The sequence below is a fragment of the Myotis yumanensis genome, unplaced genomic scaffold, assembly GCF_028538775.1.
Source record: "Myotis yumanensis isolate MYYU_CA2020_CCGP unplaced genomic scaffold, mMyoYum1.0.hap1 SCAF_2, whole genome shotgun sequence".
Classification (NCBI taxonomy): Eukaryota; Metazoa; Chordata; class Mammalia; order Chiroptera; family Vespertilionidae; genus Myotis; species Myotis yumanensis.
This window is the reverse complement of record NW_027223753.1, coordinates 72564249-72636337: the sequence shown is the minus strand read 5'-3', so window position 1 is coordinate 72636337 and position 72089 is coordinate 72564249.

The window sequence follows — 72089 nt, the reverse complement described above, 5'->3', positions numbered from 1 at the left end:
GCGGTTTCTAGAAAGTTCTTGAAAAACCTTGAAAGTGTGGTTTTGAACTCTATATCCAGTCGTTTGCTTTCCTCCATTTCTGTCATTTGTGACCTGTCTCTTTGTCTTCACATTTTTTATGCTTCCCTGTGTTGATAGAGTGGCTTTGTGTGCTAGGTGTCCTATAGGGGCCAGTGGCTCAGCCTCCCCAATTACCTGAGGTGGACACTCTTGGTGCACCCCTTTGTGGGCTTTGTGCACAGTCTTGTTGTAGTTAAGCCTTGATGGTTGTAGGTATCACTGGGAGGAATTGACCTCCAGGCCAATTGGCTGTGAGAATCAGCTGTGTCTATGGTGGGAGAACTTCTGTGCTGGAGACACCCTTATGAGGCAAGACTTGCTTCAATGGGGCTTTGGTGCTCACTGAGTCTGCCCCCTGAGTGTGTCCCTTATGGATCTGAGGAGTAGTAATTGGATGGTACCACTCTGACCACTGGGTACACTGGCTCTTGGATCTAAGGAGGTGCTAATTTAGCCTCTCCCTGAGGCTACCCAGCAGGAGCTACGAAGAGATCTGCAGATTCCCCTTCCTTGTTTGGGGTTTGGAGGTGCCCAAATGAGGCCCAGCTGTGAAGCAATGCAAGCTGCTCTGGGGCCTTGGGCCTTCTCTTGGAAGTTCTGGGTCTGTCTGGCCCAGCTGCAGTTTGTTAGGTAATTTTCAGATTGCAAAGGGCCAGGGCATTCACATGCAAAAGCCTCTGCTGCAGCTTGGGTGGGGCGGGGTCTCAGGGAATCAACAGGGTGGAGCAAGCAGCTATGGCTGATCCTCAGCCCTGCCCTAAGGGGCCCCGCGTCTCAGTGCCCCAGTAATCGCTGCAAGCACCTTTGAGAGAAAGCTGCCCTCGAGTTCAGAGTTCTGCCTACTGCCAGACAGTCCAGTTTCTCCCTGTATGAGTCTGGGTCCCCAGAGACTCACCCGGAACTGGAGTTCAGAGCAGTCGGGGGCTTGTGACTCCCTCCAGATTCAGAAAGACAGCGCGTCCTCAATTGCCAGCCCTTGCCACTTGCGCCTCCATACCTCTGCACTTCCGCACCTCCTCTGAGTCTCAGTGTGCTTTTCTCTTTCCTTCTAGTTGTAGAATTTCCACTCAGCCAGCCTTCCTGTGGTTCTGGATGATGTCCGTTTTTTCTTTTAGTTGTATTTTTGAATTTGTTGTGGGAGGCAGCAATTTCCGGTGTTTACCCTATGCCGCCATCTTGGTTTCTCCAAGTGATTGCATTTTTTTTTATTAAATCTTTATTGTTCAGATTATTACATTTGTTCCTCTTCCCCCCCCCCCATAACTCCCCTCCTTTCAGCTCCCACCCCACCCTCCGCCCTCACTCCCCACCCACTGTCCTCATCCATAGGTGCACGATTTTTGTCCAGTCTCTTCCCGCATCTCCCACACCCCTTCCCCCCCCAAGAATAGTCAGTCCATTCCCTTTCTATGTCCCTGATTCTATTATAATCAACAGTTCATTCTGTTCCTCAGATTATTTATTCACTTGATTCTTAGATTCATTTGTTGATAGATGCATATTTGTTGTTCATAATTTGTATCTTTACCTTTTTCTTCTTCTTCCTCTTCTTAAAGGATACCTTTCAGCATTTCATATAATACTGGTTTGGTGGTGATGAACTCCTTTAGCTTTTCCTTATCTGTGAAACTCTTTATCTGACCTTCAATTCTGAATGATAGCTTTGCTGGATAAAGTAATCTTGGTTGTAGGTTCTTGGCATTCATCACTTTGAATATTTCTTGCCACTCCCCAAGTGATTGCATTTTAAAGTGGGGTAAAATTGGCTGGAAGATAGCATAAGGGAATTTTTGGGGGTGATGAAAATGTTCTATATTTTGTTTGGGTGATGGTTTATGGGTATTTACTAATGTTAAATGTCATCAGATTGAACACTTAAAATCTGTGCCTTTTAGGGAATGAAAGTTATAAATCCAACTAAATGATTGAATGAATAAATAAACAAACAAGCTAATTATTTTTAAGGGAGATTTTCTAAGGTAAATTCAGGTTGAAAGAGAAGTTGCACCCATTTAAACATTTGTTCCAGTGTTAATACCATTGTGAAAGAGCCAGCGTATCTAAAAATATGAAAGGGAAATCATTTATTTTAAGAGGACCTAAGATATCTAAAAACATGGCAGGGAAATTATTTATCTTAACCTTTCTCCAAACAACCTTTAGAATATTTAAAATGCCTGTGAGATGTACAATTTCAAAACATAAACCAGTTTGTAATCCAGAAAGATGAATATATTGCTACACTTCCTGGAAGGACTTCTAAATGTTGCTGCTCGGGGTTTTGTTTCCATACCTGTACAGAGTGGCACATCTTCCTAGAATTGGAGCCTGTTTGGGCAACATTTTGTGCTGGGCATGTTGTCCCAGCCTGCCCATGCTGGGCACCCACTAAGGCTGCGACTACACACGTTAGCAAGTTCCACCCACTTCAGGCATTTATCGTTAACAGTATATGGAGTTCATTTTATTCAAGTGATAAAAGGATTAATTAGAAAAACTAAACTCCACCATGGAAATAATGTGAGTTTAAATATCTGTGCCATATTTCAAGTACTCACAGCTATAGTCATGGTTTAGTTTTAGAGCTGCAGCAGCTAGTCTAGATGCTGGCGAAGTTTCCGCCAGGAGGTGGGAGGTGCTGTCTTGCTCTGGTCCTGTGGCAGCTCTGTCTTCCATCAGCCTGCCACTGTGGGTTCTTTCTCCACCTTTCTGGCTTCAGAGTGCCACACTGGTCCAGTCGTGGGGTCGTCTCATGACTAGTATACAAATTCTAGAGTTTCTTTTGCTTTTCTGTTCCTCAAACTTCAGTTTCAAGGGCACAAATTTTATCAATGATTCTTTGATTGGTGTAGAATGTTGTGCTTCTAATTGCTACTCCTTAAATCTTTGCAAAACAGGGACTTCCATAAGAAAACCTTTACTGATGCCTTGTGTCTGAGCTTCTCTACAAATCCCTACTAACCCCCTGCTACAGCCAGAGGCGGGGAGAAATAAAAATCATGTGGATTGAGACCCTCTCTTAACACACAAATTCCTCTTGATCTATAGCTATAGCAGCTGCAGTCAAAGCAACCAACTTGCCTACCACCTCGTGGGTGTTTTACAACTTTTCCATTTCACACTCACCCATATTTGGGCTGCAGATTGATCTGAATACGTGCCTTTGACCAGGAAGCAGAAAGAACAATGGGCTGGGAGTCTTGAGTCTGAATTTCACCTCAAGTTTTGTCATAAATAACTGGTTGACCTTAATATCTGATTCTCAGCTTTCTTATATGTGAAATGAAAGGGTCAATACTAGTTACTTCCGAGAACGGGACTTGGAACCGTTAGCTGCTGGGAGAGACGTCCAGATTTAAAGGTCTGACACTGGGGCAGACAAGGACATGCCAATGGAGATCAAAAGAATCACCGAAGGAGACAAGCTCTGAAATATTGACACATACAAATGACTGAGAGAGAACTGTTTTTTGTTTTATACCTTTTCTACCATTAAATAAAAATGTACATGTATTACTTTTATACCTTTTTTAAATACCAAAAATTTTGAAACAGAAAAGGTTTGGACAGGTTGATTCCTAATATCACTTAATCCTTAGAAATATTATTGAAAATGTTACCATATGTGTTAGAGCAGGGGAAGGAATTCACTCCAAAGGGGCTGTGGTGGTGAACACTTGACTCCATGCATTTAGTAAAACCCACTAGATTGCAGACCGCAAAGAGCAAACTTTACCGCAGGCAACTTTAAAAAAAAAAAATCAGGACATCAGGGAATCCCAAGTTGAAATGCAGACTGACTATGACAAATGCCTCTAACTGTATGAAAAATGTCTAACAAAACTGCATGGGAGGGGGGAAGAGCCGACCTAGGTAATCGGGGAAAGCAGTGCTGTACTGCAACCTGTAATGCCAAAGACAGAAAGAACCGACAAAAGCCCTGCACTCTATCTGGTAATTGTTTCCCACAAGAATACAGGTCAGCAAGTCTGATACTGCTTTCTGGGTACACTGGGGTTGAACAAATAAGTGCATAAATTGTAGATAACAGAAGTGATGTTTCTCATTGCCAGAGGAAGTAAGATAACAAGCAAGCAAAGGAGGGACCGCTAGAATGAACGGTGTGGAGTTGGAGGAGTCAAAGATATCAGCATGAACTCAGATAGACAGAGAGCTAGGCAGGCAGAGAGATGATACAGAATAAAAAGAGCTCTTATTGGCCAAACTTGGGACAATTTGAGCAACAAAATTAATGACAATAACATTTGATTATAACCCAAAGAATAAAATAAGCATCTAGTAGTGCATACTGATACAAATAAATGATTGAGTAAATAAATGGTAGAGAAGGGAAAACTCTTCCTTACAGAAAAATTTCAAAACTTCAAATAATAAATGTAGACAGAATGAGGGCAATAGAAAAACCACCACTTGAACTCCATAGTAATAATTATTGTGGACAAGATTCAAGGACGAGTGATAAGATTAGTGAGTGAAACTTTAAAGAGAAACAGAATAGAAGCATAACCTCAAATGATCTCTCCCAAAATATTTGTTAAATGCTTTTGTGGTTTTTAAAAAATGTCCACAAATTCTTTGATACTTCTCCCTCCAAGAGATATAATTTATTTTCCCAGCCCTTGAGTGTTATTAACTGGACTTAGTAACTGCTTCTAGTGAATAAAGTATAAAAGGAGTAAAAATACTAATTTTACAGTTGAGAAAGCTGGCAGACATCACCTTAACCAAGGAGTCAAGGTCACCACCTCTAGTAATAAGCTGACTAGTACATGCTGACCTCGTGTTTCCCTGACATGATGCAATGAGAAGGGCACTTCATCTCTATGGTTTTCTAAAAAAAAATCCATACCCTGAGTCTAAACACGAGAAAACATCAGACAAGTTCTAGTCCCAAACATTCTATGAAATATCCGACAGTGCTCTTCAAAAGTGTCAAGTTAATGAAAAACAAGGGAGCCCTAGCCTGTTTGGCTCAGTGGATAGAGCATCGGCCTGCAAACTGAAAGATCCCAGGTTCAATTCCAGTCGAGGGCACATGCCCAGGTTGTGGGCTCAATCCCCAGTGGGGGACTTGCAGGAGGCAGCCGATCCATGATTCTCTCTCATCATGAATATTTCTGTTTCTCTCTCCCTCTTCCTTCCTCTCTGAAATCAATAAAAATATATTTAAAAAAGAAAAAGAAAAAGAAAAACAAGGGAAAACTGAATGTGGTATCTTACTAAATCCTTAAGTGGGAAAATGGGTGAAATTCAAATAAAGTCTGTAGTTTAGTTAATAATGCTGTAGCAATGTCATTTTTTTAGGTTTGATAAATGTAATAGATAATGTAATAACATTAGGGGAAGCTGAGTGTAAGATATGTAAGAGTTCTGTAATATCTTTGTAACTTATCTGTAAACCTAGATTGTTTCAAAATAAAAAGTTTAGGAAAATGTTATAATAAAATGCATTCAGTGTCACACACACACACAAAGATGCATGGCTAAGCAATAGCCTTATTGTTGAGTCCAGAAATTAATTGAGAAACTAGCATAAATAAATAAATCCTAAAAAAGATTTAAATAAAAAGAAATATGGACAACTCTTGTCTTTTTTCTTGAAATACTGACAAACTCAGACCTATCAACAAAGCCTGGGCACATAGCTTCCACATCGTGTAGGCTAGAACTCATTATTTTGTCATTAGCTTGCTTTTTATATCTCTAAAGGAGCCTCCAGAGGTCATCTCATCAAGGTTGGGGAGCATTTCGTTCCCACCCCGGCCCATAGACCATAAAAAAACAAAATCATTAGCATCAGTACAAAGCAACTTAATGCCACTTTGGTTTGTTAGTTTTGGAGTGGGTTGTTTTCTTTTTCAGAGAGAGAAATGTGTGACATTATATTCATGTGTTTTTAAAATTAAGAAGAGTTTACTTAAAATTGTTTCATAAATATGAAAAAAATCTATCCACATTAGAAAGGTTATGGAATGAAAAAAGAGAGAGAGGAAGGGTGCTGAAAAGGAGCGGCCTGATACTCCCAGGCTTCCGGTGATCTAGAGAATGAGGTTGAATGGGGTGTTGAAGTGAAGCCACCCTGAGTGAGAAGCTTCTGAGAGGAACTGCAGTCTGTGTCTTAATAGAGGATGAGTACTCAAATTCAGTAGTGAGATTTTGCTGTCAGGTCCCAGGGTGAAAATGGAAAAACAATATAATAACTAAAGCTTCCATGTATAGTAGCATATTTCATTCTATTCTCATACTAGCCCTGAGAGGTGGGTACTATCGTTATTCTCCTTTTAAAACTGGGAAAGCTGATGCTACGGTACATTAAGGAACTAGCCCCAAGTCCTACAGCTGGTAACTGGGGAAGCCAGAATTGGAACCTGGGTCTGTATGATCTCAGAGTTTGAGCTTATAACCACAACACAGAAAGAGTCTAAAGTTGAGCAGACTCAAGGACCCAAGAAGAATAAGAAAGGACAGGCAGGAATAATGTGAGAGAGTTTCCATTTGCCTCAAGTACTGAATTCACTTTTAATGGCCACTGGGATTGGTTTCCTGATTTAAAAAACCAACATTGGAGCAAACAAGGAAATAACATGGAGACAAAGACAAAATGTTCTTTCTCTCTCCCCTGCCCACAGGCATGTGGTGTGTTGGTATGTGTGTGTGTGTGTGTGTGTGTGTGAGAGAGAGAGAGAGAGAGAGAGAGAGATCTTAGACTCACAGAGCAAGTGGAATTAGAGCCACCAAACATAACCATGTACACCTACAGCAGCAGTTTTGTTTCATCTAGAGTCCAGTGGTTCTCAACCTTCTGGCCCTTTAAATACAGTTCCTCATGTTGTGACCCAACCACAAAATTATTTTCATTGCTACTTCATAACTGTAATGTTGCTACTGTTATGAATCATAATGTAAATATCTGATTTGCAGGATGGTCTTAGGTGACCCCTGTGAAAGGGTCGTTCGACCGCCAAAGGGGTTGCGACCCACAGGTTGAGAACCGCTGATAGACTCTTCCAATGGCCAACTCTGCCTGGCTCCTGTGCAGGCTGGAACTCAGCAGAGCAGGGCTGGTAGGATAGTGACTGGCAGCTTTTTCACCACAATAGAAGTGGTTTGTTGCTCTCGTGTCTACCAGCTAGTGATCCTGAGATAAATTTGTCTCCTGAGAAGTCTTCCGTGATTCTCTGTTAGGTAGGCTCCTGTTGTGTGTTATGACAGCACCCACAGTTCTCCACAGCATGCTTTACTCTAATGATTAACTCAGCATTTGAATGAATTTATCTGAACTCTGCCTTTCTCACTTCTACCTAAGATCCATAAAGACAATGATTTATTTTTCTTTTTTTAACATTGTATCTCCAGTTTTCAGGACAATACTTACCACATAAAAATACTCAATATTTGTTTATTAAACAGGGTGCCACATGAGCACTGGCACCCTGTTTAATCAGTGCTGGCAGAGGCGAGTCTTCTCAAACTTCTGTAATGTTACAAGATAGGATTAGCACCCAGCCCTGAACACCAGCCTAACAGGTTGGAGTTCTAACCACCCCCTCACCCTACTTTTTAGTAGGTCCCTTCTCTGGGTCGATCCTACTTTCCTCTAAAAATGGGCTAGCTGATCAGGACTGATGTCTCTGAAACTGGATCACGATCTTGAAGACAAGCCAGCTCAGAGTCTTCAGGTTTGTCCTCTGCCCCTGCTGTCCTGATGTATAATTCTTTCTTGGCCTCATCTCCACCTGATAACCATTTTCCTCCAGGGAGCAACCATTGCCTCACAGTCAGAGCACAGCAATTATGAGTCACATGGATGCTAAGGAGCCAGAGCAATATACTATTGTGCTAGATACTCTCCATTTTAAACAATAGCAGCAATGTTTTAGGTTAGTTTATTATTTCTCTTTCTTCTTTTTGTTAGATCTACAGTCTTATATGAAGAGCACTAGTGGTAGTTTATGTCTTAGGCTTCAGGTAAAACTATGATGGAAATGATATCACTCAAGGATGCTAATGGAAATTTTTGTGTGTGTTCCATATTTTAGGGAAATTAGTTTTTCATTGGGGAAAAAAAAGAATTGTAGTGGATGCAAATGGGGAAAAAGTGGTGGTGGTGTTGGGGGGGGGGGGGTTTGACTGGAGGACAGTCAGATCCACTTGCCATCTTTTCACACTTTGCTCTGTGCCCTGAGATCCTGACTTTATCAACAGCATTAAGTAGGTTGCCAGCTGGGCTTGGCCAGTGGGAAGCACTGGCAGGAGACTGGAAAATGGAGGACAGAGAAAGGATGATGGATTTATTCCCCTGATTGCCTCCTTGCTGGGAGACAGGCTGTGTGTTTTTATTCCAAAGGTCACAGTTCCTTCTGGAAAGCCTCTCTCAGTGGGCTACAATTCTCACTACAGCTCTCAGGGGTTTCAGCAATCCCTCTCCTGGCCCTCCCAGTTTAGAGATGCTGACTTCCTGCTGTTGCTAGCCTCCTGGTACCCCACCATCTCTTGTAGTTTCCCTATATCATATCACACCTCTGTAAAAAGTAATTTCATTAAGCTTTCTCTAATGCCCCTTTTGAAGGTCCTACCTCTTTCTTGCCAGGCCCTGGACTGAATTAAAGGAGGAGGAGGATGGCATCAGGAAACAAAACAAATGGATAACCTTTTCGCTAGGGAGAATTTTGGGACACAGGTTACTCAAGGCATGGGATGGAAAGATTAAAAGCAAGGCACTGGAAGATCAAGTGGCCGTGGCACTCAGTGGCGATGGCAATGATGGTGGTACAAAGATTGTGTGGTTTGGGATGGCCATGTCTCCTAATCCTGGAGAGCACATACAGAAAAAACGGCAAATATTAAACATTGAATGCCCAACTCGGGTCATGGGTGGATAATCAGAAAACATCTATCACATTTTTAAAAGAATCCCTTCCCATAGGCACAGGGCGGATGTGACTGAGAGTTAAACACCGAGCCTCGTTACAAAGGTTGCAGAGTTGCCGTGTCAGTTACATGCACAACACCACTGAGTCTTTCGTGCTAAGTGAAGACATGGATAAGAAGGGAGTGGGAAGCTAAGATGTGTGGTAAGGACATTTCAGCAGAAGAGGTGGTGCTGAGTACTTGGAATCCCAAGTACCCTGTTAAACAGCAGGAGCATTGCCACCCCCTGTTCTGAGGACACCACATTCTCCTGCGTAAATAACCTACTGATGACTTCACTGTCCTGTTTAACTTTTCTAGGTGGTGGCAAAAGCCATTGAGGTCTTGGAGGATGAATGTGGATTTTTGCTTAAGTGGGTGATTATGTCATTTGCAGCCTGGCATATGGTACGCAGATACTGACTTAGAAAATGCTTTTATTCAGTTACTATTAGCAAAGGTAATCAAAAGCAGTTTACCTTTAACAGGGCAGAAAGCACACAGTATCACTATTTTCTTTCTTTCTTCTTTATCTTTTAAATTCTGACTATGTATTTGTTTATTTTAAAATGTTTTTCAATTACAGTTGACATTTAATATTATTTTGTAGTAGTTTCAGGTTGTACAGCATAGTGGTTAGGCAATCATATACTTTCCAAAGTGATCCCCAGTATACCATCATTTTCATATTTCAGGCTACATCACTCTCCTGTTTCCTGTCGAACTAGAATACACCAGGAAATATTTTATCTTAGTATCTCACAAATTATCATACTGGTCCATCACATTGATAACATTATGCTAATTGGCGAGCAGGAATAAGCAAGTACCCTAGATGCCTTAGAAGCACATATGTATGCCAAAGGGTGGAAGACAAATTTTGAGAAAATTCAGAGGTCTAGCACACCAGTGAGTTTCTATGCATCCAGTATTCCCAGGCATGTTAAGATACACCTCTCTAAAATTACAAACAAGTTATTGTACCTAACAACTGCCATCACAAAGGAAAGACCTTTGGATTTTGGAGGCAACCTATACCGTATCTGAGCATGCTTCTCTAACCCTTTTAACAAGTTAACACATAAGGCATGCAGTTTTAAGTGGTGTCAAGAGCAAGAAAAGACTCTATATTAGATTTAGGCCTCAGGACAAGTTGTCCTGCTTCCTGGGCCTTATGACTTTATAGGCCCAATGGTCTTGGAAACATCTCTTCTTTGTTGATTAAGGTAATGCCAAACTGGATATACCCCTCTTCATGCTAATTAATTTTCCCAAAAGAAAGTATGTGTGTGTGTATTCAACCACTATCTGTATTTTAGAATCATTATTATATTTGATGGTTAAGAATTTTTTTATCTTGACATAAATAATATATATGCAATGGTAACAATATTATATATATATATATATATATATATATATATATATATATGTGTGTGTGTGTGTGTGTAATGTTTTTCTTCACCCTCTTTCTCATTGTCTTCCTTCTCCCTCTCCCTATCTTTTCTTCTTTCTCTTCCACTTTACTCATTAGCTTTCTGAATAAGTGTATATTTAACATCTCTTCTGTGCCAGAGATTGTGCTAAGCATTCTATTTCTTGATTTCTTTAGATAGGAATTACTATAACAGCCTATAATAGATTTTTTCCAGACAGATTTCTCAAAAAAGGACAAAAATCTCTAGAAAAAAACAAATTTGTTTTGTTTTCAGATTTAAGGAGAGAGAGCAGTTATTTTTATCACTTTGATTTAAAAATGGTCCTCTTCTGTGACAGCCGCATCCTTCTGTGGCTAGGGTTCAAGGTCTGGAGAAGGGGCTGCACACGAATGGATATACTAGACAAGAAATATAAATTTAGAAGGCATGGGGGAACCAGGCAGAGAGACCTACTCTCTAGTGGAGTGGCTCCCTGAATCTCTGGACCCATAGATTTTTATTTACTAGAATACATATTTGCCCTTTAGCAAAGCAAACAGACATCAATGGTAAGGTTTGGTAAATAATAAAGGATTATCAGGTTAGGGGATTGCCTTCAGCCATTCAGCCAGCAGCAAGGTAATACAACGCTGATTTTCAGCCCTTGCTGAATATCAAAGTCCATCAGCCTTCTGATGGACTTCTCTAATTTATATGTTAACTACTTGTTGGTCTTTGCCTCCAGCACTCTTCTATCTGAGATTATCATCTTCCACTGAACTCTTGTTTTTGGAAAGTATATATATGGAATTCAAACAGAGTGAAGGTACAATCACATGACTTCTGGTGACTAATGGAATGGCAGATGTCAAAGTCATATCATCCTTTAACCAGCAATCATTTCAATGTGAGATGGGTAGAATGCCAAATTAAAATTAAAGCCAAATGTCAGATGGGATAGCTTAAGATTATGCTGTAGTAATAACTCCCAGATCGCACTGGTTTAAAACAAATATATACTCATGTTATATTTTTGTTGACCTGCTGTGAACAGAGGCTAAAGCTGATGGAAAGTCCACCATCTGGTACTTTGCAGGTCACTATGGCAGGAGGAAGGCAATGGAGCAAATTGTGCACTGGCTTGAAAGTGCTTCCACCTGGAACTAACAGGGCATATCTATGCAAATCCCATTGCTTAAAGCCATGGTTGACTTTAAGGGGATGGAGAAGTATAATTCTGCCATATGCTTTGAGGAGAAGTAGAAATATTGCTAATATAGATTTATTCTACCAACCCATCCAAATCCATAATTCCCTCCAGAAATCTCAAACAATCACCTAAATATGTTATAATGAAAAATATATTTCTGCCAAGATTTTAAAAATTTTCAATCATTAATATCCCATATAATAAAGAGCTAATATGCTAATCAAACCAGACAGTGGAATGACCTTCCGAGACGATCTTCTGGAATGACCAGTGGGCGGGGGACGAGGCCGCAATGCAGCCGGGGCTGCTGCAAGGGCCAAGCCCCTTGCACGAATTTCCTACATTGGGCCTCTAGTAATCTATGTATATATAAAACCTTAATATGCAAATAGACCGAACAGTGGAACAACCGAACAACCGGTCGCTATGACATGTGCTGACTACCAGGAGGCACACGCGGAACATGTGGGCATTGACCAGGCAGGATGGTGAAGCAGGTGAGCGGGGGTACCAGACCAAGGCGGGGCACCGGTCACTGTCATAGGGATGAGCCTCTGGTGGTTACTGAAAATTCTTTACTCCCATGTACCACGGTTCTGCCAGGCGCTTGCACCTGCTGCCAGCACCTGGCGCTGGCCCCAATCGCTTGGCGCCATCAGTGAGTGCGAGTGACGGCTGCCAGTCCTGATTGGCCCTCAGGGCTTCTCCACCTCCCCCTGCTCCTGAGGAGCGATCAGGGCCGGCAGCCACCTCTCGCACCCGCTACTGGCAATGGTCTCGCTTGCACCCACTGCCGGTGCTGGCTCCACTCGCAGCTGCCACCAGAGCCACTGCTTACACCCACTGCTGGCACCCGGCGCCAGTCCTGATCACTTGGTGCCTTCAGCAGGTGTGAGCAGTGGCTGCCAGCCCCGATTGCCCCTGAGGGCTTCTCCATGCTGGCCACCAAGATCAACAGTAATTGATATAAATGTGAGGAGTCTGGCAGAAGGCTGACCAGGACTCCTTTTGATATTCACAGGGTGAATATCTACATTTTATTACCTGCTGCTGACTCAATGGCCTAAAGCAAACTCCCCGAAGACCTGACAATCTTACTGTTTGCTAAATATTACCATTGATATGTCTGTTTGCATTCCTAAAGGCAATTGTGTATTCTAGCTAATAAAAGCAGCTGGGAATGGAGCAAGGGAGAGAGCTTGAGCGCTATGGTTAGGCTGTCCTCTGGTTCCCCTGGTAATTAAAAAATTAATATTCCATCTTGTGTATCATTTGTGCGTCAGCCCTCCCTTAAAGTCTTTGAACCCACGAAAGCCACACTAGCCGTGGACTCTCGCATCTCCACCTTCCCCAGCTCCTGAGGGGCGATTGGGGCAGAGCTGCTGCTCACACCCACTGACAACATCGGCCCCGCTCGCACCCGCTGTTGGTGCCGGACCCAATCCTTCTGTGCCATCAGCGGGTGCGAGTGGGGCCGGAGCCGTCAGTGCCTGGGAGCAGCAGCAGCAGGAGCAGGGCTGCCAGCAGACAGGGGACCGGGGGCCGTGGAGAGAGGGGCCAAGTGGGGGCATGGAAGGTGGGCACAGGGGTGGGTCAATAAAAAATCAATAAAATATATTTTTTTAAAATGATTTTATAAAGGTTGAACTAACATGCATAAGTATGAGAATACCATGGTCTATCTACTCCAAAGTCAAGACACACTTTTCAACACATAAGCAAATTAATTTCATTGTAGAGTACCTGTTAAGACCCACCCCTGTGCCCACTGCAGCCTCACAGCCCACAGATCCTTTAAAGGTGCATGAATTCATGCACTGGGCCCCTAGTCCTATCTAATAATAGACAAACATGGTAACTGACCATACCTTCGCTATGCCTCCCATTGGCTAATCAGCACAATATGCAAATTAACTGCCAACAAAGATGGCGGTTAATTTGCATATACCGGCTGGGAGCGAAGACTGAAGACAACATGGAAGCGAAGCGCTACAGAAGGGAGCTAAGTAGAGGTGGCGGAGACAGGAACAGAGCCAAGGCTGTGGAGGTGGGAGGCGGGAGTTGGGAGGGGAAACCCAGCCGCAGCGGCTGGGAGCGGGAGTGAAGCCCACCTCAGTGGGTTTTGCTCCCTTCTCTGCTTTGCTCCAGCCGCAGGAAGCCCTATTCTTGCAGGAATCTTCCTGCAACAGGCCTCTAGTAATATAATAATATTCTAAAATACAGATATTGATTGAATTTATATGTGGTGAAACTAAAGCTATTTATTTCCCTCTAATTTTTGAGTTTTCTGAATTGTAATTTTTCTAGAGTGACCAAGTAGCATCTTTTATAATGGAAAACACCAATAAACTGTTTAAGGTATATTTATGAGTAACATAGAGATGTTTATTTTTATTAAGTCAAGGACAAAAGGAATAGATAAAATGTTAGAGTGGCTGTATATTACTTTTTAAATGTAAAATGAATAAGTTGTGGTGGTCAGTAATAAAATGCTATTCCATTGAGAATAGTGCAGGAAGTGTGGAGTAAATGTTGTTTCCAAGTTCTGTCTTTATTTCCAGCAATGCATCCATGCACTACCCCCAAGGAGAGGACAAGTGTGCCAAGGTACAGCAGAACAAACAAGATTAGGGACAAGGAGACCTAGATTGTAATTCTGACACTAATGCTCACCTGGTTGTGATTTTGTTCAATTGATTTAACCTCCTTTGACCTGGTTTACTCATCTGAGAAGTGAAGATATTGATCAAGATGATCTCTTCATTCCTTCTGAGACCTAAAATACTTTAGACCATGTGAGGGCCTAAATTTCTATGCTATGGATTGTGAACTATCTTACAAAATGTTCCCTTCAGTCGATTCCTAGTGTCTGGCAAATGAACCTAGCACATAATAGGTGTTAATTCATGTTTGTTAATCAGAATTCACCTTATTGAATAGTCATAATAATCCTTCAGGGTAAATAGTATTCTTCTCTTTGTCCATTTAAAATGATTTTATATGCCCTAACCGGTTTGGCTCAGTGGATAGAGCGTCGGCCTGTGGACTGAGGGGTCCCAGATTCGATTCCGGTCAAGGGCATGTACCTTGGTTGCAGGCACATCCCCAGTGGGAGGTGTGCAGGAGGCAGCTGATTGATGTTTCTCTTTCATCGATGTTTCTAACTCTCTATCCTTTTCCCTTCCTCTCTGTAAAAAAATCAATAAAATATATTAAAAAATGATTTTATAAAGGTTGAACTAACATGCATGATAAGTATGAGAATACCATGGTGTCGTAAGTGTTTCCCTCCACATCCTGTGTGGTTCAGGGTTCAGGTCTGGAAGAGTAGCCGCACACAAATGAAAAAGAAAAGACACGAGATAATTTGGAAATATTGGGGGACCAGGCGGGCAAGTCCAACTCAAGGAGAAGGACTTCCACTGTGCTCAGTCGGCACTGACCTTTTATAGTCTGAGGTAAACAATGCAGTGGTTACCATAGTTACAGTTCTTGTGAGTTTCACCTGTTTTGATCATGTTTACACTCCCTGCACTTCCCTCAGCCCATTAGCTTCCCAGGTAAGATCTGGGGAGTGTTATAAGGTCAAGCCTAATTATGCTAAGAGGACTGAGCCCTCTAAGCTGGGACTTGTTTGTGACTTTGCCAACAGGTCAGTCCGAGGCTCAACCCTATATCAGTTTCCCACACCATGGTCTATCTACTCCAAAGTCAAGACACACTTTTCAACACATAAGCAAATTAATTTCATTGTAGAGTACCTGTTAAAATTCTTAGAAAGAGGATTAACTTTCATCTAAATGCCAAACTAGAACATTGTTGCAGTATTCTGAATTACTTATAGAACTGTTTTGTAAGACACAGTAAAGGGCATTGTGTTGTTTATTGACAAATTAGTACTTTGGCCTTTCTCTTTGAGGGGTTTGCAGATTAGTTAGGAAGCCAGTTGTATGTACGTGCACAGTGAGAAATGCCTCCAAAACATTCAAGAAGCAAATGCTGATCATTATCTCCAAACTCTTCTTCACCTTTGCAGATGTCAGTGATTAAATACTGTGATTGATCTCCTGTTAAACTGCTTTCACTAAAAGAGAAAGATATTGTATAGGTTGTACTAAAAACCAGGTTAAGTATTTCTGGTAAAACCAATCAGACTTGTGCCCTAGAAGCTCTTTCTTTCCCGATAGGCAAGATTGCCCCTTTAGAATGCGTTAACATTTAGGTCTTTTACTTTGGTTCTTAGATCCATCTTTGTCCTAAATATTGCCTTTGTTCCCTTCTTTGTTCCAAATTCCATAACCTAAAGCTTATTTCATCCTGTCTATAATCCACGCAAAGAATTTAACTACCTGAGTAAGCCTGGCCCCAGCGCTAGGAATTTTACTGGTATTCCCTCTCACCAGAAAAATGCCTAAGATGGTATCACAATATTGGATTCTTTTCTCTAGAAGGCATAAATATCCCTAAAACAATAAGTACAAATAACTTTTCTTAAATTGTTTGGAATATAACTGAATTATAGATAAGATTTGAGGGCAAGTTCAGTAAATTCCTCAGTCCTGAATGCTTTCAATTAAAAATATGAATGGTATTTTTCTTCCCTAAACTAGATTTTAAATAGAAGACTTCAAACAAATCATTATAGACACAGCATTCTAAATTCACTACATTTTATTCATAGCTCCTCACATGTTTATACACATAAACATTCACAATCACAGTGCCTCCTTTGCAGGGTTGGGGTGGAAGTTATCATAGGTTGGAGGCTGTTTCAGGGCGACTGTTTCTAGAAGTGTGATGGTGGAGACAAGGCAACCATGACTGTAATTTCAATAAAATCACTAAAGGTCCATTTCCAAGAGTCTCTTTCTTTCCTTTAACCAAATTCTAAACATTGCATCCAACTCGTCCACTTACTCAGGGGTTTCTCCTTGGCTCCTGTGTTCTGTCCTGACTCCAGGCTACATCAGGTCTGAATAAAATATGACCAGCATCAACTCTGCTATAAAATATATTTTAGTCCTATCACTCTGGTATCCCCTTTTTTTGTAGGGCATTTAATAAGCTTGATTATATATTTTTTTAATCAAGCTTATATAAAACATGTATTTACTTTGTTCTTTTGTTGGGATTGTTTATTCAGCTATTAACTTCCCACATGACACAAACCTTCCTAGAAGGAGTATAGGATGTCCATACCAATGTCAGTCCATTAGAGCAGAACCAGCTTCTCACAGTAAATTTTTTAGCTACAGTAAATGAGATGAGCTGCTTTCCCCTTCCTTTCCAAAGATGGACAGTGTTATTTGTGTGTGTGTGTGTGTGTGTGTGTGTGTGTGTGTGTGTGTGTTTATTATCCTCACCTGAGGATATTTTTCCATTGATTTTTAGAGAGAGTGGAAGGGAGAGGGAGAGACAGAGAGAAACACCAATGTGAGAGAGACACACTGATTGGTTGCCTCCCATGTGCCCCCAACCAGGGCTGGAGCCTGCAATTGAGGTATGTGCCCTTGACTGGAATCGAATCTGGGAGCCTTCAGTCCACAGGCTGATGCTCTATCCACTGAGCCAAACTGGTAGGGCCAAAGATGGACAGTTTTAAGACTCATTTCATAAGGATCTTCTGAAGGTCTTGGCAAGATTGAGCATCAGCTACCCATTGTGATCTCCGAATCAATAACACATCACGGAATTTGGGCGTGATTTTTCTTTGTTTCATTCCTCCAGATCCTCACTCCCACTCTGTATGATCAGTGCTCAAATAAACTACTGCATGCAAGACTGCTTTTGGGGAGACTCAGGCTTGGAGGATCCCTCAGTGGCCTTGTCTGTTATCCACTTTTTGAGGGGGAACTATCCTTCTGTCTTCTGTGGCCACGTGATCCAAATGGGAGCTGCTGTGTTCTTAGGGAACTTAGTTCCTTTGGCCACAGTAGTTGGTCAAGGGTTAGACTTGGGACACCAAGTAGGCCAAATAGAGTGCTTCTGCAAGTTTTCTCTGTTTGGAGTTAGTGACAAAAATAGTCTCAAGGTACTACTGGGCACTACATTGAATATGGTGAGGCCTGCCAAAGCTCACATTTGCCAAAGCTGCCATATCTGGCTATACTTCTTCTGGAAGAATTCCCTTGATCTTTCCTCCCTTTTCCAAATATCTTGAGTGTATCTTGTTAGCAGAATTTAAATTGTACCTAAAAATGTAGTCCCTGAGTTCCCAGCCCCTTTAGTTCAAAGAAAAGCATAGAACGAGTTGGAAATAAATGCTGATTGCTAATAAGTAATATCAAAAACGAAGGATGATGCCTACTTCATAAGATTGGGGTTGATTAAGTGAAATTACATACAATGACTGGCTCAGGGTAAGTATTAAGTATCAACAGCAAAGTGATACTGCCATGGTGAAAGACTATAACTTTCATGAATTATTTCCCTTAAGCACTTCTAACTTATTATGGTATCACATAGCATTTTGATTGCCTTTGCTGAATCGATCTTTTTCTGACCTATAATATAGTTATTTATGTACTTGTATTTTCTGTTCCACTGGATAAAGTGCAGCTTTGCATTCCTTAAAACTGCTTTGTACGTAGTAAGTGATGAATATGTGCTGAATTAAATTGACAATCTTCCCATTACAAATCACATATAATAGAAGAGAATAAAACCTATCTTGTCTTAGTAATATAACATTTGCTTTGAAAAAAGTAAGAATGTGTTTATGAGACTTTTAAACTTTTATTACAAAATTAAAATATAATTTAGGATCACCTGAATTGATATAACCCCTTTCTTCTAAGAAGCTCATTGGTCCCTATGACTTTCAAGGCCACCATCTAAGTAATAGATGATCATTGCTGGTCCCACAAAGACTTCTGTCTATCCCCTGGCCCAGAGACAGGTGTTTTGCTTAGAAGGAAGAAGTGGCTCAGAGTGAGAGAGAGAGAGAGAGAGAGAGAGAGAGAGATTGTTTATAAAAAGTAACCTATTCTAAAAATTTCAAAATGAATAACCTCTGTAAACATTTTGGTAAATATTCTTTCAGTCTTTTATTTCGGAACCTTTTTTCATAGTTATGATTATACACTATACATTCTGTTGATATTGTGTGTGTGTGCATGCAGGTGTATGTGTGTTTCCCCACTGTTTATGCAAATTTCAAGACAAGTCCTAGTGACATAGATAGACATTTTCTGTCATTTTTTAAGTTGTGAGTAATGATTGATGGAAGATTCATAACTTAGAGGTAGGGGCTCTGAAATGTAAAGTTCTTTGGAAGATTAGTTACAAATATTTTCCATGGTCAGGAAAATAGAATTTGTCCATGTATGAGACAATGACTTATACATACAAAGTACCTTTGAAGCATCAAGTGCATGACAAAGGAATGTTGACAGGTGGCTGGGGTGGGTGAGTTGTGGCTACCCATCAGGTGATAAGTGCTTTGTGTAGGAGCATGTTTACAGTTCTCTGACCTCTTTCCTCTTAGCTGCTCCACTTCAAGTGTGGTCTTTTGCTGTTTGCTCTCTTTCCTTCTTCTCAGCTCTCTCTCTCTCTCTTGGAGTCCCCTCAGGTGTTGTAAAATCAAAGGTCTTATTCCAGTCCATGATTATATTTTATTTGCTCAAGGCTCCTTCTAAACTTCCTGGAATGCCCATTCCAAGAGGATCGCCTTTGTTCTCCAACACTCACCTTGAAGTACGACCACTTGCCCTTTTCCTGGGCTAAGAGCACGCCCCAATGCTCCACTCTGGAATAAGCCCCCTGCGATGTTTCAGGAAGAACAAGATCCAATCTGCCCAGATCTGGTTCCTGCTGCACAAAAACTCAGCTCCCGGGAGTTCACCTCTGTGGCTACCACTCTGCTTCCTGTTCCTGGCTGCCTTCCAAGTCATCCACAGTGACCACCATTTTCTTTTCACTAAGTTCAGCCTGGTCCTCTAAGCAACTTACCTGGTCCTCACGTGGTCACTGCCTTTTATGGCCAATAGGTCCTCTGCTCCTATCTCTTCATCTACTGTGGACTTTGGAGACTCGCCCAGGCTTTCTGCTCTAATTTTGTTCCATACTGCCTTCCCTAAGGGGCTCTGAGCAGCCACTCGCACCTAAGAATGGTTGTCTGCATTGAGTGGGAAATACTTCTGAGTTGAGAAAGCCTCTTCTCTCCTTCTGCTGGGTTCTTAGAACCTTCCTGGTACACCTGAGACTGCTGGACCTGGGGAGCAGAATAAATCCCACAATACTCCTGAGCAGTCTTAAGATACTGTCCTTCATTGCAGAAACATCCACAGTCGTGCAGGGATTGGCAGCTGTTTTAAGTGAAAAGTCAGTTTCAGAAACTGACTCAGAATGATGGAGTTAAGATAGCAATAACATTTAGGATAAAAAATGTTCGTGTACCATTTATTGAGTACCCAGAATGGGTCATGTTCTTAATATATGTTATTTCATTTTATTACCACAGAAAATATGGGAAAATAGATATTATTGTCCTAATCACAGGTAAGCAGAAGCTGAGAAGACTGAGTGACTTTCCCAAAGGTTCATGGCTGGTTAATAGCAAAACTGACACTCACATCAGGCCTGACTGACTCCAAACTCCTGGCTCTTAGTCACCATGCTAACAGCCTCCTACAGAGAAAACACTGGGATCCACTTCACTGACAGGAAAGCACGGGCCACATTAGAGGGCATTTGGAATTTGTACTAATCAGTCAATGATTTACAGGGTCCAACTATATGCAAGGTACATTGGCAAGTACAGAGAAGGACGTGCCAAAGGACGATGCAGTCCTTGCCCTGAAGGTGGAGAGATGGCATCAAACTGAGTGCTGAATAAAAATGCAAGAGTTAAGGGACAGTAGGGGACAACGCCAGAGATGCCACAAGTAACACTTGAGGGAATTTACTATGTACCAGATCCTGTTCTGTAAAAATTTTTTATTGTGGTATAATATACCTTTTAGCCCTTTCATGATATACTGTACATAACAAAAATTACCATTTTAACCATTTAAGTGTACATTTTAATGGCATTAAATACATTTACATTATCATGTAACTATCACCACTATCCATCTTCAGAACTTTTTCATCATCCCAAACTAAACCTCTATATCCAATAAACAATAACTCCCCATTCTCTTCTTCCCCCAGCCCCTGGGAACCACTGTTCTACTTTCTGTCTGTGCATTTTACTCTTCTAGGTAGCTCCTATAAGTGGAATCATGCAATAGTTGTCCTTTTGTGACTGGCTTCTTTCACTTAGCATAATGTCTCAAAGCTCATCCATGTTGTAGCATGTGTCAGAATTGCGTTCCTTTTTAAGGCCGAATAATATTCCATTATATGTAACTAATAGAGGCCCGGTGCACAAAAATTTGTGCACTGGCGGGCGGGGCGGGGAGTATCCCTCAGCCCCACTTGTGCCCTCTCACAGTCTGGGACCCCTCAGGAGATAACTACCTGCTGGCTTAGGCCCGCTCCCGGGTGGCAGAGGGCAGGCCCAATCCCTAGGTGCAGCCCCTGATCGGGCTCAGAGCAGGGCCTATTGGGGAGTTGGGGCGCCGCCCCCTGTCATGCACAGAGCAGGGTGGATCAGGAGGTTGCAATGCCACCCTCAGTCACGGGCACCCCCTGGTCGGGCTCAGGGTAGGGCCGATTAGGGGGTTGGGGCGCTGCCCCCTGTCATGCACAAAGCAGGGCCCATCAGGGGGGTTGGGGCTCCATACCCTGTCACACACAGAGCAGGGCCGATCAGGGGGTTGGGGAGCTCCCCCCTGTCACACACAGAGCAGGGCCAATCGGGGGTTGGGGAGCTCCCCCCTGTCACGCACAGAGCAGGGCCGATCAGGAGGTTGCGATGCCACCCTCAGTCACGCTCAGGGTAGGGCTGATTGGGGGGTTGGGGTGCTGCCCCCTGTCACACTCAAGGCAGGGTCGATGGGGAGGTTGCGGCGCCACCCCCTGTCACACACAGAGCAGGGCGGATCAGGGGGTTGAGGCACTCCCCCCTGTCACACTCAGGGCAGGACCAATGGGGAGGTTGCGGCTCCACCCCGTCACACACAGAGCAGGGCGGATCAGGGGGTTGAGGCACTCCCCCCCGTCACACACAGAGCAGGGCCCATGGGGGGGGTTGGGGCGCCGCACCCTGTCACACACAGAGCAGGGCCGATCAGGGGGTTGGGGAGCTGCCCCCTATCAGGCACAGAGCAGGGCCGATCAGGGGGTTGGGGCGCCTTCCCCTGTCACGGACAGAGCAGGGCGGATCAGGAGGTTGTGGCCCCGCCCCCTGTCACACACAGAGCCGCAGGGTGATCAGGGGGTTTGGGTGCTGCCCCCTGTCATGCTGCTCCAGGGGCCAGGAGGCCTCGCGGCCCCGCTGATCCCGGTGCTGGGAGGCCTCGTGGCTCTGCTGGTCCCGGGTTCGGGAGGCCTTGTGGCTCCGCTGATCCCAGGCCAGGAGGCCTCGCTGCTCCGCTGATCCCGGTGCTGGGAGGCATATTACCCTTTTACTATATAGGATAGAGGCCTGGTGCACGGGTGGGGGCAGGCTGGTTTGCCCTGAAGTGTGTCCTGGATCTGGGTGGGGGTCCCCCTTGGGTGCCTGGCCAGCCTGGATGAGGGGATGATGGCTGTTTGCAGCTGGTCACACACCCTTCAGGGTGGGGGTCCCCACTGGGGTGCCTGGCCAGTCTGGGTGAGGGGCTGAGGGCCGTTTTCAGGCTGGCAGGTGACTGAAGCTCCCAACCTGTCCTTTTTTTCTTTTTTTTTTTATTCTGGGCCAGCTTTAGCTCTGAGGCTTGGCTCCAGCTCTGAGGCCTCGGCTGCTGGAAGCAGGTATCTGGTTTGTTTGGGTTCTATAATTGTAACACTGTTGTGGTCCTGCTCACTCCAGCTCTGAGATCCCGGCTGGCTGAAAGCAGGGATCTGCATTTGTTCTGTAATTGAAACAATGTTGCGGTCCTGCTGGCTGAAGCCCGGCAGGCTGAAAGCAGGTTACTGGGGTTTTGTTTAGCTTCTATATTTGTAACAATGTTTCAAACTGCAAGCTCAGAGGCTGGCAAGGCAGGCGGGGAACGTTGGCTTCCTCCATCACTGAAGCAAGCTAGCCTCCTGTTCGCTTCAAGCTGCCTGGCTTCTGGCCGCCATCTTGGTTGGCAGTTAATTTGCATATCGCCCTGATTAGCCAATGGGAAGGGTAGCGGAGGTATGGCTAATTACCATGTTTCTCTATTATTAGATAGGATGACATTTTATCTGTCCATTCATCTGCTGATGGACATTTGGATTGTTCCAAGTAGTTTATTAAGAACTAGGGGCCCAGCATGAGAAATCGCATGAGACCCATACCTGGTGCGCCGCGGGACCCAGCATCAAGTCCTACTAGCGCCACAGGCCCCATCAATGCACCTCCTGGTAAAGGGTCTTTGGTCGTTATGGCATTATGACCACTGGGTTTTTATTATATAGATTAGCTTATGAGGTTATCATCATCCCCATTTTCAGATGAAGAAATAGAAGCTGAAATAGATTAAAGAATTTGAAAGTAAGTGGTGAATTTGAATGCAGAGGCCTGAGTTAAAGAGCCTGAAGCCTTAACCATTAGGCTCTCTGTCCCTGTGTTTTCTAGTGAGAAGCACAGGTAACTAAATTCTGTACATCTAGGGGTGAGGAAATCTCCACAGATGGGTGTGGGAGAGGAGCTCTTCATGGCAGTTGTGGCTCTGGCCCTGAGCCTTAGGGGAAGTGAAAGATTTAATAAACAGTGTGCTGCCAGAGCTGCGGAGTAAGAGGGCGGGGACAGGATTTGCTTTGGAAGAAGGTTATGCAAGTACCTGCAAGACCAGCCATTTTCCACAAGGGAGATGATGTGCCAAACAAAATACCTGCTGAAAATGTAAGGCAGCAGCTGCCCACAGCCTGCTTATCAGGACACAGCCTGGTCAGGGCATGTCCTTAAACTCAGCCATTGAGTACAGTGATTAAAAGGGTTTTGAAAACTAAATATACATTTCCCCAAAAACCTGTAGTACATTAAACTTTTAAAATCAAATAACATTTTAGGTGCCATGGAAGGACTGGCTACTGAAAGAAACATATTTCTTTTTAATGTAGCATGGATTACAGGTTGTTCCTTCACTTTATATTTCACCGAATCATGTATCATCACCATCTGGAGACAATCCCCAATGTGGGGCATGGAGGAGGCAGCTGATCAATGATTATCTCTCATCATTGATGTTTCTATCTCTTCCTCTCCTTCTTCCTCTCCCTTCCTCTCTGAAATTAACAAGAATATATGAAAAACAAACAAAAACTCAGTTCAGGTGAACGGTTGAGCTGTAACATGCTTTGCTGATTTCCTCTGCCCTGTTGCTATTTTACTACAACATTCATTTGTTTATTACCCAAGTGTTTATAAAAGATATTTTGCTGTATCATGGTAATAATACCATGATATTATTACCGGTTTGGCAGGTTGGTTTATAAGTTTAAATACAAATAAATAAACTTCTATTTTACCGCTTAAAAAACAACTATGATATGAGACTTTTTCTCTCTCAATCTCTTTCCCTTCCCCCACCCTTCCTCCTCCTACTCCCTATCCCCTCCAATCTGATTTGAAAATAGTGAAATACGGTTTTTAACACAGCAAAAGTGGACGCTGAAAGGAAGCACGCAGAGCAGCCAGGATGCAGTAATTGTCAGGGCAACAAAGGCTTGTGTGCAGTTAGTTAACGTAGGAATGTGACACCCGAGAGCATGGAATGAGGGATGAAAGTAAAAAGAGGGGAGAAAACCAATACAAGAAAGAAATTACCCCTAAAAGCGACCAATTACTTTTGAGGATCTTTTGAGAATCATGAAATATGCCTCAAAATTGTTCATTCAAGGAAAAAGAGGGAAGCATTTACCCCTAGCTTTGTGTCCTCTTTTGGACAAAGCTTGCCACTTGGAGAGTTAACTTCTGTTTGGGTAGCCCGCCCCCAGGGGCATCCCATGTGTCAGCATCAGAGAAGCCCTGGCAAAGCTGGAGAGGCTTTGGTCACGACAGCACAGCTGGAATAGGAGGCCCAGACGTCCCTGGCCGTTTATAAGAGGCGTCTGAGCCAATGTCTGCTCTTCTTATCGCATGCAGTCCCCTGACCACAGTAAGCCTGGAGAGATGGGTTATTCTAAGGGAGGCTAGGGAGAGAGATCTCACTGAGGTAGACCCCCACCGCCTTCAGCTCCTATTATCCAGAACTTTCTTCTCCAAGAAAGTTCCCACACTGGGGATTGAGCCCGCAACCCAGGCACATGCCCTGACCTGGAATGGACCTCCTAGGCTGAACTGGGATTTTTAACAAGCCTCCCAATCCCAGAAAATGTGAATAAACCTTAAAAGTACTTTTACTTTCTATTCTTGAGGTTAAAGTTCTGGATCCTAGAGTTATCCAAAATAGTATAACAATTTAAACTCATCTCCTAAAGAATGTTCTAGCAAACTAGAGGCCTGGTGCACAAAAATGCATGCACTCAGGGGTGGGGGTGGGGGAGGGGTCCCTCAGCCGAGCCTGCACCCTCTCCCAGTACAGGACCCCTCAGGGGATGTCCACCTGCCTACTTAAGCCCCCTCCCTGGGGGATCGGTTGTAAGCTGGTTGTCAGACATCCCTCTGGCAGCCTGGGAGCCCCTCAGGGGATGTCCAACTGACAGCTTAGGCCTGCTCCCTGCCACAGTCAGACATCCTTAGTGCTGCCAAGGAAGCAGGAGAGGCTCCCGCCACAGCCACTGCGCTCGCAGCCATCAGCCCAGCTTGTGCCTGAGCAGAGCTCTCACTGTGGGAGCACACTGACCACCAGGGGGCAGCTCCTGCATTGAGCATCTGCCCCCTGGTGGTCAATGCACATCATAGTGACTGGTTGTTCCTGGTGGTTCTGCCATTAGGGTCAATTTGCATATTACCCTTTTATTATATAGGATGAGAAAGCAAAAGAAAAAAATCACAAGGATGGCACACTGTACATGCGCATTTATATTAAAGACGTTTATTATCATGAAAATGAAGGAAATCACCCTTTTGAAAAATGTTTGCACCTTGGGATTATACCTTTTTCTATGTAAGTGACAATATCCTTATGTAGCCAAGCCAGCGTAGCTTAGTAGTTGAGTGTCAACCTATGAACCAGGAGTTCACGGTGTGGGGCCTGAAGGAGGCAGCCGATTGATGATTCTCTCTCATCATAGATGTTTCTATCTCTCTCTCCCTCTCCCTTCCTCTCTGAAATCAATAAAAATATTTTAAAAATATATATCCTTATGTAGAAGAAGGTAGGGGTAATCTGGAAAAGTTACATAGTTAATATATTTTTATATATAATGTTACTTTTATTAGTTCCTGTTTGTTTTTTAAATTGTAAGAGTTAAATAAATCAGTTCACATTTAAAAACTCATTTTTAAGAGTTTTTATTAAGGACCTTGGCATTGACCTCATTTCAAGGTAATCATAACAATAAATGACATTGGAGAACTTGGAGACTTCTATCGTAAGAGAATCATTTCAAAGATTTCAGTCAGAAAAGGATAATATTGAGAGGTGTTGGGTGAGGGACAATTTATCCAGTGAAGTAGGCACTTGCCCTTTGTGCCTTAAATGCTTGTTCTTCCCAGGTACCTGATAAAGTCATATCAGCTGTCACCCCATGGACCAAAGTTCATGTCCTATTTTAATTAAGTCTCTCTTCACAGTTTGCATACTGAAACAAACATGTGCACAAACATCATAGCTACAAAATATGTGAAGCAAACACTGATAAACTGCAAGGAGAAACAGACACATCTGCAGTTGCAGTTAGAAACTTCAACATGCCTCTCTCAACAATGGACAGAACAATGAGACAGAAAATCAGGAAGGATACAGAAGAACTCAACAAGACCATCATCCAACAAGATCTAATAAACATTTATAGAACACGCTGCTCAACAACAGAACATATATTCTTTTCAAGTACCCATGAAATATATAACAATATAACTATATCCTTTTTTAAAAATTGAAATTACACACAAAAAAACAGAGTCAAAATAGAAATCAATAACAGAAAGTTAGCAAGAACATCTTCAAACACTTGAAAACTAAGCAACACAGTTCTAAGTAATTCATAGGTCAGGAGAGAGAAACAAAACATAGATTGATTGAACTGAGTGAAAATGAAAATATAAGATATCAAAATTTGTGGTACAGACCTCAAACAGTGCTGAGAGGGAAATGTATAGCACCAAATTAGAATAAAGGAAAAGTCTCAAATCAATAATTTGGACTTCTACATAAAGAACCTTAAAAAAGGCCCTAGCCGGTTTGGCTCAGAGGAGAGTGTCAGCCTGCAGACTGAGGGGTCCCAGGTTTGATTCCAGTCAAGGGCACATGCCCGGGTTGTGGGGAATGCAGGAGGGGGCATGTAGGAGGCAGCCAATCAATGATTCTCTCTCATCATTGATGTTTCTATCTCTTTCTCTCCCTCTCCCTTCCTTTCTGAAATCAATAAAATATATATATTTTAAAAGCACCCAAAAAATAATACATTACAATAAATGAAAAGTCTCAAATCAGAGACTTCTGCATCAAGAGCTTTAAAAAAGAAGAGCAAAATAAGCCCAAAGCAAGCAGAAGAAAAGACATAATGAAGATTAAAGCAGAAATCAATAACATTGAAAATAGAAAAGCAAAAAAGAAAAATCATGAAACAAAGAACTGGTTCTTTTAAAAGATTAATAAAATTCGCAGACATCTAGAAATACTGACAAAGAAAAAAAATAAAAGGCACAAATTACCAATATCAAGAATGAAACAGGAGATGTCATTACAGACTCCATAGACATCAGAGGGATAATAAGGGACTAAGTTGACAACTTAAATGAAATGGACCAATTCCTTAAAATACACATACACACATACACACACACACACACACATAACAAATTAGTCAACATGAAATAATAGATCATTTGAATAATTGTAGAAGTATCAGGGAAATTGGATTTGTAATCTTAAAACACCCTAAAATGAAATTGCCAGGTGCATACAGTTTCACTGGAGAATTCTATCAAACAGTTAAAGAAGAATTAACACCAATTCTATACAATCACTTCCAGAAAATAGAAGAGGCAGGAATATTTCCCAATTCATTTTAGAAAGTTAGTACTGTCCTCCTGATACCAAAACCAAATAAAGACAGTACAAAAAAAGGGGGGGGGATGCCCAAAACCAATATCTCTCATGAATATAGACGTGAAAACTTTCACAAAATATTAGCAAATCAAATTTAGCAAAGAAGTATACAGCATGCCTAAGTGGGGTTTATTCCAGGAATGCTAGCTTGATTCAACATTCAAAATTCAATTAATGCAATTCATCACATCAATAGGCTTAAGAAGAAAGATCATAGGATCCTGTCAATAAATGTAGAAAAAGCATTTGACAAAACCCAAAACCCTGTATGTTATTCCACTGTATAAATTGTGTTTAATAATCAATTCTTGATGGGCATTTAGGTTCATAGAGTTGTTTTGGATGTGGAGTAGTATATGCTGAACTTACACAAACTAAACATATACCAGTAACCAGCATTCAGGTCAAGAAACAGCCATAGTAGGTTTGGCTCAGTGGATAGAGCATCAGTCTGTGAACTGATTCCAGTCAAGGGCACATGCCAGGGTTTCGGGCTCAATCCCCAGTGGGGGAAATGCAGGAGGTAGCCAATCAATGATTCTCTCTCATCATTGATATTTCCATCTCTCTCTCCCTTTCCCTTTCTCTATGAAACTAATAAAAATATATTTAAAAAAATAAACAGAAGCCTTCCTCCTGTTCCCTTCTAGTGACTGTGCACCAAGAGTGACTGGTATTTTTATACATAGTACCTGACTATTCATTGTTGTTATTGCAGTCAGAGGAGATCTCAAGTTATCTTTTTGTGTCAGGAAATCATTTGTGATCAATGAAATTAGACCCTAGTTATCAAGAAGAGAAATAATTAGCACTTTGAAATCATTTGTACAAGGGCGGAGCTAGGGTCTTGCTGAGAAGTCAATCAATTTAAGTCACTCAGAATAACTAAATAAATATTTGTTATCTAAAATGATGACTGATCTTAAATGACCATCTCCTTGACATTGAACTATTGAACTATTCTGTTAAGAAACCAGGGGACTCTCAGATAACAAAGCATTCTAACAATACACAAGCCTTTCATAATTGTATCCTCTCCACTTTTTTTTTTTTTCTGTTACCCTTTGCCATTTCTCTCTTTCTCTCTTTGTCTAGAGAAAAGAATACTTGAATTTTTAAAATTTAAAATCCCACACTCCTGGAGCATCCTCGTCTTTGGCTGTCCATATAAAAACGAGGCCTCTCGAGGCTCTGACTTTTATGCCCAGTGTGTTACAAAAGATGCTTTGCAGTTTGTTGAGCTCTATATTCAGATCAATTTGAACCATCTGCTTCACTTAGGATCTTTTTAAAAACAACCTTCACATGCTTGTAATTATCATGTTTATAATAAAAGATTTTAGGGGGGAAATACATGTTTCGATCTGATAAGATCCTTTGACATTTTAGACTATCTCATGCGAAGTCTTTCTCCATTTCGTTCACAATAACACACCTTCTGGTTCAAAAAAATCTGGAAATGAGTTATGCAACACTTCTACTGTAGACACTTTTTAATTGAATATATTGGAGTGACATTGGTTAATAAAATTATATAGGTTTCAGGTATACAATTCTATAATACAATATACAACTTGTATATTGTATTGTGTTCACCACTCCTTCCATTACCATTTATTTCCCCTTTACCCTCTTCTACCTCCTCTCACCTCCCCTGTTCTTGTAGTCACCACACTGTTGTTTGTGTCTATGAGTTTTGGTTTTTTTTCGTTGCTTAATCCCTTTCACCTGAGATTACTTCAGTCAGATAGCACTGAAGGACTGCTGCTCCAGGATGAAGCAACTGTACGCTCCTGGCTAATCAAACAGACCCACCCCTTGATAACCTCTGTCCCCAGACTTAGCATGCCTTTCCCCTCGTTTCTTTGATGATTTTAAAAAATAATCGTGGAAAAAGCATCTGCTAGATTATTGACAGTAGTGGAGGGGAGTGGTGGGGTTGTCAGGGAAGATGAACTACAGAAATGTCCCGATGCAAAGCCCACAGTTCCCCTCCTGGTTACAGGCTGGGAAAGTGTGATTAGCAGCTGAGAGCTCTCAATGAGGAGAGGGAAGAAACTTCCCAGGACGAAGGGCAGGAGAAGCAAGAGTAAATCGAGTGCCCTAGCTGGTTTTGTAGAGCATCCGCCTACAGACTGAAGGGCCCTGGGTTCGATTCCAGTTAAGGGCACATGTCCAGGTTGTGGGCTCAATCCCCAGTGGGGGGCGTGCAGGAGGCAGCTGATCAATGATTTTCTCTCATCATTGATGTTTCTATTTCTCTCTCCCTTCCTCTCTTAAATCAATAAAAAATGTTAAAAAAAGAGTAAATCGATTGATCCTATCTATTAATTATGTCTGTCCTCTCTTATTCCCAGTCATATAATATACGGCTAATTGTATTATTTGTCATGTGATTAAAATGAACAGAAGCATATTTAACGCTTTGCTAGAGGCAGGAGTTTCTTATGACTGTATAAACTTTGGTTTAAAACTATATATATAGATATATCCCAGAGATAGGATTGAGGTGCTGCTTGTCTATTTTCTCAATGGCAACAGAGCAACTATAAAAGTTTATAAGAGCAAAAAGATTGTAAAGCAAAGGGTCTCTTCTTCTTTTTTCTTTTTCTTATATATATTTTATTTTATTTATTTATTTTAAATTTTGTTTTATTGCTTAAAGTATTACAAAGAGTATTACATATGAGAGGGTCTCTTCTTAAAGGTGTTATTTGGTCTACAATAGATGCCCTTTGAACAGGCTTAAAATAAACAGAATATGAAATAAGAGCTCACATGGTCACTTTTGGCTGCCTTCCTAGGTGTTCAAATAGGAAATGAAGTTAGATATTAATGTTTGGCCTCCTCTCTTGGTCAAACAGTAGGCCTTGCTGGTGAGCATGGGAGGGTGAAGCTGGCCAGCAGCCATATATTTGGGGCCCAAAGCCTAAGTGTCAGTTGAAGTAGCCTTGAGAAACAAAGCATACATAATATCAGTTGAAAGGCTTTAAGCTGCAAGTAACAGCATAGTGAGAAGTGATAGAGTAGTGATTATGTCTGGATTCTGAGCCAAATCTGGGTTCAAATCCTAGCTTTGTCAGTTAACTAGCTATATGACCTGATATTTAAGCTCCCTGTATCTTAGTTTCCTTTTTCTTCCAAATGAAGGAAATTATAAACCTACAGATTTGTTATAAGCCTTAACTTCATTAATTCATTTGAGGTACTTGAGAGCATTATGCTAAGTGAAATAAGCCAGTCAATGAAGGAAAAATACCACATGATCTCACTCATTCATGGATAATAAAGACCATTATAAACTTATGAACAATAATAGATACAGAGGCAGAGCTGCCTCAAACTGATTGTCAAACTGCAGCGGGAAGGCCAGGGAGGGTTGGGGGGCAGGAGGGAGGGGGGTAAGAGATCAACCGAAGGACTTGTATGCATGCATATAAGCATAACCAATGGACATAAGACACTGGGGGGTAGGGGAGGCCAGGGGATTGTCAAGGGCGGGGGGAAAAAAAGGACACATATGTAATACCCTTTGTAATACTTTAAGCAATAAAAAAAAGAAAAAAAAAGAGTGCTCAGAACTCAGCTTGATATACGGCAACAAGTAATAGAATCCCCTACGCAAACAAACTTAAACATTGAAGAAATGTGCTATGTTTTGTAAGAGGAAGCCCAGATGGAGAGTGGGGGTCACACTTGACTGACTGAGCAGCACAACATTGTCATCACCTCTGTTCTGCAATCCTGAATAGTGGCTTCACTTTCAGGCTGGTAGAGAACAGCCACAGAAGCTCTAACCATCACATCAGAAATAGGATGTGTTTCTTTCTCTGGCCTTCTTTTAAAAGAAAAGGTTACAATTCCAGAGAAGTTCCTCCTCAGATTTCTAACGTATTGGCCAGAATTGATCTATTGGCAAAAGGAATGAATGGGTTATCTTAGGCCAATCAATTTCACCTCTGAAGCTGGGGGTGAGGTCGGCTTCCCCTCACTGGTTGGAAGTGAATGCCCAAATGGTGTCTGGGTTCCATCAGGAACTTGAAAGGACAGAACAGGACTGATAGCTGTGTTCCTAAACTCCTGTTCCAGCAAAAGCCATAGAATGTATCAGTTACTCAGCCTGCCCTTATCTCAGCCAATAGGAACTTGGGCAAGGAAACTAGTCCAAGGCCAAAAGCGTGCTGAACACCCTCCTCTCTTTGTGTAACCAGACCCTAGCTGCACCCTACCCCTGCGTCACTAGCCCCGGCCCTCACTCAACCAACCAGAATCAGCCAAATCAGTGGTCCGAGTGAGCCCCCCCACCCCCCACCCCAAGCCCTATAAAATCTTTGTTCTTCCAAGACTCCGGGCTCTCTTGCATCCAGTAATGGAGGCAGAGAGACCAAGCTAGCTTGAATAAAAGACTCTATGCTTTTGCATCGGACTCGGCACTCCCTGATGGTTCTGTGGGGGGTCTTGAAATCTGGGCATAACAAACTCATCCTGAAGGCAGGGGGGGAATAGTGGAGAATGCGTACTGGATAGCCAACAAACAGTGACTCCTACAATAGGGTGGACAAACAGCTAAAACTCGCTGCAGGGGCGAGATAGGATGGCACAAGAGAGTGCAAGAGGCAGAATCTGGAGAGATCCATTTGAGGTAATTTTACCTTCTGAGAGATGACTGATTAAAGGCCATGGCTAAGGCCCTAACCGGTTTGGCTCAGTGGATAAAGAGCAAATGGGGAGAAAACAGTGAAGTACACCAACTACACTTTGTCCCTCTTAGTTCTTCTTTCATGGATGAAGAGGAACCAGATGATCCTAAGATCACTTGGAAAGCTTTAGCCCATTAGGAGCGTTATAAATAAGATGTATTGATGTCAAGAATTGTAAAGGGGTCTAACATTTTGCCCTATTTGCAAGCCAAGACGTTAGTCCACCACAGATTTGTGGATGTTAGTGGAAGGATTGAGACTCCTGGATCAAAGGCAAAGGACTTTATTCCTCATAGCAATAGCAGCAGCCAAAGCATGAGCATTTGTCCTGGTTCCCCAAGCCCTAGATCCCAAAGCATGACACAAAAAGGGCCAGGTGACACCTACACATATTAATGGGTTCCATCACAGAAGAGAAATCCTGAGCTTAAAGAACCCAAATACTTTATAAAGAAAAGCAAGTCTGCCCGCTCCTTGCTGCAAAATAAACCCTATCTTTATTTTACTAGACAATAAGCATGTCTGTCTACACTGACTTGGATTCTGAAAAATTTTCCATGAGTATTCTATTCCATTGGCCACTCTGATTAATCTGAACAATAGAGAGACCAAATCAGTTCTGTTTGTCTCATACAGCATTTACTTAAACTATGATCAATAGAACTCTAATCAGCAGGATAAGGTCAGCCTGCAGCAGGGACCTCACCCATGCTCCCAGGGTGCTAGACCCAGGCAGTTGAACAAATCCCATATATCTTCAGGTTCTACCTTAGAATGTTGGGGAAGTTGGCTTAAGATTCTATATTGATCTTTCTAATTGGCCTAAGACATTAAATCCAGATACAGCAGGATATATCAATGATTGCACTGGCTCTGTCTTGGGCCTCAAAAGAGAAAGTTGAGGGCAATTCTCTCAAACATAACAACCCTGACCAGTGAGATATGGCAGCTCAAGTCAGGGACTAATTTTGAACCACCTGCTCTGATTGGGTGGCTCCTGAGATCGGGATAACTGCCCAGAAGGTGTGCATAAATAACCATTAGTTATCTCTCTGTGAATCTCCCCCAAGGAGCCAAGGAGAGCTTCTTTTGGGGAAGATTTTTGCAATTCTGAGGGCTACACAATCTCCTTGTAGTGCTTCTCTGAACACTTGAAGATTTCTTATGATCACTGCTAAGTTGAGAGTCACTGTATTTTCAGAAGGAAGGAAGGTTAATGCCTGGGTTCCACAAAAGCAGTACGGTCCCAAGAGTGTGCACCATGCCGATGGAGAAGAAAGTGTTCTCTGTAATTGTTGGGAGACCCTAGGTAGGACCTATATCATTTAGGGGAGATGTTGACAGTATCTCCAACATGACCTCCTGGCCAGATAAGCCTTAAAATTCCCAGCTCAGCTTAAATACTTAAGTTTTGTCTTGGTTTTTAGGACTGTCTGAGGGCTGTCAGTCCAACCTGTCTGGTTTGTCCACACCACCAGCTGGGTGGCATTTGTTCATTGAGGGAAGTGACTTGGTGATGCTTATGAGATCGGGGGTGGGAAGATTGTGGGATGTGTAGGAGTTGGAGCCATTACCTGCTGTTTCTGATTAACTTCTCAGTAAAGTTAGGGGAACTGGTGGTCAAATTATAGTCAAAACCAACTGGCAGAGGATCCGCAGCCAGTTAAATCCAGGGCACTTGCAATGGTTTGGGAAAATCTCACCAGGGTTTTTTTCCTTTGTGAGGAAGGGTCCAGGGGTGATTCTGAAAAACAAAGATCATTCAAACCTCTCTGAAGAGCTCTCATCTGAGGTGCTGTTCTTGTCTGTCTTCCGTTGCTTGAAAATTGGTGCATCCAATTCCAGTATCTATATTTTACCTTTTTTTGCAATCATCCCCTAAGCACACTCAGACCTTTTATTAAGAAAAAAGGTGCAAGAGTGACTTGGATATTATTATAAAAGTTATAGAGACTCATTATGACCCCCCACATTGGCTTGTATGAGCTAACTGTAAGGGATTTTGTGATCATATGCTCAACCAAGTGGCAATTATCCTTATGATCTAGGACCATGTCAATCCAATGAGAGAATCAGGCAGCAGAACCAGAATCAAGTTGAAATCTTTTTTTTTTAATTCTTTATTAGTCAAGGTATTACAAATGTGTCCTCATCCCCCTCATTAAATCCCCCCCCCCCCCAATCATGATCTCATCCCCCAAGTTGAAATCTTCCAGGCTCCGTTTTGGCTGGGCTGTCGTTTGGAAGGTCTACCAACCAGACTGGCCTTGGGGTTGTTCTTAGGGGAGAGATAAACACGACCTACCCTTTTTTCCTGGTCATTACCCAGAAAGCAAACAAGGAAAATAATTTTTATTCTGGGCCCAGTGCTTTCAGGGACTAAATGGCCTTATTAAAAGTTCATGGACCAGGAGAAGCTGAGGGAGGTAGAGTCAGAAATATTTTGTGTCAATTTTTAAGGAGGCCATTCCAATGCCAGGTACCTGTAAACAGGAGGGAGCATGGAAGGTCCATCTAATTAATATTTATACTATCAGCAGCTGAGGTGAGGGTACAGGGGGGAGGAAGGGTTCAGGGGGCACAGAGGAAAAGAAGCCCTCCAAGACAGTCTCCCTTAGATGAAGAGCACTTGTCTTTTGAGAAGAAACACGGTGGTGTGGCTCTGAAGTCCGAGCTAATTGCAAAGTCTTGCCTTTCTTTGCTGTGTTCTCTGTGTGGATATGTCCCCCTGGCATCTTAGAAGAAGAGATTGGCATCTAAAACATAATTAAAATAATCTTGTACTCCAGCAGGGCCTAGCTAAATCCAAGTCTCAACATGTCAACCCTTCCAATATATGAGACAACATCTGTCTCAAAGACATCCATCATGGACCTTCTAAATCTTCACTTCTTGAGGCTAAACACTCCCTATTTCTTATTATTTTCCCTCAAGTGAGGTAGGTTTTATATTCTTCATCATTTAGCTCGCTCTCTAAAGTAGTTGTGTGATGCTCCATAAATATGTGATGAATGAATTCATTCATTAAGTAATAAATATGCTAATTTACTGATGTCCTTCTTAAAACATCACCAGAACACGGTAGCATTTCAAGAGCTGTGTAGTAGTTAGAATGCTGTAGATTGCACAAAAAAAGAAATACTGACCTTGAGCTGACTTAATAATGGGATTCATTAATTCACAAAACAAAGAGTCCAGAAGTTGTAAAGATCCAGCGGGGTTAGAAGGAGAGGTTCTCATTGTGGTAGGTGCAAGGCTCTCTGCTTATCCATGGTGCTCTCTGCTCAGCTTCAGACCTGGTCCTCAGGCTGGGCTTTCTCTTGATAGCAAAGTACCTGCAGCCATTCCACTCTCACCAGGACCAGTCATGCCCACCCAAGAACAGAGAGCATCCCTTTTCCTAACCACCAAGCAAAAGGGCTTCAGCTGGAGCACACCAACTCGGGCCCCCTTTCCAGCCCTGGGTTGTTTGACTTAGGCTTGGGGAGGCACCCACCTCTGCACCAATGACTGCTGCCACTTGACTCCAGCACTACCTACCAGTGGGAAAATCTTACCCAAATCCCACAGCTGGAAAATATATTTCCTGTAGGGAGAGAGGGAAGGGAACTTGACTCTGCCATGCATTCAGCTGGTGTTTACTCAGTACTGTGTGCTGGACACTTTTCTTCACCCAGGGAATACAACAGAGGACAAAACGTGGGAGGTCCCTACTGTCATGGGGGTGAGGAGAGAGAGAAAGTACACAAACATAATTAAAAATAAACAAGCATAAATAAGCTAAGTAGGGCAAGAGCTCCCAGGACTGCTGAGGATTGGGGGCTGTTATTCTCCAGAGGGTTGTTGGGAAACCTCTCCGGAAAGGTGACATTTGAGAAGCGATTTAGAGGAAATAAGGGAGGGAACCATGAAGTGGAGAGAGTGAAGAATGCACTAAGTAAGCACAGAGGGCCTGAGATGGGAAACTGCTCGTTGAATATGAGGAACAACAAGGAGTGAGGGCTGAGAGTGTGGGGCCTGCTAGGCCAAGGCAAGGACTGTGAGAATGGGAGCTAGTGAGGGCTGATAGTGTGGGGCCTGCTAGGCCAAGGCAAGGACTGTGAGAATGGGAGCTAGTGAGGAAATCAACCAGGTCTTTTAGGGGCTGGGGTCTGAATTTTAGGCTGCAGTGGGCACACTTGGTTCTGTCACTGCCATTTCCACTTATTCCTTACCACAGGGCTCATCTCCCATGAAAGGCCACCAATACCAAATATTTGCTTTCCCTGCCTGTCCTACAGCTGGGGCATGAGCAAGTAATCCAAAATCCCAACTATGTTTCCATGAGTTGTAGCTTATGGTTAGACAGATCAGAGAGGGGAGAGACTGCAAGCCACAAACCAGTCAGGAGGCCTTTGCCAAATTCTAGGACAGAGGTAAGTTATGTCTAAATAGCAGTAATAGTCATAGGACAACAGATGAGGGGTGGACGAGACTGCAATGACAGAGATGGAAGTGACAGGTCCTGGCAACTGGATGTGAGCAGAAAGAGAGAGAGAAGTCAGGTGAGGAAGTGGTGAGAGAGTGGCAGTCGTGTAGTTAGAGAAAATGACTTCAGTGACACGGTGGCTGTCCATTTGACATGGAGCACATCCACATGTATGGGGAAGGAAAAAGACTCCCTTCTTTGGGGAAGAATACCAAGAAGGCAAGAACAGAAACTAATCAGACTCATTCACAGATCTAGTCTTTGTAACATGTGATTCATTCTGCCTGGGGTGTTCGTTGCCTGGCAAACTCCTATCCATCCTTTTATACCCAATTAATTGCCACTTCCTCTGTGAAACCTTCTTGGATTATCCTGAGGCAGTTCTTTTTTTGACACCTATTTGCCATTACTTACTACCCACAATGCATTGTAATTTCTCTGTTCCCTCTGCAGGTGCACTCCTGGGGGCTAGCTTAATGTTTTTTTGTATCCCTGGCATTTAACACTGTTCATGGAATATATAGGTAATTATCAAATGAGTGATGAATGAATGAAATATTGATAAGGGGGGAAAAAGCAGAGGTTGAAAGTGATAGCAGAAAAGGGTGACATTTTTAAATATTTAAGTCAGAATATTGAGACATTCCTAGAGACGGTGGGAGAAATGAAGCCATCTTTGGTAACTCCTGGAAGATTCTATATGTGGAAGGAGGAGAAGTAAATCGTTAAGCTAATATCAAATAGGAAGGAGAATTACATTCATTACCTGAGAATGGCTCAAGAAGAAGGGTTCAGAGACAAACAGATGAAATGTTAAATGACATTGAAAGGCAGAGCCCACGGAGAACCTAAAGATCAGGAAGTCATGAGAGTCTGCCTTTTCCAGATTTTGGGGGAAACATAACAATGACATTTTATGATGCAATTATATGTTGCAATCATGAAAAGCTTACATATTTGCGATGGATTTTCCACGGGACTCGGTGTAAAAGGGTGGTGTGTTCCCAGGCAGCAGCGGGTGTTTTTCTGGGAGCTGACCTTGCAGCCAAGGCCAATGGCATTTTTTTTTTTTAATTGTGTCCATTCTTCTCGACCCATCTCAGGACAAGTGGGAACATTAAAGTTATACCACCTATATTACTGCTTTTATTTGCTCCATTTTATCTAACAATTTCATAGTGTACTCTGTCTCCGTGGTTCTTATCCCAGGAAAATTTTGAGCTTCACCACTGTCCACTTCCTCCCAAAAGTGATGGTCACAATTTCCATTCTTGAGGTTAAAACTTGACTTTATCTATACATTTCTTATTTTGCCCTTCAGATTTACACAAACAAATTCATGGTGGCTACCTTGTGATTCTTTGGGCACGCGCTAGCACAGCAGGAGAGCGAACGTCTCTCTGCACAGTCCCCGGGCAAAGGGCGTTCTCCCGGGGCTGCTTTGCCCAGTTCTGTGTTGTGCCGCAGGAGGGCGCCAGAAGACGCCTTTTGAAAACCTGAGCGGGCGGCTTTTGGTGTTGTTGCAATTGTACCAAAAAGAGTCACAAGATGGTGCCAAAAGATTCCTTTTGAAAACCCCAGTGGCCCATTCTTCCTTTGGTGTTTTCGTTGGAATAAAAATAACACATGTTTATCATATTGAATTGGAACAATACAACTCAGGAGGTCAAGTGCAGACATTTCAATTCAACATAGTCCACATCTTTTTCTCTGTTCTAGATCCTAGTCTTAGGAAAAACTCCTGGAGAACATTTTTCTATTAATCTGTTAGTTTTAGTAAAAAAATAAATAAATCACCTTTCACTGGTGGTGATTTAGCAGCCCCGTCGCATAGGAAGGACAGGGTTCTGGGGATCTACTGTAAAGAGGCCCGGTTTCCTGTTTTGATGGATTCCTGTGATGAAAGAGCTGCTTTGGTGACTCCCGGTTTCTTTTCCATGACAAGTTTCCACCGGAGCAAATGTGAGAACTCCGGCAGCACAGCAGCAGGCCTCTCTGGAGTCCTGGGCTTTGTTCAAAGAAAAGTTCAAAGTGTGATGTCAGACAGACATACAGGGCTGTGGGCTACCAAACCCTCCTGTCCCGGGCCCTGTCTCCTTCCGGGGTCTAATCCTTTGCGGACCAGGGCAGAGCCTGCGGAGCTGCACGTACCGCAGCGCACATTCCCACAGGCTGGTCAGCCCCTGACCCGCCACCCGCCCTCCCCCAACCCCTGTGGGGAGGAACCCACCTGAGGGACACGTGTTCAAAATAGCACATCTGAATCATTTTTGAGAGTATGATATAATAACAGCCACCAGAAAGGGACTTGGAGTCTTTCAGATGTCCCAAAAGAACTATTTGAATAATGATGATTCCTTGGAAATTGTTTTCTCAAGTTATTTTGTTCTCTGTCTTTTGTACTTATGTAAAGGATGGTGGTTGAAGAATAATAATGGAGAGAGAGCCCCGAAGAATCCCAATTTTGTCACGTCAAAATTGCTGGGAGGGGCAGAGTAGAAGAGGGAGGAGGGTGAGAAAAGAAGGCAAGAGAAAGGAGGCGGGGATAATGATCAAATGACCTCTCTGAGCTGGCAGTCTCAGCGCCCACCCAATGCTAACTCATTTAATCCTCCAAAGAGCTCAGCTGCTTTGGTGTTTTTGTCTTCATTGGACAGGTAGGCAAACCGAGAATTCAAGAAGCTATTTTTTTTTCAAGGTCACATAACTGGTAAGAGGTGGACCCAGGAGTCAAACCAGATAGCTAAGAAATGCCAAGTATGTGGAATTTTAATAAAGGCTGACAACTAACCATCGTAACCTTGATTATTTACCCTGTGGTTGTTGTTGTCGGAGGAACATATGGAAAACAGGTTATTTGCTCTCTTTTGCTTTGACTGAAGGGGCGATGACCACAGAGGATAAGGATGTGACTTAGGCTCTGCCCTGGGGAGGGGACGTGCATCCTGTCTAAGGAGGTCCCAGGATGCTGGGTGGTCTCCGGTTTAGAGTAGAAGCTGCCTCCATGCTCCGGGGCCATGGCCTACCTAGTGACAACTCCCTGGCTTCCTCCAAGGTGGTAGTTTCCCTCCACTGTTTATTGATATGTTATAAAAAGAAAGTGCTTGTAAACAACTAGAGTGCATGAACAATCTCATTAAAATAATTAAAGTAATAGCTTGTGAAAAAAGCAGTAAAACTAATTATTATGGAGCAGCCTGTGTGGGAAGGCGAAAACGGCAGACATTCTTTAGGTCTAACCTGCTCCATTTGGCACAGAAAAACACACAGTTTGCCAGGCCTCTTCTGAGGAGGTGGATCCTCCCTCCCAACCGAGATTCAAACGCTCTTGCTTCTCTTCTCAACAGTTAGCTTCTTTTTGGTGGCAGCCATATGCGAACAACCCTCCAATGCCTCTCACTCAACATTGTCCCTTGTAGTCTAGCACCTGGCTTTTTTCTTTTTAACTCAGAGTCATGAGAGTTCTGAATCTGAGACCCTCAGCACTGATGGGACCTGTAGACCCCCAGTAAAAAGACTCTGCTTGCATCCTATGCAAAGTAGTAGCTAGTAGTATTGGTAGTAGTAGTAGTAGTAGTAGTAGTAGTAGAAAGTGGTAGCTATGGCTGTACTGACTGCTGTCAGATACCTTTTTATTTTTGCTCTAGGCTGTATTCTGTCCCTTTAATGTCCCACTATTGCTCATGCTATCCTTTGGGATCATAGAGAATAAGGAAAATGCCTCTTCTAAGTATTTGAGGGCATTTGTGTGTCAGCTCATGCCTTCCTAGCTCCAACACCAAACCTACTAGGTGTCCCACCCCCAGGAGTGGATCCCAATTAAAAGGTCCCAGGGGAGGTGTTCACCTGAAAGGGCTAAATGCAGCCTGCAGAGGGGAAGACCAAAGACTTTGCCAGGAGGACCAAAAGTCATATCAGAAGGGAAATGGGGTGAACATCAAGTTCAAAGATAGAACAGAGAACAGAAGAAACTATCAAACAGTAAATGTGTTAGCTCAGGAAGTCAGCAGTAGATGAGAAACAGTAAGAGGAATAGGTCCAGAAAAGCAATTCAGAACTAAAACCATAAATAGTACATTCACATAAGGGCTTCTGCACAGTGATTCAAACATATCCTGTAGCCATGCAAGGCCAGACACCCTCAGTGAAACAACGTCAATTCTTTATAATCCATTCCAGAATCTTATTGAACATCTCATCAAATAACTGTCATTAGTTGGTAGAATCCACCTGGCCCTTGAGCATGGCCAGAGGCTGAGGGGAAGGAACGACGGAGGGGTTACTGCAGCTGGGAAAGAGGGGTGAGCTCATTGATGAAACATCATCTGGCTAGAGCCTTGAGGAAACTGTTGAATCCATAGTGCGAGAGAGAGATTACCTTTGGAAAGGAGTGAGGACTCTGTGTCCTTGGAAACAGGAGGGGAGGTTGTGTGGAGAAGAAATGGAATACGTTTTTAGTGGAAAAAAAGGGAAATTGAGGGTGAAGTAGGCCTTCCCAGCCACCATTTCTTAGAGAGAGCCAGCTGTGTGGGACTGTGGTCTTCAGAGTATAAACCCTTCGAAGGCAATAGAGCAGTGATGGCGAACCTTTTGAGCTTGGCGTGTCAGCATTTTGAAAAACCCTAACTTAACTCTGGTGCCGTGTCACATATAGAAATTTTTTGATATTTGCAACCATAGTAAAACAAAGATTTATATTTTTGATATTTGTTTTATATATTTAAATGCCATTTAACAAAGAAAAATCAACCAAAAAATGTGTCATAGGTTCGCCATCACTGCAATAGAGTGTCAGCCAGAGATGATGCTGAGGAAGGAAGGTGTATGTTCTTATCCCCAGACTGACTGCAATTTATTCATCGCCATAGCTACTGTTAGTTTTCAGGTATTATCTCCCTTGACTTTTAGAACAATTCTTAAGGTGGGTTCTATGAAAATCCAATTTTTGAAATGAGGCAACCAAAGCAAAGGATTAAAACTATGCAGCTGCACCTCAAACCCAGATTGTCTTATTCTAGAGTCCCCTTCTAGAGCACCTAACTTTTTCTATCACTTCTTACCAAACTTATGCTGTTAGCAAGCTCTGCTCTGGGTTCCTTAGTCTGTTTCCCACTCCTGGCTCCAGGCCTTCTCAGAAGCTCATCCTATGTCTGAAATACCCTGTCTTGACTTGCCAGTCTGCCAAGAAAACCATTGTTCTATCACCTCTCTGCAAGGATTTCTTCTTGTGCACCTTTTCCCTGAGATCCTCTCTCTCTCTCTCTCTCTCTCTCTCTCTCTCTATGTTTTTATTGATTTTAGAGAAAGAGAGAAGGAGAGAAAAATTGCCCCAACAAGGAATGGAACCAGCAACTCTTTGGTGCATGGGACAAAGCTCAACTAACTGAGCCACACTGGCCAGCCCGAGGTCTTCTATTTTTAGATGAATCTGAGACTGAGATTCTCTTGCTCATGCATGCACTGTACAATGCATGTGCTTCTCTATCATTGGATGTCCAAACTTGTGGTAACCTTTGTGTCTACAGCAATGTCAGCTCCTTAAGACTATTAGAGACTTGAAGCAGGGAGGGATTGTTTAATGTGCTCTTAAACCTTCCTTAACTGCCAGTCTCTATTCTATGATGCTAGTTAACAAGTAACATGTAAAGAATATGTTGATGATGCCAATAAATGTTTATTTACCAGCCTTCTCTATAAATATAAACGTCCAAATGTCCAAAATCCACTACTAGGATTTTAATTGAGGTAACGTTTCTTAAAATTAGATTGTTTTATTTCTGAACTCATACATATCTAAGCACTTGAGAATTTTACCCCTGATGCTTGTAGCAATTTTCTGTTTCCTCCCTGGTCCATTTCTAGAAATGTGCTAGATTTACTTGGCTCTGATTTCCCCTAGTATCTCTTGTCTTTCCAAGGAGTCAACCAAACACTGCATTAAGGCAGCATTAATCTCTGCAGCTTTTTCTTCCACTCAGGAGTATCTCTTCTTGAGTCATCTTAATTTATTGAAGGGAAATTCCTAATTGCCCTTCATTTATCACTCTTCTGACACTGTTTCCCTTTCTAATACGCTTTATTGGCCGCAGGAAGCCAAGTTAAAATAAAGTAAAATAAAACCTAGTTCAGTTTTTCAAGTTCCTGAATGTTCCCTCTCCTACATGGTCACTTTTAAGTATTTAAAGAATCTTTTATTGTTGTGGCTCTTCCTAAGGCCAGCCTTCCATCACTGTCTACTTTAGATTTTCTCAGTTCACTTTTATAGCCTGTCAGTGTTGTTTCAAGGACCCCTGCTCCCACACACACATTCACACTTTAAAAAATCTTTTAAGTGTGCTGATTGTATAAATCAAGAACCTTCTGTTTTTCCCTTGGTGACTTTTGGTCATCCTTATTCATCCTTATTCATTTATTAGTTTGTCTAAGCAGTTAATTTATTTCCTGGACACAGAGAATTTCTAAGAATCCTTAATTTGCCTTATTATCCACTTGGGCTCCTCAATCAGCCCTTTGTAATAGAATCTGGTTCTTCTAATCCTATTTAGCATCCTCATCTACTTTGTAATCATCTCTCCTCCTCCTTTTCAAGAACTCTAGCTGCCTGGCTCATCCTTCTGCTTGCTTCTCGCATGATTTTAACATCTTGGCTGGCTAAAGTTGAGCTTCCTTAGCTTTCTTGCCAATCGATTTTTAAGAATGAGTAAACAACAATTTTATTTTGGGCTCACAGTAAATCTTTTTCTTTTGTACCAATAATCATGTGTGATAAATACATTGACTGAACTTCTTATTTTCATACAACTGTCCTTTTTTCTATCATCTCCTACTAGTTATAGGACATTTCTTCCTCTCATACTTCATTTTGATAGTCATAGAAATTACTTTTAAACACCTTTATAGGTTTTCTTAAAAAAAAAAAAAGATTCAGCCCTGGCCAGTTAGCTCAATTGGTTATAGTATCTTCCCGATATGCCAAGGTTGTGGGTTTGATCCCTGGTCAGGGCACATACAACAATCAACCAATGAATTCATAAACGTGTGAAACAACAAATCAATGTTTCTCTCTCTCCCTCCTCTCTTCCTCTAAAATCAACGTTAAAAAATAAAAATATTTCATTTTAATGAATACTTTTTTCTTAAACTAGATATACTTGCTAATTAATACTTAAGCTGATGGAAACATTTTGCTTACCGATCCAAGCTTACACTTTAGCCCTTTTGGAGGGTGGGGGCCAGGTTTTTCTAAAGTAATCATGAAATCATTGCTATCTGGAATTCATAATATTTGTGTAACAAACTCAAAGCGCTGCATGAATAAAGATAGCTGCCTTGGAGTTTGACATTCCGAGGTATGAAAGAGTTAAATTATGAGCCTCAGCATCCAAACAATACAGCCCTGACAGAACCCGAAAGAAAGCCAGCATTCCTAAGTCACAGCTCCGACTCCTCTCAAGCCCCACCCACCAGTCCTCTTTTGTTGCTGGCTTGTTTCCTCTGATTGTAATTCATTCTGTATTCCTTCCTGCTCTTCTGTCTTGGCTAATTGTTCTTTTCCCACACTGCTGGGTTTTCATTTCCTCTAGTTATCGCCTTATCATCAATGTCTACACTTCCTCCACTCTTTCTGGCCTGTCTCCTGCTCACCAATGACTTTCAGTGACTCTGCAATAACTGCTCAATTTCCACTGTGCCTTAGTTTGCCCATCGATAAAATGGGACTGCTATCTCTCCCTTTCCTCTCAAGGCAGCTGCATCAAAACCCAGTCATTCCAGGACAGTCTTACCAATAACGCATGATGGAGCGCTGAGTTATGTCATTATTTTCATGGATATTCCAATTAGTTTCACTAGCAAAGCTGGGAGCTGAAAGGATATGTCATCCTGTTTGGTTCACTTCTCCCTGGTTTTTAACTGTGCGAGAGAATCCAACAATACAAATTCTAATTAATGTTTCTGTGTGGCACACTCACTTACAGGAGCAATCTTCTCTGTGCTCTAAAAATTTGGCTACATTTTGAGCAAACGCACTCTCTTTTCTTTAAGGAAAACTTTTCTTTCCACCCTTGTTTCTTCACAACATGGTGTTGCCCTAGGAACTCCACCATAATGCAGACTCACAAGGCAAGTTTATGTAGGGTTTAATTTTTTTAAATGACAACCATGTTTTCTAAAAACCTATTCTCATTATTACATTGCAAGAGGGGGAAATCCAGTATTAAATGTAGAGGAATTGATCCCTGGTGTAAAGAGGGGGAGACTCAAGCTTGCTATTGTTTTGTTGGATTTTATTTTGCTCTTGCAAACTTGCTCCTTCTTTTTCCTCGTAGTGCCTGGGGGTTGGGGAAGTGAACCGTCCTCTGACTGAGGAGGTGGAGTGGAGCCTTTGTTTTAAGGCGCTGGTTCTGATTACACCTGACAGGGCTGAAATTTGATTCCCACAGAGTTTACTCGCACCTTATCTTCTTCCACCAGTGATGATTACGCCAGGAATGCAGCAAAAGTCGACACTGATTCAGTTTGTGTACGGCTGAGAATGATAACAAAAATCAAAGTTCATTTTTTCTCTTGAAATCAGCTCCAGGGGGAGTTCTCCCTTCCATCTTTTTTTATATTGGTCAACACAGCAAGTTTTCTTCTCAAGGCTGAATCTTCAGGTTCCTGGCTGAGATTCTCATAGTTCAGGAATAATCACATTTAATACCAAAAAAAAAAAAAAGTCTGCCTGAGAAAAAGACCCACATAACCTGAGCTGGAGCAATGATTTTGTGGTATTTGGATTCATGTCTGTAAAAATATTTGGACACCAGATGGTGGATTGTTAGGCGCATTTATCCCAAACTAAAAGTTAAAAAAAAAAAAAAATCACACACACAAAACATGGCAGGGGGAAAAATCATCAGTAGGTTTTGTTTCCAGTCATATTGTGAGTAATGGTGAAAGCAACAGCTAAAACAATAAGATTACTGTGTTGAATTCTTAATGCGTTGTCAGGAATAAAGACTTCAAGTAGTGCTGAAAGTATTTTCTCCCTCTGAATAATGCATACCTTAAGTACAACTCACTTGGACAGCTTACCAAGTGTACATATTTTCTAATAAACAAAATCATCCTGCTGGCAGAGGAAGCTATATGGGGTGACCTATCCCCTACCTACATAGGACTGGTTTGGGACGGAGCCAAATTAAACACTGAGCCAACAGCCCAGGGCCCAGTCTTTAATCCAAAATAACTTTTACTCTGCAGGTTGGTTTTGTTTTTAACAGTCAATTTTCAACTATCTACTCTAATGGGTGGGGAGCCACAGGATGAATAAACCAAAACAGGATAATAGAAAACTAAATTTATATTTAACTGTGGAATGTATGATATGTTTGTGGGAGGGTTGTTATTTATGCCACATGGTGGTCATGCTTCATGGGGTTCTGGCTATCCATTTGTTGTTTGTGCTAGAGCCAACGGGAACTGTTTTCTGAAGGAAATCTGGCTCTTGCCCATGGGTACGCCTTAGTCTGCCTCTCTACAGAGGTAGGTCTATGCAGGCACCTGACCTGGTTAGGAACCTACGTCTTCACAAGTGGATGCCAAGCTCTTAGGTGTAGATCTGCATCTAATCAGAAATATGGAGTTTCAACATGCCAGGTCCCTAGCTAACAACTTATTCTTGATTTCTCTGTTGCTTGCAACTTATCAAATCTTGGTTGGAGAAAATGAGATTTATGAAAGAATGCAGTCTATTGTTTCTTTTAGATATTTTCAACGGAATCAAATCATATAATTTGAACTACATCATTTGTTCCCTCAGAGAGATGAATGTTTGAAGCTGTCACTTCAGGCTCGGTAAGTGACACTCTAAGAAGCAGCTATTGAATACTCACTTGCTTTAAACGTTATTCATGACATCACTACCTCTTTTGAGGATGTATGAGAGATAGTTCGTTCAGGTCTTAAATCTCCTGAGCCCCTAGAATGTATCTTGCAGAACATCATGACTCCTACAACTGGCGGATTCCTTCACTGCTCAGAGCCATATTTTGGTCCTTCCTTAGTAACTGCTTGAATCTCAGCTGGAATTGCTATGCAGTGGCTTTACCAGTATTTCTTGCATCACTTTTTTTTTTTTTTTTAAATACGTTTTTATTGATTTTTTACAGAGAGGACGGGAGAGGGATAGAGAGTTAGAAACATTGATCAACTGCCTCCTGCACACTCCTCACTGGGGACATGCCCACAACCAAGGTACATGCCCTTGAGCGGAATCGAACCCAGGACCCTTAAGTCCGCAGGCCGATGCTCTATCCACTGAGCCAAACCGGTTAGGGCCTTGCATCACTTTTTTTATGGGTGGGGAGCTCTCCCTGTCCCCGCCAGTTGCTGGTGGGAGTGAGCTTCTTGCTATATCTCAAGAAAAAGAATTTTCTGAGACTCGTACAAGAGGATGAGATATTGTAGAAAGCTTTATTTCTGTGGAATTACACACCTGAGTTTCCAAGGTCCCATTTCCCTTCATCCCATAATAGAAGAAGTATAGCTGTGGCTTCAGTGGAGTTAGGATTAAAGCTGATGACCAGAGTTTCTGTTCCACATCTGCAGTCTAACCCAGTATCAGACTAGCTTAGCTGTGTTCCCCGCTGCACTCCATTACTTTATTGCGTGTGGGGTCCACAGGGCCACATGGCTATGGAGGGAACATGGGCAAGTGTAGGGAAGCAGGGGCAAAACCAAAGGAACCAGAGAGCCAGAGACAAGAGTACCAAGTGAATGAGCTCCTTTGTCCAGGGAGTTATGTGTTCCCAAATTATCTTGGGCTTTCATTGGCCCTGCCCCGTCTGGCCAATGATGTCTGTTTCCAGGTTTGACTGACAGGTATCTTCCCTAGGTCACCATGACTTTACTGCATATGCATCTCTCTCCCCTTTTTTTGATCCCTTCCCCCAGTGATCTGCGGGGGAATGGGCTGGTGATTCCCTGGGGAGTGTAAAACTGCAGCCCCCTGATTAAGCTGCCCAAATGGCAATGCTTATAATGTTTGGCCTCCATTTTGCTCCTTCCTCTTATTAATAACTAGCTAATTATAATAGTATCAACTTTACTGTCATTATCTATTTGCTGTGATTTATCTCTATTGTTTCAATTATATTGCATGATTTTTATGTCACCTAAAATGCATTTGGAAATGAGGCAGGGATTAAATGTATATATGTATCATTCTTATGGTATAGCTGAGCAAATATTAACAAGAAAACACTCCTGGAAATACCCCCCAAAGTGTGAATGTTTATAGGGGAAATTTTAAGGATGTTTTAATTATCCCAGATAATTGAGAATTTGATATACAATGACAGCTACTTTAAATTAATCTGAGGCACAGAGGAAATTGAAGGACATGTTGATCTTAGACTTGAGAACCAAAGGGCTTGTATGCATGCATATACGCATAACCAATGGACACAGACACCAGGGGGGTGAAGGCATGAGCGGAGGTTGGGGAGGCAGTGCGGGGATAAGAACACATATGTAATACCTTAATCAATAAAGAAAATAAAAAGAAGAGGAAGCAAAACTTGCTGTTGAGTAGGACTCTCCTATTGAGAAAACCAGAACTCATAAGAAGTTAGGAAGGTACCAGCTGAACCTTCACTGAGTGGGAGATCGTCCTAAAGGGTTGAACTCTAGGCCTACCTACTTCATCTGTAGGTGAGGTTGACTTTGCTGAAACAGTGAAGCAGGGAGGGAATTCATTCCTAATAACACAATTTAATATTTCATCTCCTTTCTTTATCTTGTTTATTATTATTATTAAACATAAGTAAATAATAACTTGATCCTTATTTCTACCGAAATGATATATGATATTCATATTTGCATGATAATGAAGATTATTTATGAAGAGAAAGACTATCAAATACATTCATCAATGTGCCTTGCACTGAGGATACAGGAACAAGCCAGAATCCCTGTTCTCAAAGAGCTCACCCCTCTTTAGCCCTTTTTGTTTGTTTCTTTACTCACACAGTATTTATTGAGTATCAGAATGGAGGGTTATAAGAATTACTGTGGGAAGGCACTTGAGTTATAGTGATTTGGGGGACAGTGCAAGCCCACCTTAGGAAGTAGTATTCAGATTGAGACCTGAAGATGAGGAATTGGTCCAGAGACCAGGGATGGGAAAGGAGAATTGTTGAACAGTATATGCAAGGCCTTGAGGTGGGAGATGGCTAGGGTGGCTAGAGAACAGTGAGGGAGGGCCAATGAGCAGGAGATAAGGTGCCAAGGTACCAGGTGAAGTCATCCTGTAGAAGACATTTCCTCTTCTCCCAGAAGAGACCCCAAAAAGACATTCATGGCCCTTTACCTCCTTCAAGTCTTTGCTCTAGCCTACTTCTCAATTAGACCTACCCTGACATTTCCATCTAAATTGAAGCAGCTCTCTTGCTCCAAATAATTTCCTTTGCATCTATCACCTTCTAATATAGTATAACACATTATTTATTTATTATGTTTCTTGTTTGTCCCCAACACCCCCTCCCATGAGCTTCAGGAAGTCAGGAATTTGTGTCTGTTTTATTTAGTGATATATTCCCAACATCTAGAACAGGGCCTGGCAGGTGGCAGATAAATCAATCACTACTGAATGGGATGAAATGGAAAAGCAATAAATATTTTAAGCGGAGGTGGGAACTTATTTTTATTTTGAAAGATAATTCTGGATGCTGAGTGAAAAGAATCCAAAAGACACTTTTTTGAATTATTCTCAACTCCTGAATCTAAAGCCAAGACTTGGCCAGGAAGATGTTAACCGTCTTTCCTTCCCTTTTTAAATCACCCAGGTAGAGAAAGAAACAACATGGGTATTATGGAGGCTTTAGGCATGTGGGCAAGAGCCTCAGAAGGAAAGCCACCCACCCTATCAAGTCAGGTCAAGCCAGAAGCACACACCGTGAGCATGCCTACCAACAAAGCCCAAAATAACTGGGATCAATTAAATGACAGGTTACAAAAGGTGTGCGTGTGTGTGTCTTGATTCTCTTTGCTGAGGCTTGCTACTGCCTTGAGGAAGAAACTGTTTACTTTTCATATCAGGTGTTTTTCTTTTTTTCCAAGTTTCACTCAAAAGCAAAGCAATTTGTACAGGTTAACTTTTTTTAAAGAAGTCTATTGAAAGAAATTGCCTCAGGATGAGGCATTCATATTCCATTAAGAGGAGATTTATTGGTTACACAGGCTTAGAAAGCCTACTCTAGGCTCATTCATTCATTCAGCAAATATTTACTGAACATTTTCTAGGCACATGGCCTTGGGGGGAGTTGAAGGTGCAGTTCTTATAGAGGTTCTTTATAAAGCTTACCTGCTAGTTGAGGAGTTGACCTATGTGCACAAGACGGTGAATACAATCAACAACACTAAATGTGGCCCAAGGCAGTGTGTGAGTGAGGGCTACACCGGTGGTGGAGACCAGAACTGCTATTGAATCACTCCCCAAAGCCAGTCTGAGTCGTTTCCACTACCTCAGTCACACAGGAAAGAAAAATGTAGTGAGTTTTTTCAAGGCTGAGTGTACTGCTTTGAAAAAAAACAAACAAACCAACAACTGTCATTTTTCTGAGATTATGCCTTTTGTGCTTTTTGAGTTATAAAAGTTTTTTCTTTAGTAAGATAATTTTGATGGTACTTTTTAAAAGTCTTTATTTTGGGAGAAGAAAAACTTGGCAATTCTATATTGGACTTTATTATTATTTTGAAAAGTCTTTCTGGCCCATTAAAACTAGAAATTGCTGCTATCGGGGCAAGCAGGATTGTAGCAAGCAGGATGGACAAGGAGGGGTCACCGACTGAGAGGGATAAACTGGGTAGGATTGATGGTCAGACTGGAGGCAGATGGACACCTTATTAATTCTTGGCACATCTTTGTTAAGTTGGATTAAGCCACCTTTTGTGGAGACGATGTGAACAAAGCCGAGAGGTGACAATTGAGAGCCTGCTTGAAGTCTCCGTATGTGTCTATAGGTGATTATTGGGAAATAAATTTGAAGAGTAAAATTGAGGCAGATAATGGAGAGCCTTGAATGTCCAAATAAGGAGATAGACTTTAGAAAAGTAGGTGGCATTTTATTGAACAGTTTCAAAGTGGAAAAGTAACATGAAGGAATATAATTTTTAAAAGATTAATCTTAATGTAAATTATAGATTTGATATGATAATAATGGGTCACTGTAGGTTCATCAACTGTAACAAATGCAGCACTCTAGTATGGGGTCTCTATAGTGGGGACGGTTGTACCTATTAGGGGAAAGGAGTACATGGGGACTCTGAACTTTCCACTCAATTTTTCTGTGAACCTAGAATGCTCTTAGAAATAAAGTCTATGAAAAAATAATAAAGATTAGTCTGGCAGCTGAATGCAAAATGGGTAGGGGGGGGGGAAGATCCTCTTTGGAGAGTTCTGAAGCGTATGTAGTTTTGGGAGTCTTCTTTAAGAGAAGGGATATAAAGTTACAAATACAAAGTTAGGTACAAACAGTGGAAAGGGGTCTGTCTATGCAAGCAGGGTTTCCTGGAGTTTAGGGTTGATTACTAAATGGTAAATCCACCTCTGGAAAGGAAAGACTCCAAAGGCAAAGAACCCGATCAGGAAGCAATTCTAATACCCCAGACCCGGTAAAGGCTGTGAACCGAGTAATGCAAAGAAAATGGGAAACAGGGAATGAGTTGAGGCATTGACAGGAAGGAAGACGTATGGGATTTGATGGTTTCAGTTGACCCTTGAACAATGTGGGGGGTTGGGGTGCCGACCCCCTATATGTTCGAAAGTCCGTCTATAGCTTTTCAGTTCCCCCAAACGTAACTAATAGCCTACTGTTGACTGCAACCTTACTAATAACATAGTCAGTTAACACATATTTTGTATATCATATGTATTATACGTATACTGTTTCCTTACAATAAAGTAAGCTAGAGAAAAGAAGATGTTATTAAGAAAAGCCATAAGGAAGAGAAAATAAATTTACAATATTTATTTTTTAAAAATCCACGTGTAAGTGGACCCACACAGTACAAACCTGAGTTGTTCAAAGGTCAACTGTATTTGGGATCAGAGGGGAGGGCGGGATTGGACCAGGTGACTATACGATTTGGCCAGCTGGGGGATAATTGCACTGTAGTAAGAAATAGAAAAGGCAGGATAGAAAACTTTTGGGAGGGCACAGAAAAAACTGGGTGTATTTCTCCGGGTTCGTGGCAGCAGGCCTCTGAGGAGGGAGGAGTCAGTTGTCAACATTTCCTAAGTGCCAGGCCCAGCATCTCGCCGGGAGCCAGAGCCATGAATGAGATTTCTAAGCCAGAGAATCCGAGTCTGACAGAGCAGAGCTCTCAATGGGAGGAGATTTTTCAATCCTGTGACATTTCCACTTCTGTTCTGGGCCCCAAGAAATCTTAGAGGAGTAGAAAATTGTATTATTTGCTCCAAGAACTTGAATAAAGACAGGAAGCAGTGGTCACTGGTTACCTTTTCCGGGAGAGGCCCAGAGGATGTTTACAGGAAAGATTCCTTTCTGCCCTCTGACCCGTGGCGCTTTTAGACTAGAAATAGGGCCCCCAGAGTAGAAGTACTGGGGTCAGAACAGATACAAATAGCAGAGAACCAAAATGGAACTTCCTCAGATACCATGTACCCATGCACATCCCTCAACAAGAAAGGAAAAAAGCTGGGAGAGAGTGCAGGAAATCTCCTTTAACATGGGGTTACGTGTTTCTTCTTTTTGGACCCCTCTTCAGCCTCACCCTCTTCATTTTCCTCTCTTTCCTAAATTTTCCTCCATCAACTAAACAAGAATATTTAATGGAGGTGGGAATAGGAAGATCCTGTATAAGAAACTAAAGGCTGGGTGCACAGATTCGTGCACCGGTGGGGTCCCTCGGCCTGGCTGCAACCTCTCACAATCTGGGACCCCTCAGGGTATGTTGGACTGCTGGTTTTAGCCTGATTTCCGCAGGCCAGGCCAAGGGACCCCTCTAGTATGCATATAAGATTTTTGGTTAATCTCTTCCTGCCCCTCCTCCCCGCTTCCCTCTGAGATTCATCAGTCTGTTCCATGTTTCCATGCCTGTGCATTGAGCGTCTGCCCCCTGGTGGTCAGTGTGCATCATAGCTACCAGTCAAATGGTTGAACAGTCTAATGGTCACTTAGGCTTTTATATAGAGAGATGATTTTCACCAGTCATAAGTTATTTTAAAAGACCAGCCATCCTCATTATTATTACTGCAGTTACTTCAGGTGAAATTATAGTTTTACCAAACACACACCTAAATTAATAAGAACTAGAGCCATGATTGACCTACCCTAGTGCTCAATAGAGTTGGTCTCAAATGCCAGGGTACATCCTTGCATCTCAAGGTAATTGTGGTCAAGTTCTCTAGTTTCTCCAACTGAGCAGTGGTGATAACAATAGCATCTACGTCATAGGGTTGTTGTGAGGATGGCATGAGGCAGCCATGGAAGGTAATCATCAGAGTCCTGAGAAAGGCAATAAGTACAGCAGCAGATCCAGATCTGGGAACCTGAAAATTATGTAACTTTGGGGACCTTTTTAATAAAAAAGAAGACAATCTTACCTTTGCAAGTTTTGTGTGGATATTTGACTTTGTGAATATGTTGCTAAGGCCTCTTCCAGGGTCCAGTGAGGGCTTGTTAAAGTGAACGGTACTGAAGCTTCAGCTTTATCAGCTTCAAGGTAAATCTACCTCTGAAAAAAATGTTCAAAATAGACGTTAGCCTTTACTGTTATTTATTTATTTGAAAAATGTTTATGGAGCACTTACTATGTGCCAGGCTGTGAGCTCCCACTAGGTACTGGGGGTGTTGTACATCTGGAAAATCTACGCCCTAGCTAAAGGGAAGGTAATTAAATATCAAAGCAAACCAAACTTCTTATCTAAAGAATGTACTTTGATTTGACAAAACATCTCAAAGCTAATAAATGACTGCAAAACACTTTGCAGACCTCGGTAACAGAAACATTGCACCAATGGAATAGATGAAGGATTTGTAGTCATTATTTGCCTTTTCATTTTAAAAAAATGTAGTAAAATACACATAACTTAAAACATACTATCTTAGCCATTACAAGTGCATAGTTTAGTTGTACTAAGTACATCCATATTGTTTTACAACCATCACCACCATCCATCTCCAGAACTCTGTGCCCATGAAACACTAACTGTCCACTTCCCTCTCCCCAGAGTCCTTGGCAACCACCATTCTACTTTCTATCTCAGTGATTTTGACTACTGAGAGTACTAAAATGCTCTAAGAGTATTTGTATCTTAGATCTATAGGTATCCTCTTTAGAGTACTTCTGTCAATGACCCTTGGGTGGCTTCTGTGTTTTAGCTATTGTGAATAATGCTGCTGTAAACATGGATATAGAAGTGGTCATCATTTTAATGTTGCTTCAGAACTTTTGCATCCCCCGATCACTTATTAGAATGTACTTGGATTATACTCTCTTGGTCACATCGGAATTAAGTAAAGCAGTCAAATGCCTATGAGCCAGTAATCAAAGGTAAATTATTCAACATGGTCATCCTGCTGCCGCTATGGCTCGGTGGCTGAGCATGGACCATGAACCAGGAGGTCACAGTTCAATGCCCCATTGAGCACATGCCCAGGTTGTGGGCTCGATCCCCAGTAGGGGTCATGCAAGAGGCAACCAATCACTGATTCTTTCTCATCCCTGATGTTTCTCTCTTTCTCTCTCCCTTCCTCTCTGAAATCAATAAAAATATATTTTTAAAAAATAAATAAATTCTTCACCATGGTTAACCCTATCTCTCACGGCCCTGGGCAAGGACAGTGGGTCAGTGGAGCACTGATCTAGGGCTTAGCAGAACTGGGCCCCGGCTCTAGCAAGGCAGTGCATATTGGCTTCTTATGTGATACCAGGGCAAATCCTTTCATCTTCTGGGCCTCAGTTTCTGCACTTGTCTTATGAGTGATTTGGATTAGGATTTCTTTTTGTGGATGATCAACTCAGCCTGAGTCTTGGGAAATTCCTCATTACCAGGCAAACTGGGATGGTGGGTCATCCTCTCTTCAGCAAGGACTCACTCAAATATGACACCAGATTTTTAAAATGTTCTAGATTGAATGGCAAAAAGCTGTTTAATCTCTTCCCCGTCTTCCCCAGGAAATATCAAAAGAAAATTCAGCAGCTGAGAAGGCTGGGACAAAATTCCAAATGTGTAATTTTTAACAGGCCTTTGGGGAAAGGGTTGATTTCAGATCCTGTTAAGAAGTCATCTCTCAGCAATGTTCTGGTTAGGAAGGTTTGTATGTTAACGATTAGACAAGAGCTGTTAAAAATCTCAGTTGAGCAGCTTAAAATATGTCCTACTTTTTTTTTTTTTAATTTCCATTGAAGTTTATTCATACTCAGATATTTTTCTACCTTAGTCATTAAAATATTGGCCACAATCCTAAACTCCAAAGGAAAACAAATAAATTCCAAACAGACAAGACATATTAATATCTGAAAAAATTTATTGACAATTTTTTCTTTGGAGGTAAATCAGAATAGATGTGGAAACTATCTTTCCATCTGGTCACTAAATATTTCCTACTTTTAATAAATAGCCTGGCTTCTCATGAACCAACAATTAGGCAGGTAGGATTTTTTTATTTTCCTATCAAAGTGCGTCATCCTACATCATAGGGTAAAAACAAAACAAAAAAACAACAACAAACAAAATTAAACTAAGGTGTGCTCCTTGTCTGATCTGCAACTGAAAGAAAAGCTTAGCCTGGACTATATTGAAAGTCCCCCTCTCTTATAAAGGAATGTGCGGACGTGCCTGCCTAAAACCCCAAATGAGCCCACTTTACTGGGAGGATGATTCAGCCAGATTCCAAGACCATCAGCAAACACGCAGGACTGGTGTGAATGAAGTCAGTGAAGATTTGAGGACTGTTTACTTCTAGGAGTGAAATAGTGTCCTGGTTGATTTGGGCAAAAGAATCAATTCAGCTCCATTCTGTCAGTTTTATATTTTTAAATTATTTGCAAATTTTCTCTTAGGTTCTTGGGCAGCTATAGTGCATTATTGGTTTGATTTGGTCTTGATATAGGGCCTAAAAGGCAATCTTGGGCCTACCAGTACAAACTTCTCCCTTTAAGAACACAGAAATGAAAAGACAATTCCTCATATCAATTATTCATTCCTATAGACAACAGTTTAATGGCCCGTTTTATGGTCTGTCATGATAGAATCTATACTTATAGATCAAGTTATATTTTACAAAACCTTTCCACATGTACATCGTTCAAACCTCATACATGAAGATAATATGTGTAAGCCATTATTATCCCCATTTTATTAATGTAGCTCCTGAAGCCCAGAGCAGTTAGGAGTCTTGCCCACGGGCACTAAACTGGGAAGTGGCAGAGCTGGGCTCAAAGCTGAATCTTCTAAATCAAAATCAGGACTCTTCAGTGAAATACAAAGCAAAATGTGTTTTGCTGTTTAAAATATTCCTTCTTGCATTGTTGCTAATCTTTCTCATACTATTGATAGCATCTAAAGATAATGATTAATAGGAGTTTAGAGAGAGTGCTAAAAAAGAAGGTCAAAAACAGTGTTGGGTAACACCTACATTTAAAGGACCAGCAGGAGGAACAGAAGCCAGCAAAAGGGTTCATGTGTTGGTCAGAGAAGGGGTGGAGGACCCCGCCAGCGCTGCCTCCAAAGAGAGGGAGGAGAGAGGAAACTTCATCCACAAAAATAATAATTGACAACAACCCCTGGGTTTGGCGTTTAGGGAGCTACTGATGACCCCAGGGAGCACGATTCCACAGAATCATAATCCTGGGTTCAGTTAACCTAAATGTTCACCCTCACCCATGACAAACTCCCCACATGCTTGCTGCTTGCCCATCCCAGTGACACTGATGAGCAGCTCTCTGAGGGGGCCATTCACCACACTTTTGAATAACTTTAACTCTTTAAATAGACTGTCTACTACATACCAAGCACTATTTTAAGTGTTAAGGCATGAAAGCAGTAAACAAAACTCTGTCCTCATCAACTTACCTTCTTTCAGGGAGATATACTTTAAACAGCAAGAAGCGTAATATCAGATGGTAGGAAGGGCTACAAAGAATAATTAAGGTGGGATGGTTGTGGGAGGAGGAAGCGGGGGTTGTATCTTCTTTAGATAGTCAGGGGAGCCCTGGCCAGTTGCTCAGTGGTTAGAGCATAGTTCAGTCTGCGGATTTGATTGCCAGTTAAGGGCAAGTACCTTGGTTGCAGGTTCGATCCCTGGCCCAGGTTGAGTTGAGTGCAGTCGGTAACAAATTGATGTGTCTCGCTCATGTCTATATTTCTCTCTCTCTCCCCCTACCCCTTCCACTCTATCTGAAAATGTATGGAAAAAATATTCTTTGGTGAGGATTAAAAAAAAAAAAAGATAGATAGTCGGGGGAGTTACTGATGTGATGCTGTTTAGAAAGAGGCAAGCCATGTGGATGGAAAACTAGGGGGAAGAGCATTTCAGGCAGAGTACAAAGGCCCCAGGGAAAGGATAGGAGAGGAGATCAGGGAGGGATGGGAGCAGGGGGGAATATGGGTGTACCAAGTGAGGCCTTGAAAACCAAGGTAAGCTCTTTGTGACCAAGGCTTTTGTCCAGAGCAACTAGAAAAATGTTGTTGACATTTTCTGGGGTGAGAAAGTCTGGAGGAGGTATAGGTTTAGGGGCAAAACTCAGGAGCTCAGATTTTGACATGTTAGGTTTCACATGCTCATTAGACATCCAGGAGGATGTCTTGAGAAGGCAGCTGAAGTCTTCAGGAGGGGGCCCAGGCTATCAGCATGTAGATGGCATGTAAAGCCACAGACCACGTGGGGAAGGGAGGGTAGATGGATGAAGTCTGAGGACTGAGCCCAGGCACTCTCCCATTTAAAATTCAGGAAGCGGAGGCATCCAGCAAAGACTGAAAAGGAGTAGTAGTCACCGAGGTAGAAACATTTAGAGAGAATGATGCCTTAGAAAATATTGAATGTGTTTAAAGACGGAGGGCCGATCTGTGGGGCGACCAGCGGGGTGATGGGGGGCCTACCCGAACCTGCCTTGGCTGGTCTGGCGGGGCCTGTGGGCTGGGAGGAGCTCCTGTGTTGAGCGTCTGCCCACCCCCCTCCTCCCCCATAGTCAGTGTGCGCCATAGCGACTGGTCGTTCCACTGGTCGGTCCGCTGTTTGGTTGATTTGCATATTAGGGTTTTATAGAGATAGATTCTGAGGGGAAAGTGGCATAATGGGAGGAAAGCTTGACTGGAGTATGTTCAAGAGAAAATGAGAGAAGAGAAGGTGGAGACAGCAAATATGACAACATTTTCAAGTAATTTTGTCATAATGAGAATCAGAGAAATGAGACAGTAGCTAGAAAGTGATATGGAGTAAGAGATAGGTGTTCATTTGTTAAAGATGAGAGATATTACAGCGTGTTTACATATTTTATCCAAATAAGCCAGACGTGAAAGAGAAACTGATGATGCCAGAGAGGGGGCAATAGCAACAGCAAGGTCCTTGCGTAGAGGAAGGGGGAGAAGCAGAGCACAGTGGGGTTGGCCTTGGAGGGGAACAGGGACAGTAGAAGGAGGCTTGCAGCAGGAGGATATAAGGATATGGATGCAGACATCTCATAGACTTCATGGTACATCTGAGGAAGTGCTCTTGTTATGCTCTTATTTTCTCAGTAAAATAAGACCCAAGCCCAGCAGCTGAAAGTGAGGAGGTTTGAGGAGAATCGAGAGTCTGTGGAATCCTCTCTCTAGCAGAATGGGAGAGTGAGTCAACTGAGGAAACCAGCTAGAGTTGCCAGGCAGCTCTAAGGGTTTGAGGTCACTTAAAATTCGATGTTGTTTCTGTGTCATTAAGATTAAACCTTTATCAACCAAATTCCTGACCTCCCTTTGACCCCCTCCCTTCATGTGGTCTCCTTTAAAATATATATCATTTATTATTGCATTTGATCTATAAACACTCACATCACATTTAACCAAGTCCTAGGAGCACAGGTGCAATCAAGGGCACATTCTCTCCTGGGTCGGACTTAGAGGTGGGCAGGAAAGAGGGAGAGAGAAGAAAAGGTTAACTCCATTAGTACCTTAAACTCCACTCTCCAGCCATAAACAAATGGAAATCAATTTTTTTTTTTTTTTTTAAGGCAGCAATCTCCCTTCAGGAGGAAGGAAACAAACAACTGTAGAACATGGCCTTGATTTGAGAACAAAATGAACTTTGATACACTGAAATCTAGGATTAGACAGGCCTACCTACCCAGGCCTTGTCTGAAACATACAGCATTGGGGAGAAAGGGCAGAAATGAGTGACACTTAGAGGCAGCTCAACACCAAGAAGAGAGAGGCAAGGAAGGTGTTCCCAGCTGGTGCAGATCCAGTTTCTCCTTCCAGACACCAATCAGGCACATTATTTCATCTGGTAAGGGTGGAGTGGGGAGGAAGAACAAAAGAGTAGCCACTAATTCACGCCCCTCACACACAAGAAAACAGCACCTATTGGATAGGAAGGTTCTCTCCTAACAATCATGAATTGAAAGGCCTTGGACCATGAGAGGTGCCTTGCCCCATGCTGGGCCTTGGGTTCCCCTTCAGCCCTGGAGCAAGCACTGGATAGATGGTAGGAAATGATAAATTTGAGGACATCGAAATTGATTACTATGTTGACCTATGAAATGGGAGCTAGTCAACAAGGGAAGTGAGGTAGTGCAAAGGAGGTTGATCCAATCAATCAGAGGCCCAAGTGAAATCAAGAAATGGCTGGCTTTGAGGTTTTAGAGCAGCGATTTTCAACCTTTTTCACCTCATGGCACACAAACTAATTACTAAAATTCTGAAGCACACCAAAAAATACATTTTTTTGCTGATCTGACCAAAAAAGGTATAATTTTGATTCATTCACACTGGACGGCTATTGTTGAGTTGGCTGTTGCCATTTTTTTATTTGACAATCTAAAGGAAAAGAGATCAGTGCCCCTGACTAAATAGTCAGGTATTGCATGTTCTAAAAATTCTTGCAGCATACGGCTGTACCACGGCACACTGGTTGAAAATTGCTATTTTAGAGGGAATGTGCTGGAAAGGTCATAACTTTTCCCACATCTGAAAATCACTATTATATTCTCTTAAGTCTTTTTGCTAGGCTTAAACATATCCAGTTCCTTCACTGGTCCTCACATGAGAATGTTTCAAATATCTTTGTAAACTGCCTGGTTGCTTTCTACTGAGCATGCTCCAGCTTGTTTCTTCGAAAGGGTGTCACCTGGAGACCACTACAACTTTGCCTCTGGCAGGAGCAGGCAGGAGCCATCTTCCCTCGTCACTGACCCTCCCTCAGCTGGAATAGGAAGCCGTGGACCTGTGTCCTTCTCCCTGCTCAGTCACCTTGAGCTCTCTGGTTACTACAAACCCCCATCTTTCTTGCAATACTATTGTCAGGGGCGGGCTCTGCCACTCCATACCTGGGCAGTTGGTTGTTGTTGTTTTTAATCTCCTGTGTATATCTACCCTCATAAAATAGCAAGGGGTGGAGGAATGATTTATTTGTGGGTCATTTCAACTCTTCTGAAATTCTTACTTAATGACATTTTCCCCCTGTCTTGATCATTTAGTATTAGTCTCAGAAGTTTTTGGCAGTGAAGGGAAGGAATTGTGTAACTTATTTATATCTACTTATTCAGTGATCACAGATAGTTATTGAGAACCTTCTAAAACAGTGGTTCTCAACCTTCCTAATGCCACGACCCTTTAATACAGTTCCTCATGTTGTGGTGACCCCCCAATTTCATTGTTACAAATTGAACATAATTAAAGCATAGTGATTAATCACAAAAACAATATGTAATTATATATGTGTTTTCCGATGGTCTTAGGCGACCCCTGTGAAAGGGTCGTTCGACCCCCAAAGGGGTCGCGACCCACAGGTTGAGAACCACTGTTCTAAAAGGTCAGTACTGGGATATAGCCTTAGACAAAAAGGCCCTGGCCCCTGTCTCCATGGAGTGTGCAGTGTAGGATTAGAAAAAGATTCTTTTGGTTTGTATTTTTGGATAAGGGGATTTCAACTTACCTAGAGACTTAAACTTATCTGCAGAAGTTTCTTCTTCTCTCTAGTTATAGCACAGGAATTACCCCTCATCCCTTTAAACGCCAATCTCTACTACCACTTTGGGACTCATCACCCCTCGCATACTCTTTCTCCTACATCATCCACCTCTCTCTCTCTCTCTCTCTAGGTAAGTCCCCTTCAGCATATGCATCTGTTCAAATATCTACCACCTTGACCCAGATTCCCCTCTCCGGTTACTGCTCTATTCCTTTGTATCTCTTCACAACAAAGCTTCTTGTAAAACAATTCTCTAGGCCTGATGTATCTGCAGCTGGAAAGAGTGTGGACGTGTTTGGAACAGCTGTGAGTGGCATGACAGAGAGATGATAAGTGAGAACGCACTTTCCAGAGAGGTAGGCACTGAGATCAAAGCCTCTGCAAATATTTTGATAGGAGGCAGCTGTGTTATAGGAAAGTGGGCACTGATCTCCCCTCAGAGGACCTTTGCTGAATCCTGGTTCTACCATTCCCTAGGTGAGGTGACCTTGATCAACTTAACTTCTTTGAGCCTGTTTCCTCATCTATCAAATGAAAGTACTGATATAGTGATATCCCTTTCATAAGTTTGTTCTGATGATAAAATAGGATTCCTGAAAGGGAAACAAATGAAATGCTAGGAAGTATTGTACAGCAATATTTCCCTACTCCATTTTTTAAAAATGGGGTTTAGCTCAGTTTGCGTCTGGGTTCCTCCAAAGTCAGAGCCTGAGCTAACGGCTTGCTCGCATGACCACTGTGTTGTCCATTGGAGATGTGATCCTGGGAGTAGGACGGCGGGGGGGGGGGGGGGGGGGGGGGGGGGGAAGGTGGGGAGGAGTGAAACAGGGAGGGAAGGCCTGTACAAAGATGTGTTACTAAGTTGTTCAAGGCTGCTGGTGACTGGTCCTTGATCCTATGTGACCTTCTGAGGAGGCTTACAAAATGCATCTCAGAACTGTCCCCTCAGAGGACTAAATGAGGAAGTATTTATCCCCAAATTCCCATCTCTATTGATCAAAAGTAACCGGCTGGAGGTTGACTCCCCCTCTCCCTGTCAGAGTTGCACACACCTGAGTGACAAGTAGACCCCAGGGAGTGAATGAAAGGGGAAAGGTGCAGGATGAGGGCAGGCCAGGTCAGGTTGTAAGTATGAAACTACTCAGAACGGGTTCCTATAGCATTGGCTGGAGTGAGGCGGGATCAGAAGGATTTGAAATGGTGTACCAGATACAGCCCTATCTAACAAAAATGAGAAAAAAAAAAAGATAAAACTTGGCTTTCATATTTACAGCAGGTATTATATACTATCTCTTGGCAGAAAAAGAGGGTAGACCTTAGACAGTTTTTTTAATCCCATTTTTTTCAGGTACTATATGTTTCTGTGGAATTAAGAAATGTAATCCCCAAATGCCCCACCTGGTTTTTTGTACCAAAGTATAACTAGAGACAGCATGACCTAATTGGAAGAGACACAGAGCAAGAACTTGGGCAAACTGATTACTTTCCCTGGTGAAGCAGGGACAGAGGTTGTGAGCTAGATTGCTACCAATACTGCCTTTCCTCCCTATATTCTGGTATGGTTTTTTGTTTTTTGTTTTTGTAAGGGAGGGGAAATTCATCATAACCTATATGAAAATATTTTATATACTAAGACGTATTATCAGTTGGGTGTTATTAGTCGGGATGCACAGCAGAACCAGAGTGGAGTGTGTTGAGAAGAGACCACTCTTCACAAACCTGAGTCAAGAAGACAAGAGCTGGATGGACGTGTGAAGCTCAGGGAGCACTCTCAGAGACAGAAGATGCTGGAGCATGCTCAGAAGCTAAAGCAATGAATTCATAAGAGCAAAATTACTTTAAATTACTTGGCTATTAAATTAAATTACTTTAAATTAAATTACTTGGTTATTCTTGTGTATTTACTTTTTTAAAAACACAGCTCTTTATAGGAAATACTAGAGGCCCGGTGCACAAAAATTTGTGCACTGGGGGGGGGGGGGGGCGTCCCTTAGCCCGGCCTGTGCCCTCTCGCAGTCTGGGAACCCTCGGGAGATAACGACCTGCTGGCTTAGGCCTGCTCCCGGGTGGCAGAGGGCAGGCCCAATCCCTAGGTGCAGCCCCTGGTCGGGCTCAGAGCAGGGCTGATTGGGGAGTTGGGGCGCTGCCCCCTCTCACAATCTGGGACTGCTGGCTCCCAACCGCTTGCCTGCCTGCCTGCCTGATCACCCCCTAACCCAGTGATGGCGAACCTATGACACGTGTGTCAGAGGTGACTCGCAAACTCATTTTTTTGGTTGATTTTTCTTTGTTAAATGGCATTTAAATATATAAAATAAATATCAAAAATATAAATCTTTGTTTTACTATGGTTGCAAGGATCAAAAAATTTCTATATGTGACACAGCACCAGAGTTAAATTAGGGTTTTTCAAAATGCTGACACGTCGAGCTCAAAAGGTTCTCCATCACTGCCCTAACCACTCCCCTGCCAGCCTGATTGATGCCCAACTGCCCTCCCCTGCAGGCCTGGTCACCCCCAACTGCCCTCCCCTGCAGGCATGGTCACCCCCAGCTGCCCTCCACTGCAGGCCTGGTCACCCCCAACTGCCCTCCCCTGCCAGCCCAGTCCCCCCCAACTGCCCTCCCCTGCAGGTCTGGTCACCCCCAACTGCCCTCCCCTGCTGACCATCTTGTGACTACATGGAGGCAGCCATCTTGTTCAAGGGTGTGGTGGTCAATTTGCATATTACCTCTTTATTATATAGGACTCTTATAGGTAGTCTCTGGTCTGTGCCATTTATGTATTTATCTATTCCAGCAATAATTCCATGTTATTTAATTAATGGTAGCTTTCAAGTTTGTTTGATTACTGAGAGGCCATTTTGCCCAGTTGTTTTTGTTTTTCTCATTTTCTTGGTTATTCTTGTGTATTCACTTTTATGGACAACCTTCATAATCACTTCATGCTCTATTATAAAATACTTTTAGGGATTTTGGTCATGATTTGCTTACACTTTCCGTATGAAATGTTATCCAAAGTCACCCATTTACAATAAGGCATGGAAGAGAAGATCAGATGTTTGAGGACAGTGAAGGTATGAAATAATTGTTATGAAAAGTAGAAGAGCTAGTTCATCAGATTGTCCTGCAGATTAGGAGGTATCCAAAAATCTATAATGACATCTACCTGCAGTTTGGGTGACTTTTTTTTTTTTCCCCAATGTTCGGCTGCTCAGGACAGGCATAAAGAATGATTTGGTTGGACCTTGGCTGGTGTGACTCAGTGGGTTGCTGTCATCCCATGCACAGAAAAGTTGTCGGTTAGAATCAATTCCTGGGTCAGGGCACATGCCTGGGTTTCGGGCTCGATTCCCCATTAGGGGGTGTGCAGGAGGCAGCAGATCCTCTCTCTCTCTCTCTCCCTTTCCCTAAAAAAATCTTTTTAAAAAAAGGAATGATTTGTTTGGGCTCACTAAGGGATGGGTGTGGCTAAGACAAGTCTAACAAAGGGACAGAGGAGAAAAGAAATGGAGACATTTTTATATCTTTATCTTCCTTTCAGTAAAGATAGAATAGAAATAATTATGTTTCCTATTCACCAAATAGTAATACTTGTGGATAAACAGAGGTTCAACATTTCGATAAAAATGTTACGTTGTAGGCAAGAAAGCTAAATTCTGACTGATATTTGTATTATATAAATAATTATATTGTGTATAATATTAAATCATGTTATGCTAGAGGTACTTTACTTGGGACAGAAGAGCACTTTTGGTGTAACCTCCTATTTTTTGAGAGTGTATATATTTCCCTAACATTTTCTTTGGTACTAAACATTCTCAAATGCGTTCCCAGGGGGATCTGGAAATGTTGGTCCATTTCCATTTGGCAGTTTAGGGATGTGTTAGAGTGTGGGAAAACTCTGAGGTTATTTTCAGGTTACAGCATCTGAATACTTCTTTGCAGGTCCAAAGAGCAGTTTATTTAAAAAAAAAAAAAACTGTAAGGATACATAGTCTTGGTCCTCATTGCAAGGAGAAATTGCTGCTCTCTTTAAAGAAATATCATTCAAAATAAAATCCTGAGTTAGAAAATTGAAGACCTAATATCCAGATGAAATGTAAAAAGTCCATTAATGTTTCAAATGGCTGATTGGTTTATTATATTTTTCTTTACTTAGGCAAAGTTAAAGCACTTTTAAAGAAGGTGGTCCTGAGGATATGACCATGGATGTGACTGTGGCTCTGATGAATGTAACATGGATATCATAAACCAAACTTTTCCCTTTTTACCTCTCTGTGAACTCGGACGTCAGCAGGGTGAATCTCTGTTCCATCCAGGAGAAACAACTCAGAGTCTCTCCTCTGAGGCTTCCTAGACTCTTGGGATACTTGCTCTCCATTCCCACCACAGCTCTCTCAGCCTGACTGCCTTGCAGGTGGGGAAAGAACTGAAGAAGCTATAGTAATCCCAGTGACACACAAGGCTCATCTACTGCACAGAAGGACATGATGTCCTGTGTTGCTCAGTAAAAGGCCTTGTCCAAAGGCATCGAGCTGCTGCTTTGATAGCTCCCATCAGCTGTCAGAGCATTCTCCATATCTTCTTCAGTCATGGCAATTTTCAATGAGTTGTTGCTCCAGTCTAGACTCTTGCTGAACCAACATGTGGTCAGACAGGGTGACCACATTTTTTCAAGAGTTGCCAGCCACTTCACATTCAGCTGCTCTGCTCATGTATCTTATGTATGATCAACCACAATTTATTCCCTGAACTTTGAGGGAAGACAGTGAAAATAAACATGAGATCAATGTGTTCTTAATACATACCACCAATTAAAAAATTCACACTTCAGAATCTGACAACCCTTGACACATACTATCTCCATCCAATCATAAATCCAGGCAATTTTACCTTAAAATATATTTCTTATATCCATCTCCTCCTATTCATTGGCACTGCCAAGTTTTTGGTTCAAGTCTCCCTTATTACTTACCCAGTCCATTATAAAAGCCATTTAACTAGTTTCTCTCAGCCTTTGAAAATGTACATCTACTCATAGTACTTCTTTCCTTAACAATTCTCTATGGCTTATCTGCCCAAATGGCTGACCTAAATCCCTTCAAGTTCTGGCCCTCACCTATGTTTCCTACCTCACCTTCTGTCATTCTCTCATTGGTGCTCTGTGCTCCTACCACATTGAATTGCCTGTACTTCCAGAGCTGTTCTCTTTGCCCAGTGGTAAAATCCAAAATATTTAAAGAACCCCAATCAGAATGAACCCCATGACCACTCAAAACTATTGCATTAGGACATTTTGCTGAATATCAACTCTGGCTGCAGTTTCCAGGACCTTGGTCTCGATTCTCTTCCTGGGGAACGTCTGCAGATCCTTCACAAGGCCCACAGAAGAAGACTAGCCTTCAAGCATGGGCTGGAGGTAAGGGACAGTGTTCTTTAGAAAGGTTTATGGACTTTGACTACATCATGATTAACAGTTCCAGGACTTATGTAGAGAGTGAAGTATTTGCAGAGTAGTCACTATTTGCAGAACCTCAAATGACCTTTTATATTTTTGAGATGTGCTCAAAAAAACAACAACCACTGCCTCGTATCTGGTTCCTTTGTAAATAGTTTTGCCTACTTCTGTTTCTCAGAATTTAATCAGCAAGAGACATCTACCTGTCACACAGGCCCATCAGCAGATCAGTATTTTAACCAGGTTCAATCTTTTTATTTCCATGCTGACTAGGAAACATTATGTCCTGAAGTGACCTAAAATTACAAGGGAAAGTTCCAATATCTTCTCTAACAAGAAATAAAATAATACATGCTTTTCCTCAATCCAAGTAAGGGTTGTGTAGTCAGTATTAATTCTATTTCCTGCATCAGTGTCATTAAGAAAGTATTAACAAATTTGCTGCTCAATGCAAACATTTACAATTGGCATTGAGAAAAATTTAAAGAATAACTAACACAATCCCCGCCCTCCATGAGCTGATAGGTTCCTGTTGAGATAAGAAGTGAACAACTGAATAATAACTTTTACCAAAGTGGTTCATTATGCATTACTATCAAGTAATAAACATTATGGCTATTAAGGGGAAGAATGGACTGTGCCATTGCTTCAGTTAGGTGAGGCTTTCTGGAGGAGTTGGGCCTTGAGCTGAATGAAAGTGAGTAGAGTTTCAATATTGTTTCTGCGGAAGAACCAGTATATGCCATGGACATAGATAACACCGGGCCAGGGAAAGCAGGGCCTTGACCTTGAGATGAGGCCAGAAAAGTAATTTGGCTCAGACTGCAAAGAGAATTGTGCTGGGAGGAGGCATTTGGGCTTTAGACCAGGAGTCATAAAGTTTTGTTAAGCAAGAGCTTGACATAGCTCATTTAAAAATATTAATCAGGCAATAGTGGCTAGCAAGCAGTGTGCTGGAAAGAAATGTGGAATAATGGAAAACAGCAGGGGATCAGGGGTCAAGTATTAAGTTTAAGTCTGGCTTTGCCACTTTCTAGCTGCATGGTTTGGGGCCAGTTACTTAACCACCAAGTCTCCATTTAATCAGCAATAAAAATAGAAATAATACCTCATTCTAAGGGTTATTATGAGACTAATACTGTTCATGATTATTTATCTTGTCTCATTTATCCTTATACCAATATTTTATTATGGTAAAATATATAAAACATAAAAATTTACAGTTTTACCCATTTTAAGTATATTGTTTAGTGGTGATTAAGTACATTCACATTGTTGTGCAGTCACCACCACCACCCATCTCCAGAACAATTTTCCATTTTTCCAAAGTTAAACTCCATATCCATTAAAAAATAACTCTCCATTCCCAGGCCCCAGCCTCTGGCAACCACCCTTCTATTTTTTTTTGTCTCTATGAATTTGACTACTCTATGTACTTCATACAAGTGAAATTATACAACATACTAAAGGCCCAATACATGAAATTTGTGCAAGAGTAGGCCTTCCTTCCCCCAGCTGCTGGCACCGGCTTCCCTCTGGCACCTGGGACCTGGGCTTCCCTCACAGCCCTGGCTTCGTCCAGAAGATTGTCAGGAAGGACATCCAGTCTAATTAGCATATTACACTTTTATTATTATAGATGTCCTTTTGTGTCTTCCTTATTTTACTTAGCACTATGTCTTCAAGTTTCATCCATGTTGTAACATGTTCCATAATTTCCTTCCCTTTTAAGACAATAATATTCCATTAAATGTCATACATCACTGTTTTACCACAAGAATATTGGACCTGGAAAGGTTAACTTGTTTAAACTAACACCTAGGAAAAGAAAGAAGTAGGATCTGAACCAAAGCAATCTGATCCCATAGCACGTTCTTATTTCCCCTGTATATCCTGCCTACCTTGTGTAGGTAAAGGGCCTACCACTGCATCTGGCACAGGGTGGCTATTGCAGGAACACATTCTATTGTTATCTATTATCTAACACCACTTCCTGGGATCATCCTGATAACACAATTCCTCTCTTCCTTGAGAAACTTACTTTGTGATTGTACCCTCCCCACCCCATAAGAGCCACAAGGGTAAGCATGTTATTCAGAAGAGGCCAGTCAGAGCCTTGTACTCCTCCCCAGAACAGGGACTGATTTTGGAAATCACATTAGTGCAATCAGAGTCTTCTCTGGGGCTATGAGGAGCTGTGAGTCAGAGGTGGTAACTGCTGTCCATTTCAAGATTAGCAGGAAGATAGCGAGAGAGGTGGCATCCTGAGCAATCATCTGACCCCTGGATTTAGACATGTCTAAAGCTAACTGCCTTCATCAACTTCCCAGATACATTCCTTCCCGGATTTGCTTTTCAGCTAATTAAAGTTGAATCTTTAACTTACAAGAAAAAGAAACTTGCCTAATACACTGGATCAAATGGCCCTCATGGGAGTGGAACGGAAGTAACTAACAAGAAGCATTGTGAAGCTATGTGGTGTGAGGAACAGGAAGAAGTCAAGAGTTCTTCTGAGGTTTGGATACGGATACCTGATGACCAAGAATAAATCTATCACTGAAAAAGTAGAAGAAGTTGCTATTTGGGGTATAGAAGAGGGAATTACTGGTATTTCCAGGAGCCCCAAGTGCAACAAGCTTCCAAAGATAAAATACACATTCCTTATGATGGCTAAGCACTTCATCCTCTTCCAGAATCTCAAACTCATGAGGTGTCTAAGGTTCCATTAGGGAGGGATTTTGGACTCTGACTTTTATTCTCCATCCCCACTCAGTAGACTCGTTATGAATTCTCTTTCCAAATATAATCATTCACTAATCTGCTCACTCATTCATGTAACATACTTGCTAAGTGCTTACTATATGCCAGGTACTTTGTTAGGTCCTGAAGGTACAGTGATGAAAAAATAAGTATGGTCTCCTTTTTTTTTTTTTTTTTTTTGGTGCCCTTGACTAGAATCGAACCCAGGACCCTTCAGTCCGCAGGCCGACGCTCTATCCAATGAGCCAAACCGGTTAGGGCCTGATCTCCTCTTTTTAAGGAGCAAGTGACCTAGTGGAAAAAACAAACATAGGATGGATTATCACACAAACAAATGTAATTAGAAACTGTATTAAGTGCTATGAAGAAAATGGAGTTCCATAGAGGTATATTTAGGGGATGTAATTTAGATGGAGGACAGTGAGGTCATTAAAGGATAGCTCTCTAGGGAAGTAACTAAGGCCAGGCCAGGGTGAGAGATCAACACGTAAATGAAAAGGAAAGGTGAAAACCAGAAGAGTTAGTCTCACCCACCCAGAAGAAACAAGTGATTCATTCTTCAGGAATGTGAGGCAGGGAGAGTTGAAACTGGCTTATTTGACAGGGCCCTTAGAGCAGGGACTGGCAAATAAGTGGGGTTTTATAGGGCCCCTACCAACTGTTGCCTAGTCACCTCTCAGTGACTCTGCTCATTCATTCATTCATTCATTCACTCATTCAATAAATACTTATGGGATGCCCAGAGGTAGGGGCATTGTGCTAAATGATAAAGATTCAGGAAAAGGAAGACACCTAGGTCATTCCCTTGGGGAATCCATGCGACACAGACATATGTGTATATTTATTGAGCCGTTTTTCTCTAGGCACTCACCTCTAGCAGACTTGCACACTCCCCCCCCCCCCCCCCCACACACACCTCTTCCACCCTGCCTCCCCACATCAGAGATTTTAAATCTAATCCTTACAGCAGCAGCAAAGCTCCTTTACCCACATAAAGCTAAGGAAGAGATCACATGGTGAAACATGGCTGACTAACACCAAACACAGAGTGGCTGCCCAGTCCCTCCAGATAAACATAAGGAAAGGTCATCCAAACACAGGAAGACAGCCGTCCCCTTCCCTTTTCCTCTACCCCCCTCCCCTTCCTCCCTCTGGCTCCCTTATCCCCAGAGGGTGGACCCAGCCTTTCCCAAAGTTTATTCTGAGAGCCCCAGGCTCCCACAGTGGAACGTGCTGCGGACATGGGAATACAGCAGCCTAGCCAACAGGGAAAACCAAAAATATAAACGGAGAGATTTAATAGATTCCTCTCTCTCCCCCAAAGTTGCGGCAGAAATGTCTGCTATTACTGCACTACTGCTTTTTATGTCAGTCCTTCTTGGGAGGAGGCCTTCTGAAGTTTGTTGCATTTGTCAATAAACACTTTGCACAGAAAACTGTTCAGTCTTTTTTTAGGATCCCAGTGCCAAGGACTTGATTCACTTAAGAAATGCAATAAAATGTTAGAAAACAAAGTCCAGAAAGCCTTGTATCTCAAACACTGGCAATGAGTTTAACAAGAGTACAAATAACACTAAAACTGTAGGAAAATTTTCAAAGGCTAAATTTCCTTTAAATTCACTATTGGAATTTTATAAAAAACCAGGAACCTCAAGCCCATAAATAGGAAACCATTTTATCTTTTGCTGACATATTCTGATGAAAACAGTGGTGAGAACATAAGCTTTGGGTTTTGTTCTCCACTTAGGAGAGAAAAGGTTAATACCATGGCATTGTGTGCCTCCATGACTATAAACCAGTATTTGTAATGAAATGTTGAGTACTAGTTTCAAAACAGACACAGTGTTTGAAAGCAAAGCATAATGGTGACCTTTCTCATTAGCTGTTGCTCAAACAAAGATATGTTCCAGCAATATCCGATGCTTCCTTCCTGCCAGGGCCTCCACCCAATGCAATTTAAAACACTTGTTACATCCAAACCAGAGCTGAGGCTGAGGTGGAGCTGAGTTTCAGCAGCCTGGTGTTTATGGTTTATTACTACTTTCTAAGTTTTTTAATGTTTTGTTTTATTTTCATGAATTTATTGCTATGAATTAGATTGGCAAGATAAAATATGTGAAACCATGTAACTGAACTAATTATATACTTCTCCATCTCTCTGACAAACAGCATCATAGGTTTTTGACCATAAGGACAGAGATTTATCCCATTGCTCCTTGCTAATATGATGAATAAATACGATGCATTATAGGCAACAAACAAATAAACATGATGTTTAAGGACTATGCTTAACTTGTTTTGTGTAAAATACTATAAACACAAATCTAAAGAGAACATGTGAGAAAGAAACAGGAAGAGAGAGATTGAGAGACTGTTTTAATATAAGTAACTCTTGTTTTCATTGTGACTGATATTCCTAAATTAGATAATATAAGCTGAAAATGTCAGTCAAGGTGATTTTTTTTTCATGGGACAATAGATAATGAAGAATTTGTCTTCTGGCCAAAGACTGAATTCTCAATTTTTATAGAAATGATCATAAACACTTAGTCCAACTATAAATGATATAAGCCATTTATATTTTCTATAATGGACATGATTTTAAAATAGAAAAAAAATGAGTATGTGTTATTTTTAAAGTAATTTTACTTATTTTTATTTATGTAGTATAAAGCCTTCTGAAGTATATGTACAT